The sequence below is a fragment of the Pelodiscus sinensis genome, chromosome 24 (genome assembly GCF_049634645.1).
Source record: "Pelodiscus sinensis isolate JC-2024 chromosome 24, ASM4963464v1, whole genome shotgun sequence".
Taxonomy (NCBI): domain Eukaryota; kingdom Metazoa; phylum Chordata; order Testudines; family Trionychidae; genus Pelodiscus; species Pelodiscus sinensis.
In genome coordinates, this window is record NC_134734.1 from 18,998,071 (window position 1) to 19,066,137 (window position 68,067).

The 68,067-nt window shown below is 51.7% G+C and overlaps 3 protein-coding genes across 6 annotated transcripts; all 3 read left to right on the plus strand.

The window, feature by feature from the left end:
* The first annotated feature begins 332 nt into the window (after nt 1-332).
* On the plus strand, nt 333-16,161 carry S100A10 (S100 calcium binding protein A10). Its single transcript, XM_075908419.1, has 3 exons — nt 333-491; nt 9,555-9,707; nt 15,706-16,161. Exons 2-3 carry the CDS (start codon nt 9,576-9,578, stop codon nt 15,865-15,867), a joined length of 294 nt encoding a protein of 97 aa, XP_075764534.1. The 5' UTR covers nt 333-491; nt 9,555-9,575; the 3' UTR covers nt 15,868-16,161.
* Nucleotides 16,162-17,639: 1,478 nt separating this feature from the next.
* On the plus strand, nt 17,640-32,412 carry LOC102448242 (SLAM family member 9-like). Of its 4 annotated transcripts, XM_075908417.1 has the most exons (6): nt 17,640-18,971; nt 19,864-19,989; nt 25,040-25,270; nt 26,299-26,670; nt 28,641-28,907; nt 29,570-32,412. In XM_075908417.1, the coding sequence occupies exons 3-6, from the start codon at nt 25,213-25,215 to the stop codon at nt 29,734-29,736; spliced, it is 864 nt and encodes a 287-aa protein (XP_075764532.1). In that variant the 5' UTR covers nt 17,640-18,971; nt 19,864-19,989; nt 25,040-25,212; the 3' UTR covers nt 29,737-32,412. The 4 variants fall into 4 exon arrangements, with proteins under 4 accessions (XP_075764532.1, XP_075764531.1, XP_075764533.1 ...); XM_075908416.1 differs by having other exon boundaries at nt 17,640-19,989; XM_075908418.1 differs by lacking the exon at nt 19,864-19,989.
* Nucleotides 32,413-49,890: 17,478 nt separating this feature from the next.
* THEM4 (thioesterase superfamily member 4) lies at nt 49,891-60,386 on the plus strand. The gene is made up of 7 exons (XM_025182769.2): nt 49,891-50,036; nt 50,618-50,763; nt 53,182-53,341; nt 53,435-53,600; nt 53,743-53,853; nt 55,784-55,908; nt 56,874-60,386. The coding sequence occupies exons 2-7, from the start codon at nt 50,626-50,628 to the stop codon at nt 56,930-56,932; spliced, it is 759 nt and encodes a 252-aa protein (XP_025038554.2). The 5' UTR covers nt 49,891-50,036; nt 50,618-50,625; the 3' UTR covers nt 56,933-60,386.
* The last annotated feature ends 7,681 nt before the right edge of the window (nt 60,387-68,067 follow it).

Consider the following 68,067-nt stretch of genomic DNA (forward strand, 5'->3'; position numbering starts at 1 on the left):
GGGGTGTGGGGATAGATAGATGGGGTGGATGGGGATAGATAGATAGATAGATAGGGATGGATAGATAGATAGAGCAGAGGGGGGATAGATAAACTGATAGTGGGGGGGGGGTGGCCAGACAGACAGGAGGGTCCGGGGACAGACACAACTTTTGCCAGGCCAGTCTCTCTCACCAGCGGGCCCTGTCCCCTCCCCACCTGGTTTCTCTAACGCCCGGGCCAGGCGCTGCGGTGCGGTGCGGCCAGACGGGCGCTCGTTAGCCCGGCGGCCGGGAGCCCGGTGCCAGAGGCAGGGGGCACCAGCGAGCCGGGCTCGGGGCTGCCGGGAGCCGCGTGTGACTCAGCCCGGGCCGGACTCAGGTTTCCCCCCGCCCCCTCGGGCCTCCTCCCGCTCCCTCCCCGGCGTAGTCTAGGGCCGGCGGCGCCCGGTCCCACCCACTCGCGCTGCGCCTCGTCCCCGCACGGCTGCTCCGCTCCGCGCTCCCAGCCTAGGTGAGTCCGGCTGCCCAGCCCCGCCTGCAGCGCACTGACGGGGGGACCTTCCTGCCCCCTAGCCCCAACGCCCCGGGGGGAGGTGCCCAGCGCTGCACCCCCGAGAGCCCGGAGTCGGTGGAGGGGCTGGGGTACCCACGGCCTGTGGCTACGGGACTTCGGGGGGGGGGGGGCTGCAGATGGCTTTAGGAAAAGGGGCCCCCTCATCCTGCTCCTGCCGGAGGGTAATTCCCGCCCCACTGGCCGTGGAGGTGACACTGTGCCATGGTCACATCCGGAGCTGTGGGGCAGGGACACGCCCTGGCGGCGGCAGCCTGGGGCATTGGGCAGGGAGGGCAGCGCTCGAGGGAGAGAGGGTCTGGCTGTCGTGGGGGCAGAAGCCACTGGCGACGGGCTAGTTGTTATCTGCGGGTGCCACTGAACACAAGGGGCTTGTGGAAGCATCTTCCCCCTGACACCAAAGGGCTCCTGGCCACTCCCCAGACTCCCACTCAGGTCAACATTGTGGGGGGGGAAGAGAGTGAAATCTGCCCCTGTATCGGAGTCGGGGGGGCAGGGGGTAGCCGCGGGAGCCCTGCCTTGTCCGGAGGGGCTCAGAGGGTTTAGATTTTGTAGGAATAATGTGTCTCTTGGGACCCCATCCTCGTGCCAAAGAGACGGGCTTGCCTGTCTGTTTCACACCCCTTTGCATGTGTCACATGGGGGGGATCTCTCCCACCTCTCTCCTTCCCCTCTTTTCAGGCTCCCTCTGGCCCACAGCTCTTGGGTGTGTTCTCTTCACAGCACTCGGACCGGGTGCTAGTGCTCAGGAGGGGCCAAACCCACTCCTGGGGATGCCGTGCTGGGCCTGGGGGAATCGCCCCCGGGGCGAATGTGGCCTGTGGGTGTGCAGTGTAGGTGCTGAAGAGCAGCTCACCGTACACAGTCCTGTCGCTGGCCTTCGTAGACTTTGGAAGGGACCATCCTGATCCACTAATCTGACCCCCTCCCCCCCCGCACGGCGCAGGCCACAGACACTCTAACAGACGGGACCCAGGAACACCTGCCTGCTTGGCGCGAGCGTCCCACAGTCATGGGTAGCAAGCTAATGGGTGTGGCCCCTGCTCTCAGACACTGGCGGCCGGCAGTTGACAGGCCAAACCCTTTCCGAGTTTTACAATGGGATGCAAATAGCTTAAATGCTTTCCAAGTCTGCTCTGGAGCCAAGGTGCTAGCGAGAGGCACACGAGAGCCAGATCGGGGTACCCACCGAGATGCGCTACTTGCTTTAGCTAGTACGGGTGCAGTAGACGGAGCGAGAGAGGAGGCAGAGGGGAGAAGGGAGAGAGGTGGTACGTGTGGGGACGTAGAATCTCAGCTTTGAAAGCCAGCCAGGTTTTACCACACTGGGCGGGTTTTGAGAACGCGCTGTTCTTTTCCAAGCGCCGTCGCGCTGTTCAGACACTCAGGAGATCCAAGCTTCCACCTGGAGTTGATTTTCTTGCTGGGAGCCTGGTTTGATTCGTAGCTACAGAGGCCACTTCTCAGATCTTTAAAAAACCCCAAAATGATATTGAGATACAAACAGCCAGGGATGGAGTATCTATGAGGATTCCAAGAACATTGTGCCAGTGGCTACATGTACGCTGTTAAAAATGCGTGCCTTCTTTCAGGGACTTGTTTGCCACGTCCCGGCTTGCTGTTCTCTCTCTCTGGACTGCTTGGGTTTCCTTGTCCGGCCTGGGCCAAGACTCTCCCAGAGCAAACTCCAGGCCCCATTGGTCCTCTGCACGGGGAGAAGCCGTTTTCACTCAAATGCTCCAGCTTCTCCCCTAACTTATCCCTGTGATCAGCGTTCCCTGTAAGCTGGGCGCTTGGGCAGCTATTCAGGAGGTATTCTGTTGCCGCCCAGCTGATTAGCAGAGTGCCCACCGCTAAGTTTTGTGTTGCTGTTGGTGGTGCACATTTGCACGGGGCTTGGTGCACATAAAAATATACTTCTGCACATGCTTGGAAAAAATCGGCACATGGCTGGAAATGATTAGAGGGAGCATTGCCCGTGGTTTGTTTTGCACCAAGGTGCGTGACCCAGGACACGGGTAGGCATCTGAGTATCCAGATGTTGTCACTGGGCATGTTCAGGGCAAGCCGATGAGAAGTGGGGCTGGGTCCCTAGGTGGCTGAATAACCCCTTGGGAAGAAGACTTCTCCCTTGGTCTCTGGGTTCCATTCCAGTGCCTGCTTCAGGAAGGCGCCTTTTATTAGGCTGTCTCTGATCAGGTCCTCAGAACTCGCCCCTGGGCTGGAGGCAGTGTAGGGCCAGGATCTTAGAGGCCCTGTTCTCAGGCTACTGGTGCACGCCCCACCGGGCTCCCGGGGATACTCTTAGCAGGCAGAACAATGCGGCAGCTGGCGGGAGCCCCAGTTCATGATCCAGAAACAGAGGTCCTTTGAGGAGACTTGCATTCCAGGCCCCCTTCCCTCCCCCCACTTTCCACTCTGTTCCCAGGCAGGGTTTCCAACATGGCACAGATGTGGGGCTGCACGTCTCAGCTCTGGCCCATTTTCCAATCTAGCAGCCCTGAGCGTAATGGGCCCGACAGCCTGGCTGGGCTTGCTGGTTTTTCCGTAGAGCTTTTCCAACACCAGCTGCAGAGCTTGGGGCAGGGAAAGTTGCCTGAAGCAAACACGGAGCTAATGAAGGTTAAAGGCCAGACCCTCAAATGGTGCCAGTTGGCTGCATTGACTTCAGTGGATCCGGCCCATAGGGTTCAATGACACTGCACTGATTTACACCGCGAACAGTCCCCAAGCCTGGCAGGAGCGGGCTGCAATTCTGCTGGGACAGGCCCTGCTTTGGAAGGGAACCCAAAAACCCCTGCCGTGCTCAGGCAGCCCTGCTGCGTTTGGATACAACAGTCTGAATACTGTGGCCTTCCGTATTGTGTTGCATCCAAAGACCTCACCAGAGAGGCAGCATTTCATGGGTGGGGAAACTGAGGCATGCCATGGCTGCGTAAGCGGCGTCAGAAATAACACCCAGAATCCTGCCCCAGCCCTGTGCTGGAGCCATTAACACCCATCCCAGAATAGAACCCCACAGCTCTGTCTCTGTCACTCCTTTTGAACCACTCCCACCTGCAAACAGAACCCAGGAGTTTGGGTGCTCAAGCCAGAGAGCCAGAACTCCGGGGTTCTGTTTGCAAGTGGGGGTGGTTAGAGAGGGCGCGACAGAGACCACTTGGCCATGCAGTTCGGCAGATGCAAGCCCTGTGGATAGAAGAACACGGTGTTGTTAGGATCAGGGCTTCCCCAATGTTGTTTGACCAGAATGGTGAAGGTGGAAGGTTCTTTTTCTTCCCGTGATTTGCAACAGCACTTGGAGGGACTGTCTCCTTGCTCTGTGTACAGCACCTAGCGTGCTCCTAGGAGTGCTGGGATACAACCGAATCAGGAGAGTATAACTCCTTAGACAGGAACATTTTGCTGTCATGCTCATCTGGCCCCCGTTACTGTTGCATCTGAGCATCTCCCAGCCTTTGGCATATTTATCCTCCTCACGCCCATTGTACAGATGGGAAACTGAGGCACCGAGCAGCACCACCGGCTGAGGAAGCCTGCGGTGAGGCAGGGACTTGAACCCAGGTCTTTGAAGCATCCGGCCAAGAGTAGGTGGGACGGGGTCTGTGGGAAGAGCTTGGTGCTAGGCTGGATGGTGTCACCCTGGGCAGTTCCTCTGTGACCCGTCTCTACCATGCTCCAAGCTGTGGTGGCCGGTGGTGACTTTTGCAGCAGTGGAGATTCCACTAGGACAGGGCGAGTCGCTGCGGCTCCGAGATGGAAATGGAAGAAGCCGAGTCATTTCCTCAGAGGCACCGCTGGCTGCTTTTCCGCAGGGCTGGAAAATACTAGCTCAGGCTGGGCGGGGGCAGGGAGAACACCCTGGGATGGAGGGATGGGGCGGGGTGATCTGCCACTGCAGCTGCCAGGGGGGAGGCGAGCCCAGCCAGACACAGCGCAGTCCTGTTTATTCATCTCTGATTGCTTTTCCCCTCCCGCCCCGTCCACAAACAAACCCTCTCCCCAGCCAACTCCCACCTCTGGGGTGCGGCCTCCTAACCGGAGCCCAGACAGGGCTGGAGCCACCTGGACAGTTCTTTGCATTTCCGTAAGGAGCCTTCCCTGCCCTGGCTGGGACAAGCAAGTGCTTTGCGTCCCAGGCCTCCCACGGAGCCCTGGCGTGGCGGCTTCCCTCCCGGCGGTTACACCTCTGGAGTTTAGGAGCTTTGCCCCTTGCTACGGGCGCATCACTTCCCACCCCAGCGTCTAGTCCACCACATCCATGGGGGACAGACCTGCGGGAACAATGTGGCCTGGGACCATAGAGGATCTGGGGCCCTCATCGGAGATGGAGCTGCATCAGGCCCTCAATCCACGCCCTGGCTGCTGGCTCCCTCCTCAGACGTTTCTCCTGCTGGCACCTCCCCGAGGCCAGGAATGCATCCCCCACCGCCGAGCATTTGGGCCTCGTTTGGAGCCGCCATCCCTCACGCTTCCAAGTCTTCCAGAGAAAACACTGAGCACGGCCCTGCGGCGGGACCTGGTTCATGCCCAGATGGGAGCAGGCTGGGGGCCTGGCGTGTCTCAGTGCTCAAGGATGAGAGATTGGTCCGGGGTCCGGATCAGTGCATGGCACAGGGTGGGCATGTGCATGCGGGGGAGCTGCTCCGCACAAGCTGATCGGAATCGCTCCTGCTTTACGTTTGCTGGCTGATGTGAGAAGCATCAGAGGGGTCCCTGCCTCAGGGTCCCTGCTGGAGGGCAGTAGCAGTTCACTCCCCTGGCTGGCTGGGGCCCCGAATGCAGAGCCTATCCTCTCCAGTTGCCTGCCTGCCGTGCGCCCCTCTGGAGCTCAGGGCGGGGTGAGGAATGCACACGCCCTTTGATCCACGCTGAAGCCTGCTGAGCATCTGCAAGACAGGGCAGCCCATCTGGGCGATGATTTCGCTCTGCGGGAGGAGTTCTTGGCCAAAGTCCCTCCGCTCTCTAGGGGAGGAAGCTGCCGCCCAGCCCAGCCTGCCGCAATCCGCTGACTTCTCTTCCCTTGTGCGAACATTTTAACCTTTCCACTGCCAGTGGCGCCTTCCTGCTGGTGAGCTTTCCCTGGATCTGCCTGTCCTGAGGTTTTAAGAGTTGGCTTCTTCGTTACCCCAGCCACCCACACGCCCTGCCCACGTGCTCAGGGGACCCTCCCTGGAGGTAGGCGTGGGAGAGAGTTACGCCGACAGCTTCTCCACTGGGACAAGAGGGCAAATCGGAAGGATGCTATCAGTGCCGGGAATGTTTGGCTGCTAATCAAGGGGGGCGGGGGGGGGGAGCAAATTCGTTGCATGTGAGAGCCAGCAGTGAGCTTTTCTTGCCAGTCTGTTTGCACCAGATGAGCAGCCAGGCTCCATGTCCCATTCGTATTTACTTTAGCCAGCTGCTTCCCCGTGTCTGTCGTCTCTCAGATCTATTCTTTGTTAAGAAAAGTGCTTCCCAGCCCCGGCCTGTTGCTGCGTACATCATCCAGACAATCGCTCCAACGGGCTACATGCTCGTAAAACACTTCCAGGCACACAAAGGGATCCCAGCTGCTTTTGCCCACAGCAAAGATAACTTGAGGGGGGCCATTTCTGAAGAGATCCCTCCTTTCCCCCTCCGGAGGCCTTATTTAGCGGGTTGCAGCATTTGCTACCCGCCCCAGTTCTCACTTCTCTCTTCACCACCCCGCAATGCACCAGGCCCTTGGATTTGGCAAGGGATCAAAGTCTCCCGTTCACGGGGGCAGACGCCGAGAAAGGAATCTGCCATTGAAAGAGTTTGCTTTGACCATTCATTTAAAAAAAAAAAAAAAAAGCCACAGAGTTTAACAACCAGCCTCACTTTTCTGGCTGACTCTGGTCCAGTCTTCCCATTGATTCTGTCCCGGAAAGGCGTGTTCCCTCTCTGGTCATTTGCTGCTCCCTGTGAGCAGTGTTCCCTCTCATTTTTTCCCTCCTTGTGTGGAATTAATTTTGTTCTGTGCACTGAGGCATGTGTGGATGTGCACCATCAGTAGAAACACATGCTGCTGGCAGTGCGCTCTGCTAATCAACAGGGCAGCACCTGAATCTTCTGGGTGGCTGCTCAAGTGCTCAACTTACAGGAAACACTCTGTGTGACTGTGCAGCACACCGGGTATCCAGTTGGGGGACACACCGCAGGGCGTGCTCCTGGCTGGGCTGAGCTGTCCCAGAACACAGATGCTGCTAAGCATGGCACATGGATATTTTAAGAGCTGTCAGGTTTCTCCTTAGCTTGTCCATGCCCCTTTGCTATGCACCCACTCAGCAAATTGCACCAGGAGACAGGAATCCTCTTCACTTCCTGTCCCAAACTGCTGTTAATCACAGAATCATAGATGCTCGAGATGGGGGGGAGGGAAGGAAGTCCTCTTTTATCACCCTCTCCAGCCCCTCTCAGAGGGGATTGATTGCTGGGGGAACATTCGCTAATATCTTGCTTCTTCGCATTACCAGGAGCTGATAAACAGCTGCCATGTCCCACCCCAGAGGGGATTGCATTTTAGTGGTGGAAGGAGTGATCCTTTAATATACAGACTGGAACGCTGCCTTAGCATACGTGCAAGGAGCAATTTTTGACTCATGATTTGTTAAGTAGTTTGCCAAGATTGTTGAGTTCCTAGGGATCTTGCTAGAAAAGGCACAAGACAAGCAAATCAGCGGCCAGCCGTGTCTTGCTTTTATAGTAAGCTCGTCTCAGGTGGGTTTCACGGGGGGTTATATTTTGAACACGTTATTGTCCTGGATGCAGGAATAAAGGGGTGTGACGGCGTTTCGGGGACCCCCCCCGATCCTGCATCCCCGTAGCAGCAAGAACAGACTCCGACAGCCAGTAGAATAGAGAAGGTTTATTGCTTCTCCAGGATACAGCACAGCACAGACGCGATGAGGTTACAGGAGTCAGGGCCAGGATGCCTCAGACCCCTTGCGTTAGGGGGTTCATTGCCCACTCAGCTTAGTCTGTTCCCTTCATGTTTACCAGCCAGCAACTGCCTCACTCCCAGACCCTGTCCCCAGCCAGGTGACCGTCTCCGCCTCCCTTTGTCTCTCCCCCTGGGAAGAGCTTTGCTAACTGCCCAGGCTGGGACTAGGTGTCTGGGCTAATACACGTGTGGGTGAGTCAGTGGAAATCACACATCACAGCGCAGGGGAACCCCGGGTTACAGAGCAGACAGCCCCCCACTATGTCACAAGGGGTAACATTCCATGTCCTGGTCCCATGCTTGGTCAGATTAGATGATGATAAAGTTCCCTTGTGGCTCTGAAAGCTACACATCTCTCCACAGTACATAACAAGTCTGTTTCTAACCCATGTCTCGCCAGGGCTTTAATCCAGAGTTTCCCATGAAAATACTTGAACCACCTCTAAAACATCAACGCCTCAGGCGCCCTGGGCAGAAATAACCAAGAGATGGTCATTTCCCCTAGTGCTGGCACATGGAAGAGACAACACAGAGATTGTCCTTCGTTTTCCAAATCCTCTTGCTCGTCCATGCTGCTGTCATCCAAAGCATGTTTATGTCCCTTAACCCTCATTGTGAGTTAGGAGACTCCATTTACCCTGGTACATTGTATTCTCCTGTAGATGTTCAGGAATGTCCTGGCTCGGGGAATGCGTATTGTAGCCGTTTGATCGGGGTTTAACTGCTGAAGCAGGAAAGGTTTCATTGTGCAATGAAATCCTTTGCACTAGTGGCACAAGCCAGCCATTGTCATGCCTGGGCCGAGCAGAGCTAAAATGGACTCGATTGGGAACGGAGTCCAGAGGTTTGATCTGACCTTTATCCCAACTCTCTCTGCCTCGCTAGCGTCTGTCTGGCCATCTCCCAGCCGTTCTCCGTCCTCCCCGAAAAGCGATGCGGCTGTAGCTACGCAACAACAGTGGAGACAAGGTTTTAAAGTTTCCATTTGGGTCTGAGAGCTTAGATTCCCCCTCTTCCCCCCCCCCACGCACACACTCCCACCCCCCATGGTGGCTGCAGGGGTAGGAATCTAACTAGCTAGCAGGTTTGGCAGATGCATTAGCATTAAAGTTCGAAATGATGAAGAAATGAGGGAGCAAAGTACTGAGGGAAGCGGTAGATTCTCCATGCCTTCAGATCCAGCTTGGAGGCTGTTCTAGAACATGCATTAGCCAAACGTATTATTGGGCTCAATACAAGGGTAACAGGAACAAGGAGGAGTCAGATGGCACTTTAGAGACTAACAGATTTATTAGGGCATAAGTTTTCATGGGTAAATCCCACTTCATCAGATCAATTAGAGTGGAGTTCGCAGAGGGAGGGGTATATATAAGAACAACAAATGAAAGGGAGCCTGTGTCTCAGTAAACTAGGGATGTTCAAAGTTGTTTAATAAAGCAACCCAGTAAACACTAAACATCTCAGCAGTTACACCCGCTGCGGGCTCTGCAGTATAAAGCTTAAATAAGCTTCATGCTGCAGTAGCCCGCAGCGGAGCCTCCCTAGGAGCTGGACCGCCAAACTCTGCTGGCCCGTTTCCCAGGAAGGTGGTTTCGCTGACGTAGCAAAGCTGCCTCCCAGGAGCGGAGTAGAGTTGAAGCGATAAGCCCCAGCTTATCAGGGAACTGGGTCTTCAGTTAAACTCTATCATCCCTGCTGTACACGCCACTCCAGCTCATCTGATGAAGTGGGTTTCACTCGCAAAAGCTGATGCCCTAATCAAGCTCTTCGTCTCTAAGGTGCCGCTGGACTCCTTGTTGTTTTTGCAGATGCAGACTAAACACGGCTCCCTGCCCCCTCCCCGAGACTTTTCAGGGGTAACAGGATAAAGCTCCTTGCTCTGCAATTTGCCGGCGGGTCTAATAGGGACCCTTCTGGCCTTGAAATCGACGAATGCACAGCAGAAAGCCCTGTGCTTAGCACAGGTGTGTGTCTTGCTCCTGGGGGTAAAACTATGTTCAGCTGTGGGACAGGACAAAGCTAACCGTGCTCTGTGCTATTTCTCCCCTCTTGGGCAGGCTCAAGACACCCACGCCAAGATGCCGTCTCAGATGGAGCACGCCATGGAGACGCTAATGTTCACGTTCCACAAGTACGCCGGCGACAAGAACTACCTGACGAAAGAGGATCTCCGGCTGCTGATGGACAAGGAGTTCCCTGGGTTTTTGGATGTGAGTGAGAAATGCCAAGGCTCCCGCTTGCTGAGGGAATTCCTCCCTCCTGGCACGGCCCATTGAGGGATTTGGCTAGTCCTAGTCTCTGGTGATCCAGGGCTGGGGTGGGATTGGATGTTTATCCCTCTAGGCCAGGACGGAGCAGCGATGCTGCATGTGGGGCTGTGCAGTGTGAGATGCAACATCAAGAGCCCAGCCGTTTTCCACTTGAGCATGACAGGTTTTTACAAGTCAGCCGCTTAGGGACCATATTAGAGAAATCGGAGAGAGCAGGGAAGACAGGACCAAAGGGCTAGATGGAACAAGACAGACAAGGGTAAAAACTGAAAGAGCCGAAGATGTGGACAGACACAGTCCCAGTCAGATCCCAGGTTGAGGGATTATAGTTTTTCTAACTGAACTCTTCAAACTTCAGATGGCGAAATTATTCTGCCCTCCAAATGAAGGCTCAAGCCAGCTGGCCTCTCGGGGATCCTGCAATGTCAGCGTAGGCAAAATAAGGCTAGGATGATTTCCCCTGCTGAAAATTCTGTAGCTTGCTCGGTCAAAGCCTGCTGTGGGATTTAGCCCTTCATCTTGCCACTTGTTCATGTCAAAGCAAGCCATGTGGCAAAGCCAAGTGAAGGGCTTGGAAAACCTCAGCCCAGGTGACTGGCTGTTGGCATGAGCCGGCGGCCAGGCCAGGGCCATCCTTAGGATTTATGGGTGTGATGGCGAGTTGGGGTTCCCATCGCTGGGACTCAAACCGCCCACAGCAGAGGAGGCCCTACAGGGGTGGGTAGCTGCGGCTGCCACCCTCGCTTCCCTGCCTTTAATTAGCTCATGGCTGACACAGACAATGGGGCGAGGCTCTGGGCAGTGCGTTCCCTCCGTGAGAAATGATGCATTGTCAGAGACAATAGACAGCATTTTGGGAACAGCCTGCCAGGCTGGGCTATGAATAACCCTGCTGCCTGGTGCACTGTGTTCTCACAGCTCCTTGGCTGTTATGGTTTGATGCAAAGCAAGGACAGGCCTGCAGGGCAGACACGTGAGACTGGGAGATGGGCAAAGTTCCTTCCTGTCCCCCAAAAAATCTCCATCAGCCATATCTCCCGAGGACCCATCTGCAGTCCTGTAATTGAGGGAAGATGCAATGTCTGAGCAGCACTTGGGAGTCGCCTCTCAAATGAAACCAGCAAGATTAACATGGAGCAATTAAGTGACTTGCCCAGGGCCATATGGTTAGTCAGTGGCAGAATTGGAAAGCCAGCCCAGAGGTCCTGGCTCCCAAGCCTGCTGGTTGGCATGAGCAACATTCCTCCCAGGGCTAGGCATAACCCTCAGGAGTCATTGCGGCATGGGAAATACATTAAGTACCTGCATCGTGTCCACAAGAGGATCCCAGGTAGCAATGGGGCACGGAAAGGGCATAGCCGGGGGAGGCACAGATATACATTTCTGGGTAACTCATGACAAATTTAAGAGGGGACTGGGCACTGCCACTGTCCCTGCAGACACATCTTTCCTCAAGGGAAGCCAATCCAGAAAGATCTGGACAGGATTGTGGTGCATCAGCGGGTGGGTGGGTCTCTGGGTCAGAGTAGAGGGGCATTGGCAGAGCTGGGTGGAGGGGGAGCCCAGGGCTGGGCTAGCAGGGGGCTGCGGGGTATTGGTAGACCTGGGGGGGTGCAGATCAAGGCTGGAGTAGCAGAGCAAATAGCACCCGACTCTCAAGGTGGCTTGGCCCTGTTCTTGCCTGGTGCCAGTTACTGCTGGGGACCAGACCAGCCCCCGCTTTGGAGCAGGAAAGCGCCCCCCCTCGCCCCCCCGTCAGCCTGTGTCTCTGGTGCTTCCAGTGAGTAAGGAAGCTGGCCCGGGTGGCACAGGCTGATCAAACTACAGCCAGGGATATCAGGCTCCGGCCCCAGGGCATCCATTCCACTGCGAGGGTGCACATCGAGAGTGCCAGCAGTAAACCAGAGCTCCCAGTACCCCCAGGGATCCAGTCACTTCCAGGGCAGGACCTCCCTTGCAGCTGGCTGAGCTCTGCCGTGGCGTCAGCATTGCTCTTGCTAACCCCCAGGCTGGATCTGGTCCATCACCTGTAACTGATCCAGGCTGGGTTTTCTGAGGCTCCATGGAGGCTTGGGGCCAGGGTCTGATCCCAGCGCCTTAGAACCAATGTCTGCAGGGACAGGCCTGCGGTTGCTGTAGGGAGATGGATTCTGATCTCAGCTACCCTGGTGTCACTCTGGAATGAGACTGTGGACACTGATAGTCGGGAGATCAGAACGTGTCCTCAGTCCCCTCAGTTAATTCAGTGCTAGGCTCCCTACTGCTGGCATGGTAACAGCCTAGAACAGCTTGTACACAGAAACTGCCATTTATAACACACATCCGGACCCTCAGCTCCAGGGTTCTATTTCCTCAGCCCGTAAAGCAAGCCCTGTGGTTACTTGCAGGCAGCCTGCCATGCACCGAGCTCACCAGCCATTGCTTGGTGTGAACACGCTGCGGGGGTGTGGTCCGGATGTACAAGGCTCTTGATTTACTGCTCGCTGTGCAAGCCCGGAAGCAAAAGGTTCCTCCCACTTACATCCTCCAGACCCTTGTGCTTGGACTTGGGGGCCTGGGCCTCTGTAGGGGATTTCACAGGATGGGATTTCACTGCCGGAGCACAGGAATCAATGCCCTCCAGGATGCCATGCAGAATGTCTCATCAGATGAGCTCCCAGAAGCCAGCGTGGAAAGGCTTTGTCCCAAGTTCTCTGCTTTTTCGCTACTTGTAGTGCACGCACCAGCTTTCCATGTCTCTTTCCTCTACCTGGGAGCCCATCACAGCAAGTCCCTGGCAGGGTATTCATAAGAACAGCCAGACTGGGTCAGAACAACAGTAGCCAAGGCCAGGTGCCCCAGAGAGAACGAACAGAACTGGAAACCATCAAGTGATCCCTCCCCGTCACCCATTCCCAGCTTCTGACAAACAGAGGCAAGGGACACCATCCCTGCCCATCCTGGCCAATAGCCATTGACGGACCTGTCCTCCAGGAATTTATCGACTTCTTTTTTGAACCCCGTTAAAGTCCAGGTCTTCACAACATCCTTTGGCAAAGAGTTCCACAGGTTGCCTGCGCTGTGTGAAGAAGCACTTCCTTGTGTTTATTTTAAACCTACTACCTACTAATTTCGTTTGGTGACTCATAGTTCTTATGTTATGGGAACAAGTAAATAACTTTCCTGATTCACTTTCTCCACACCAGTCATTATTTTATAGACCTCTATCATATCCCCCGCCCCTTAGTCTCATCTTTTCTAAGCTGAAAATTCCCTGTCTTTTTAATCTCTCTTCATATTCGTTATAAGTGCTACACACACGTTAGCATTCACACTGTTTTGGAGCAATAACCGCGGTAGATTAACTAGTCCACTCCCATCCAACTCCATCTAAAGACAACAGCTGGGAATTGGTGACGGGAAGGATCACTTGCTGATTGCCTGCTCTTTTCACTCCCTCTGGGGCACCTGGCATTGGCCACTTGTTGGAAGTCAGGATATGGGCTAGATGGACCTTTGATCTGACCCAGTATGGTCGATCTTACGTTAAAATATACAGGAACTGATCTATAAAAATGCTGGAAATATGAGGAGTGGGGACTAGGACTCAGGACTACTGGCTTCTTTTCCCTTCCCCAGGAAAGGTATGTGTGGATAATGGTTAGGTTTTGGGCATCAAGATTTCTGGGGTCTAGTTCCAGCTCTGCCACTGACTGGGTGTATGACCCTGCCCAAGTCACTTAACAGCCCTTTCATTTAGTTTCCCACTCTGAAAGTTCACCTTCCTCCAGGAGATATGCAGCGATACTGGGTGAAGGGCTGCGATGCGCTCTGAGATCTGCTAGCACCCCAGGAGCATGAAATGGTGCTGTTGATTTCCCTAGAAATGTTCCTTATGGTGCATTTTAAACACTGAGCATTGTCACTCTCCTGGCCTGAGATCAGAGCCTTCAGCGCACACCGCAGAGACGTATTCATGAGTTGTCGCGGGTGTTGTGCTGGGTGCAACAGGGGACTATTTGGGGTGATAGAACTGAGACTAATGAGAGGAAATTAAGCAAAAGAAAACGTGGGTGAAAGGGCAGGAGAAATAATCAGGCACTGATCCGCTTGGTGTGAATCTGCCTAGATCAGGGGTGGGCAAAAGCCACTCAGTGGGCCAAATCTGTCCCGCCTAGGGCCCCGCCCCCTAGCACATTGCCTGGGACCTCATGAGCCCTTTCAACTGCTTCTATTTAAAGGGCTTGTGCCTGTCAGGCAACAGCCCCAAGGAAGATATGAGCCCTTTAAATAGAAGCAGTCGAAAGGGCTTCCATGTCTCCAGCTCCCAGGCAACCCAATAGCAGCGAGGCCAGGAGCAACGAGCCCTTTAAATAGCAGGAGTTGAAAGGACTTGCAGCTCCTGTCTCTGGCTAACATGATGCCTGCGAGCTGCAGGGGAGGTGCGAATCCTGCTATTTAAAGGCTCCGCCCCTTCCTTCCAAGGGCCTGCCCCTTCCGGGGTGGCCCGCGACCACTTCCAAACATTTTGACGTGGCCACCGCTCAAATGTTATTGCCCGCCCCTGGCCTAGATCCTCTGACAAAGCGGCACTGGTTGATGTTAACGGAGTCAGGCCCAGGGAAAGCGACCTAAACCCTCGCAGTTCAGGTCATGCGCCAGCCTCGAAGTGCTGGACTTGGAAGGGGATTTTCCCTGCGAGCACGTTGTCCCATCAGCTCAGACTCTCTTGCTTCTTTCTCTGTGGCAGCTGGGACTGGGCTGGAGACAGAATACTGGGCTAGATGGGCCCAGGTGTGCTCTGCTCTGGCAGTCCTCATGTTCCCACGGGAAGTAGTGAAAGCCTCATGGTTATGAGCATTTCAAAGTATTAGGAAATGTACCACGGGGACCAGCCGTGGGTGGGAAAGGCTCTAAAGGATCCAATAAGTGCTTTCTCCTTGTTGGATCACTTGCCTAATGGAAACTGGTGGCTGTGAGTACCAAGCCTCCCTGGGACAAAGAGCCCAAGGAAACCACAGTGTGTCATGCACGCAGCCAGGAGAGCTCAGAGAACTGGGTCCCCCTTAGCTGCGACGGGGTATGGAGAGGAGCAGCAATTTAAACAGCTAGTGTGTAGTCACTGCTCAGCACTTGTGTCTCGCTGCAAACACCCCCCTCACTCCTAAAATCCACACACCTGTGGAGCACTCTGTACAGTGTGGGGGAAGGGGATTTACTTCTAGTCACAGTTGTTCAGCACAGGAAACGGGCTAGTTAGCTTCAGGGCACTGCCCTGGCCTGTCTGAGATAGGAACACTGCTGTGAAGAGGGAGGGGAAGGAATTTGAAGCTACACTCAAAGCGATTGCCCGTGACCCAAGAAACTTGCCCCGATCCTCCAAGCTGCTTCACAAAGGGAGGCCCTGCTGCCCATTCCCAGTGGAGCCTAAAGGACAGGCAGAGAGAAGCCAGGTTGTATGGGGAATGTCAGCAGGGAGACTATTGGAAGGACTGGGCAGCATGTTGGTTTGATTTTTGCTATTAATCCCTGGTTTCATTTTGGGGGTGTTGAAAACAACCTGCAGTTTCGGCTCAGCTGAAGTTTTGCTGTAAACTTGTTTGTACACACCCCAAAGTTTCCGCCGCATGTGCCGTTTAAAGAGAGGTCCAGGTGCCACAATGCTGGGCGCGATACAAAGTCCGCCCCCCCCATAGGTAAGCTAGGGAAACACTGAGATGCTGGAAGGATGCACAGCTAGATGGAGAGGATGGAGCCACTGCCGTGAGGGAGGGCAGGCTTCGGAGCCAGTGGGATGGCGGGCTGGACAGGTAGATGAAACTACATGGAGTCACCGCCATGGACAGACTCTCAGACAGGCTCCCATACTGGCTATGAAGCAGCTTCCGCCGGGGGCACGTTCAGCTCCATTAAGTAACAGCCTCCCCCCACTTTTCTTTCTTGCATTCTCCCTTCCCAGAACCAGAAAGACCCCATGGCCGTGGATAAGATCATGAAGGACCTAGACCAGTGCCGGGACGGCAGAGTCGGCTTCCAGAGCTTCTTCTCGCTAGTGGCTGGGCTGACCATCGCGTGCAACGACTACTTTGTGGTACACATGAAGCAGAAGGGGAGAAAATGAAGAGGTGACTGGAGACGCCCCCCGCCTAACTCCTAACCCCAAAGTCATATAAAGGGGGCCACGAGGCGGCCTGGATCTGAGCTCCCAACTGGCCATTGGCACCAATGGAAAGTTGTGCGCGAGGATCAAGGCCTCAGTGTGGCCCCGCGGATGTGCAAACAGACTCACGAGTCGCCAGGTAACAGGCAGGAGAGAGCTTGCGTTCCCTGCCCCAGAGCAGCTTATGATTTGTATATTATAGCCCTGCCTTGCCCTAGAATAAAGAATCCCTCTCTCTGGTTTTTTAATTCCTAACGGCGTGTAGTCCTTTTCTCCGCTCTGGCCTTGTCTGGTCAGCGTCGCTTTAGAAAGAGGCGGCACTCAGAAGGGCACGGGAAGCACAGGTCTGGCGAGAGAAATCTGTGGTGGAGACTGCAAACATCCAGTACTGTCACAAAGAGCGTTCTGGAGAGACACTGGCCGGGGGGCACCGGAGCTTTGCGCAACTGAGTAATTTGCCAGGAAGGGGAGGGGTGTGTCTAATTTGCATATATTTGCATAGAATTAAATAAAATATGCACATTTTAAGAGCATGCAAAAAAAAGTGTAGATAGTTTATAGTGTTTGTGGCCCTAATATGCAGTCTTCAGCACAGAGCATGCAATGCCCCTTTCACATATTCTAACACAAACAGGGCGTGTTCCCAGAGACGCCCACTCACCCCCTCATCCCCACCCCGCAGAGTCCTGATTTGCTCTAGGGATGTAAAATCCCTGTTAATCAGTTAACTGGTTAAATTAAACTAATGTTTAACCCGTTAACTGCCTAGCAGGATCTCACTAGTCCAGCCCCCCCAAGCCTGCAGAGCTCCTGCTTCCAGCCCCATGCTGGGGCTGAGGCTGGTTGCTAGCTCCCAGTCCCCAGTCACGGGGGGCTGCCCCCCCCATTCCCATCCCTAATTTGCACCAGTGAAGTGGGATTTGCGCTTGCAGGGTTCAGGTACGTTCAGCATGCACCAGTCCCATCGGTTCAAGCCGATACCAATACAGCTTCAGATCCAGAGACCCGGCTGTACGCCAAGGCCAGCCTGCATGCTCCCTGGCCCGCATCGGAGCCTGCCTTGGCGACAGCTGGAGACGAGGAGGCTGATGTGTTGCCTCTTTGTTTGGCCACGAGCCTGCTCATGCGCCGCCCGAACGTCGGCCCACGAGAGAAATCTCTGGCGCGAGGCAGAGCAGAACGGATGTGGAAACAGCGCTGGGATTTCAGACCCAGACTCAGAAAGCCTGCGCAAAGGGCACAACGGGGGAAAGAGGCAGCTGCTTTGCCCCACTGGCTGAGCGCGGCACAGAGTGCGGTGCCCTCCTTGCATCTGGAACTGCAAGGGAAGTGCTGGCCCGTCCCTGCTACTTGAATTTGACAGAGCCCAGCCACGTAGGCCAGGATAGGGTTTTCCAGCAGGGCTGCTCCGTACTTGGCTGCCGTGCGGAAGGGGAATTCTGGGCCAGCCAGGAATTTCCAAGGGGAGGCGTTACCTTCCCAAACTGCCAGTCTGGCGCCACTCAGGCTTTGCCCCCAGAACGCCAACGGTAGGCGTATTGGGGTGGAGGGTTGTTGCCCCTGAGCACTTGTGCTCCAAAGAGGCTGGGGCACCCACCTGCCCTGTGATGCTGGGGGGCAGGGCCTGGGTAGAAGCGGGGGCGGGGTTGGGAGCTTGCCCAAGGGTGGCCTTTACCTACCGTCCATGCCCATGCTGTATCTGCACAGCTCAATCAGCAGGGCTCAGTGCAAGACAAGCAGCTGGCAGAAAGGGGATAATTTTACTTTCACTTAGCCCTTATCCCAGGCCCTGCACGACTCCTGCATTGCTTCTCTGGGTGACATGGAGCTCCTAGGCGTTCCCCCCAAGGGGCCCGTGCTGCTCAGAGAGCAGATTCCAAGCCAGGCAGAATATCGCTGGACGTGTGCCTGCCACAGTGCCGGCTCTGGGCTCCCAGGAGAATGCAGCTGTAGGTTATGAGGCTGACTCATCGCCCATCAGCAGCGGGTGGAATTGCACCAAGGGGAGCTGGGAGTCAAAACGCCTGGGTTCAATTCCTGGCTCAGGAAAGGAACTTGAGTCTAGTGGTTAGAGCGGCGGGGGGGAGGGGTTATTAGGCTGCAAGACTCCTTTGAATAGCCCCGTGAGCTGCTAGAAGGCACCCTCTTGGAAGACAGCACACTGAGCCGGAGGGACCTTTGGTCTGACCCAGCCTGGGTTCCGAGCAGTCAGCGCAGCTTTAGGAGACCTAGTGCTCTCCAGCCTCACTTGCTCTAGCTAATAGCCCAGGGGTGGGCAAAAGGGCCAAGCGGATTGATCTGGCCTGCGGAGGCCCTGCTGCTTCCCTGCCCCCAGACCGATTAGGGCCTGGGGGAGGAGGGAGTGTGTGAAGTTTCCTCGCCCCTGCCCTGTGAAGAGCACGTGGCACTTAGAAACGTGGCAGGGCATGAGGAGACTTCGTGTGCTCCCCCGCCCTCGAGCACTGATTGGCCTGGGGGTTGGGGAGCACGGGAAGTCTCTTCCCACCGCCAGGGGCATGAGTGCCTAGGAGGAGCCTGGGGGGGCAAAGGGGCTCCCTCAGCCCCAGATCAACCCTGGTCTGTGGGTGGGGAAGCCTGGAAGCATCCTGGCCCCGCCCCTTCCATTTGAGGCCCCGCCCCTTCCAGTGCAGCCTGAGGCCAATTTTAGAAGTGGCCCACTGCAAAAAATTATTGCCCACGCCTGCAAGAGCCCATAGCCAGAACTAGAACCCAGGAGTCCTGGCTCACTGCTCTACACTGGCCATTTGACCACATGCCCTTCTCAGAGCCTGGAACAGAAGGAAGGCATCCCAGCCTCCCTGCTCTAACCCCTAGGCAAGTCTTCCCCCATCACAGGCACGGGAGGGCCAGAGAAGGGCTGCGGATCCACAAGAAGCGAAAGGAGGATATGAGTATTCGGGTGGGGCTTCCCTGCTGACTCGCACAGGGATGTTAACCGTTTAATTACACAACCGCATCCTAGCGCGCCTTCCTCGGCCCCCATTTCAGGGCGTGTAGGTTTCACTTCCCCACCCCCGCAGTGCTGGAAAGAAGCCGAGCGCCCGGTAAGTGTTGAAGATCAATCTTGGCATCTCCTCCTTTTGCTCTCCCTGTCCCTAGGGGCATCGCAGCCTGCTCCCAGCGTGGGAGGCTGCTGCATTCTTTCCAGAGATTGCTGGGCCGGGCTAGGCCTGGAGCGCCTCATTTCCTCGCCCACTCCTGGGTTCATGTTGGGAAGGGGAGCAGGACTGTGTATTTCATGGGCTCAGGGCCAGTCGGATTTCCTAGGGTCCAGCTCTCTTGGCCAGATACAGAATAGGGGACTGGCCCTTCCCACCCCCCAGCAGACAGCCCAGAAGGCTGAAGGTGTCTGGCCCCAAACCCCTCCCTGCAGCTGCTGACTGCATGGAGAAGACTGAAGCAGAGAATGGCCGGTGTGCAGTCCCGTCTCAGCCCCCCCTCCAGCCTGTCTCCATTCTGCCCGCACAAAGGGTCTGCAGGCCAATGAGGCTGACTAGGACCCTCTGGGTCTCCACTATGCTTACGACAGAGGGTGGGGGCGCTCCCGAAACACACAGCCCCACTACTCTGGAGGAGCTCCTCTCGGGGTGCGCTGAGCCCTTATTCTCCGTAGCCCTTAGCCTCCCCAAGGAGGGTGCTTGCGAAGAGGAGCCGATGAATCCTGGTGATTTTTGCCTCAGTAGGCATCGGGCAGCGACCTACCAAACTCATTTCACACAGAGGCCAGCTGCCTGTGCGTCAGTCTATACTGCAGTAAGGGGCAGCTCATGCGACCTATCCAAGCTGCAGAGCTCGCGTTACCGGAGCAGGACCCTGGGGTAATAACTCACCCGCCTCACCCATACTGCTGCAGTCTCACTAAGAACTGGGGGTCACCAAATGAAATGAACAAGCAGCAGGTTTAAAACAAACAAAAGGACGTTTTTCTTCATGCAGCGCACAGCCAACCTGTGGAACTCCTCGCCAGAGGACGTGGTAAAGGCCAGGACTTTAACAGCGTTCAAAAAAGAGCTAGATAAATCCATGGAGCACAGGTCCATCAATGACTGTTAGCCAGGATGGGTAAGGAATGGTGTCCCAGACTCTGTTAGAGGCAGGGAATGGATGACAGGGGAGGGATCATTTGATGGTTACCTATTTCTGTTCACTCCCTTTGGGGCACCTGGCATTGGCCACTGTCAGCAGACAGGACACTGAGCTAGATGGACCTTGGTCTGACCCAGTCTGGCCGTTCTTGTGGTCTCCTGCTGAGCTAGCTAGGGTAAATCTGCAAGCACTAGGCACTGCAGCATGCAGACACGACCAGGCTGGGGCGATGAGAACCAGCATTTGGACCAGCTCGGCAGCTCGCTCCCTAGGACCGGCCAGCCTGTTAGAATGGGCTCTTTATAGGCGGCGAGGGGGAAGGCAGCCCCAGCCAAATATGTGTCCGAAGCACATTCCTTTGCCAGGCAGGAATGGAGCCTGCTGCCTCTTTGTCCTGCTCTGGGGGGGTTGGGTGCCAGGGAACAGCAAACCTCACACAATGGAGGCATTCATCACGCAGGGCGATAAATCACTCGGGGCCGTCTTTTCCAAAGGGCTGGGCCCATTGGGGGCACGGTGCTTGGGAATCTGGCACAACCTGGAGAGCCTGGCGTGTCTCTGGCTGCTCCTACTGAAGCTATGCAGGGCTGGGAGGGCTTGGTACCGCAGCCCATGTGACTCACACGTTGCCCACAGCTGAATTGATAGCCTCACCTAGCGCCTCGGCTTATGCCTGGGGAGCCCATTCACACTGACGGGGCAAGGAAAGCCAGACCCGCAGCCCTCTCGTTAGACGACATTTCACTGCCGTATCCCCCGGCCAAGCCAAATACGAGGCAATCAACAGTCCCCTCCCAGACTGCGAGGCTCACGCCAGGAGGAAGGGAGACGCTGCTGGATGACACATCAGTAACCTCCCAAGGAACTGAAATTAGGGGGGGATGTTCGAATTTACAAGAGGGGTGTCAGGGCCGATGAGGGGGGACACCGTGAGGGTGAAGGTGGGCTGTATGGCACCATAGTTCACAAAACTGGGAGGGTGTTGAGGAAATTCAGGGGGGAGACACACCCATATGGGGGGTGTAGGGAAATCCCTGATGACACTGCATGCCCCAAGCTATGGAGGCTAAGAAACCAGAGAGAGACCCACCAGCCTCCATGCGGAATCCCCATTATGTTTGAATAACACCAACAGAGCCTAGTTGTTAGCAGGTGGAACTGAACCTGGGACTTCAGAAGCTCAATGCATGAGCCTCTACCTTCTGCATGAGCTAAAAGCCAGCTGGCTCTCAGCTAAGGATGTCGAGCAGACTCTCTGAGCCCCTAGACAGGACAACAAATGGTCCTATGGCACCTTAGGGTGCGCCTACACAGCACCCTTCGCTCAAAATAAGTACGCAATTTGTGCTATGCTGCAAATTGCATAGCTTATTGCAAGTGTATTTCAAAACAGCTTATTTTTGGTCTACGCAGCACCAAATTTCAAAATAACTCGCTATTCCGAAATGCCCCTTAGCCCTCATGGAACAAGCATTACTGGAACGTTGGAATAAGCCACCTGTTATTTTGAAATCCATTTTGAAATGACGGGCTGCGTCAATAGAATAGCTATTTTGGGATATTTCCAGTATCCTGAAATAGCTCCACAGTGTAGACGTACTCTACGGGTATGTCTAGACTGCAGGCTTCTTTCGGAAGAAGCTGTTTTCGGAAGAGATCTTCCGGAAAAACTTCTTCCGAAAGAGAACGTCCACACTGCAAAAGTGCATCGAAAAAACGATCTGCTTTTTCGAAAGAGAGCATCCAGACTGAATGGACGCTCTCTCACATGTAAGCTGTGATTGCTATGGACGGAGTGGCCACTAGAGCACCTGTGTTTTTTCCTCTTTCCTCTTGTTCCGAAAGAACTCCCTCTTCCCCATCCACACGCGCCTTTTGGAGAAAGAGCTCTTTCACAAAAAGGCTTTTTACTCGTAGAATGAGGATTACCAATGCTGGAAAAACCCCTCTGTTCTTTTGATTTTCTTGCAGAAGAACACAATTGCTTTGTAGATATAACTCAGATTTTGTCGGAAAAACAGCCGTATTTCCAACAAAACTCTGTAGCGTAGACATGGCTTTGTCTACACTGCCAGCTTTTTCCGGCAGAGAGTATGCAAATTAAGCACTGATTAGCATTTTGTCAGGCTTCATTTGCATAATCTATTCAAGCCGTTTTTGCACAAGGGGTTTTTGCGCAAAACCCCCTTTTTGCACAAGATCCTTATGCCTCTCTGGGACAAAATGCTAGTGTAGCCAAAGCCATAGAGCCTAACAAACATATATATATATAGTATCATGAGCTTTTATATATCTAAGGTGCCACGGGACTACTCGTAGTTTCTAAAGTTACAGTCTAAGACGGCTACCCCTCGGAGATGAGATAGGACAATACATCACCCCCAGAAGGTGTGTGGGTTACATTTGCTCCAGCCAAACCTTTTTCTTTACCCCACGGGACACAAGACACACTCTCTATAGGAGCTTGCAGCAGGAGGCTGGACTGTACCAGTCCATCAATGAAGGGGGAAGAAGAAAAGCCACGGGGTTCTGCCAGAGCATTACACACCGCTGGGCTCTGGGTGCAGCTGTCCCGGCGGGCCTGTGAGCAAGGCTGTAACAAGCCGCGAGGAGCCAGGCAGGCTACGAGTGACGCCCAGGGAGCGCTGTGCTGCGGGTGCTTCCCGGCTGCTGTTCTGCTCCCCAGCACCGCCTGGCTTAGACTAAGGCCTTGTCTACAGAGTCTGCGCGAGAGCCCCAGCCTGTTTCTGATTAGGAGGCTGTTCCACATGACACTTCATATTCATAAGCGGAATGGAACGCGCCGGGCCTGGCCAGGAGTCAGGCCGCCTGGGGCTGTGCCGTCCTCTCTGGCGTGGCTCCCGACCAGGGCTGCCCACCTCTGGGCAGACTGTCAAAAAGCAGGGGAGGTGCCCCCCATGGGCGGGGTGCTCTAGAACTAGATTTCACCAACTCAGTCCCAAACGTGAACTCCTGACGTGCAACACCAGACTTATCACGGAGCCACGGATAGAGCCCATGGGCGCTGCAGTCTCCTCTGCCTTCCAGGCAAGCTGGACTTAGTGATAAAAGGTCCCTTACACCAAAAATCACAAAAGATTCAGCTTGCTGCCAGTCGCAAGAGACCGGTCTCTTGCCTCTGTCAATTTGGCTACGTCTACACTGGCATGATTTTCTGGAAATGCTTTTAACGGAAACGTTTTCCGTTAAAAGCATTTTCGGAAAAGCGCGTCTAGATTGGCAGGACGCTTTTCCGCAAAAGCACTTTTTGCAGAAAAGCGTCCGTGGCCAATCTAGACGTGCTTTTCCGCAAAAAAACACCCCGATCTCCATTTTCGCGATTGGGGCTTTTTTGTGGAAAACAAATCGCTGTTGTCTACACTGGCCCTTTTGCGCAAAAGTTTTTCGGAAAAAGACTTTTGCCCGAATGGCAGCAGCACAGTATTTCCGCAAAAGCACTGACAATCTTACATGAGATCGTCAGTGCTTTTGCGGAAATTCAAGCGGCCAGTGTAGACAGCTGGCAAGTTTTTCCACAAAAGCAGATGATTTTGCGGAAAAACTTGCCAGTCTAGACACAGCCTTTGTGTTTTAGGCTCACACCAATCCTATAGCCAAGCCTCTAGCCTGGTGGTTCCCAACTTTTCCAGATGGGAACCTATTTTGACAATTCAGGAAGACGTGGTGACCCAGGGCAATTCAAAAACTGTGTGAATGGCTCCTTAAGAGCCACCTGGGGAGACACCTGGTGACCCTTTTGGAATGTAATGGTGACCCATATTTGGGTCCTGACCCATAGGCTGGGAAACCCTGCTCTAGCCTAACAAAGAACTCCCCCAGGATGGAGGCACAGGGGTACAATGCTGCCCATCCCACCACAGCTCTGCCCAGCTGGGAAGAGGAATGAGCAGTGTGGGGACCAGGCCCCTTTGTCCCACTCTGTGGCCACACCAGGGGCTGGACTGGTGTAACTAAAGCTGTTTAAAAAAATCCCCCCTTGCCCCAACATCTTGACACCAGGATCAAACCGGTGTCTAGAACTGGCCCCAGACTGGGAATGTCCTGTAATCCTGCCCCCTCCCCAGGAAATTCTGATTAACTGGCGCTTGCTCAGTGAAGAGTGATAGGAAGCTGTAAGCTGAGTGCTGGGGGGCACTGCCATTCCACTGAGACCCACAGCTGACCAAAGCCAGCCGCGTGTGTTTCTTTTGGTGGTGCACCTCTGCACATGCCTTGGTGCATATAACAAAATGTACTCCGCCCATGAAAGGAAAAAAATGAGAGGGAACACGGGAAGGGTCGGCGGAGGGAGATCTACAGCAAATTGAGCCAGGCAAACTCACCCCAGCGGGACTGCAGAGGAGCCGATGCAATTGCAGCAGGGCAGTTCCAGTCCTGAAAGAACGAAACCCGCCTCACAGCCTAAACCGGGATGGCTGGAAACGCAGCTTCTGCAGAACCTGGATCTGCCTGTGGGGAGTGTGGGGGGAGCAGCTACGCCCTCCCCGTTGGTGGGCTCACGCCCCTGGGCTGGGAGCATGACCCCTGCCCTGGGCCATCCACATGAGGTCGGGGGTTGCTCTCACCCATGGGGGTTGGTCTCTAGGTGTCAGGGCTCCCCAGCTCTCAGCACACCCCCACCCCCAGCAGCCTCAGGCTGTCATGCAAGAGGGGGCACGGGACGGGCCTGCCGATCTGGAGTGTAAACACCAGCTGGGGAGAGAAATGCTGGGCAGGGCCACGTGTCTGTGCAGCCCCTGGCAAGTCGGGGCCCTGCTCAGTGGTTCAGGCTGCAGGGCGCTACCACAAGGCGCCCGATCGATCACCTTGTGCGCTTAGGCCGCATCTCCCCAGACACATCCCGGCTCCCTGTCACAGGGGGGCCACAACCACAGGGAGGGGCTGGGTGCCCCATGGCGTGGGGGTGCCAGAGTCAGGCTGGGCCTGTGTGAGCGACAGGGCAGGAAAGGACGGGAGGAGGGCAGGGGAGATTTGAGGGTGTTATCTCATCCTGTGCCTGATGCAGGCTAGATCGGCGGGTGAAAAGGAAGTTCTGAAACTGCTGACTCTGGGTTTAGCCTGGCAGAGCCCTCGCTGCTCAGGACCCCCCTGCAGCCAGACCCAGCCGCTCCAACCCTGCTGCTCTCAGAGCGATCGCTCCACGGGCCCGGACTGCTCCCTGCTCTGCAGCCTGCCAGGATGACAGGCACTCCCCGGCCCTACCTTCTCTTCCTCCTGCTGGCTGCCCAGCCCAGAGGTAAGTGATGCGGGGCCGTGTCCAGCCCAGCGGGTGAATGTGGGGTCAGCAGGGAGAGGATGGGAGCTGCTGAGGCCGCGTTGGGGGGTCTTGCTTCCCCCAGGGACCCGGCGCATTCTGAGCCCAGCCAAGGCCGCATGCCTGATCCCCCATTGCCCAGGCAGAGGGAATGTTGGAGAGATTCATCGCCGACTCCCGTTCCTGGCTCTTCTGCGCTCCCCTTGTGCAGCCCCCGCGGGAGGGTCTCTCCTTCGCCCTGCGGGCTGCTTGTTCCCAGGAGGCTGGTTTGCCAGGCAGGGCCCCTCACCCCCCTCGGGTCGGGTGCTGGGGCTGCTGCCTCTAGGGAGAGAAATGAGGCTTTGGGAGGTCACAGTCACAAGAGGACCACGGTCCCCGAGAGAGGCAGGAGGGCCCAGCAGTGACAGCCCAGGGCTGGCCAGGGGGTCACCTCGGTCCCTGTCCCCACCCAGAGGCAGCACTGAGCAGGCAGGCAGGGTAGGAGCTGGGAGAGCCAGGAGCAGGTGGCCCGGGGATGAAACCCACAGCCTGGGATCACGGCCCCAGAACCCTCCCGCCTGTTCCCGGCTCTGCCAGTGACTGTGCAGGGCACCGCACCACTCTGCTCAGTTTCCCCATCTGCAGATAATTCATCACCCGGCCTTGAAAAATTCCTCTGGACCTACATGGTGACTGCCATTGGCTAACACTGAGTTCCTGTGTGAAAGGCCATTCTCCCTCCCAGCTAGGAATTTTAAAGGGACAGGAGCATATTTTCCTCCTACACAGGGCAGGCCATGAGGCTTAATTCCAGGATTGCAAGGCCAGAAGGGAGCATTAGGATCCTCTAGTCCAACCGCCCCCTGAGCCGGGCCCGAGAATCACTGCTGTGCGTAGGAGCCCAGGGACTCGCTGGGCAAAGGGCTTTAGTGGTACATGCTCCCCGTGGCCAGAGGGAGTCGCAGGGCAGGGGAGGCCGGGCGTGGCTGGGTTTGCTGCGGTTCCTGGACCCTTTTATTCTCTGTTGACAGGCTCAAGTCCTGCAACCTCAGGTTGTGCCTCTTCTGCCATACGGGTGAATGGGATTCTGGGAGAATTGGTCGTTCTCCCATTTGATTTCAAGGGGACGTTCAAGCTCATCACCTGGTACCGACCCAGCCCTCGCCAGGACACGGCCTCGGGTAGAAAGGTGCCTCTTGCTGTGATCACGCCAGGGGAGCCTGGAGCCCTGCCCCGTGTGGCTGTGGAGGACGAGAGATACCGAGGGCGCGTGAGACTCCACGGCCAGAGCTATTCACTGGAGATCAGCAACCTGACGCTGGCAGATCGGGGGGAATACAAATTAGAGCAAAACACAATCGGACACAATGTTCATTTCTGTGACTATCATCTGACCCTCTACCGTGAGTGTCTGTAGCTGGGAGCCCCGGGGAGGTGCAGGGCGAGAGGCGATAATGTGCACTTGGGGCGTAACAAGAAGGCTTTAATGATGCAATCAGAGCACTCGGTGTCGGGGTGGGGGTACCCCGTGGTTGCGGCACCAGGCTATTATAGTTCTTAGAGCTCTCTAAATAAACAAAGGAGAAGGGTAGATAGATGATGAGGTGTATGGGGATAGATAGACAGGCAGGCAGGAAGCTATTGGGGAAAGGAGAGAGAGACAGAGAAGGACCGGGTAAGGAGAGACCAAGGGGGAGATGCCGTCTTCTCACAGGGTCCCGCTATAAGCACCGTGGCTCCAAAGATGGCTCCTGCTGACCCCAGGTAAAGCAGGAGGCAGCTAAGGCCCTTCCCTGGAGAGGACCCAGCCCTGGTTGGAAGTGTAGGGTGATGATGCCAGATGAAGGGCTTCTTCAGTAACTGTCAGGGCTGTTCCCCACTCTGAGGCTAGGTCTATACTGTGCTGTTTTGTGCAAGAAATATGCAAATGAGGCAAAGCGTGGAATATTGCCATGCCTCATTTGCATAATTAATGAGCAGCAGCATTTTGTGCAAGAGGCTTTTGCACAAAAATCCTCTTTTGTGCAAAAATCTCCTTTTGTGCAAGAGCCGTTCTTCCGCATTTGTTTCAGGAAGAATGGCTCTTGCACATGAGGGGGGTGTTGCACAATAAGGAGCCGTGTAGACAGCTCATTTTGCGCAAAAGCCTCTTGCGCAAAAAGCAGTCGCTCATTCATTATGCAAATGAGTCATGGCGATATACCATGCTTTGCCTCATTTGTATATTTCTTGCGCAACACAGCGCAGTATAGCCATAGCCTGAGTGCAGTAGGTGGGGGCTCACAAAGACTTTAAATGTCTCTTGCCACTGAAGGTACCAGTTACAAAAACTTCTCCAGAATCACAAATGCACAGATTGGGGGGGAGGGGGGGGGGGGGGAGCTGCCGTCATCAAGTGATTTTTTTCCTAGAAACCAGGGTGAACACTTGAATTCACCCCCAGGGGTACCCCAGAATTTTTGCCCTAAAAGAGTTTGAAAAAATAAAAGAGAAAAACAAGCTTCAGTCTCTGGTCGCTGACCCCTCATTCAGAGGCCTGCAGACACACACAGACAGACAGACCTTCCAGGACACAAGAATCAAATCATCACCTTAAAAAAGTGATTTTGATTACAAAACAAAAGCTATACTGGATAAAGCATACTCGGTTGCTAGATGTTACAGAGCAACTAAGGAAAACAAATTAAAACACAGAGAAAATCTCTGGGAACAATGCTTAGATGGTAAATGAGGGGTTGCATAGATTCACACAGAGCAGTTTAAACCAAACCACAAAATAAGGAAAATAAACTGATCACAACTAGATTCACTTTTCCCCTTTACTTCCTCCCAGTCTTTTCTTGGTTCAGTCCACTTCCATGCCCCAAATTCCTTGGAGGCATAGTAGTCCTGCCTGGGTTTAAATCATTCTGCGTCTCTCAATTCCTGGTTTAACTATCCCCAACAAAGAGAGCAGGCAAGGTCTCTACATCCAATTCAAATTTCAGTACTCTATTTCGATTGGTTCCCCCGGCTCCCTGGCCCACACCCTTGCTAGCTACTTGAGTTTAAACCCCTAGTCACTGGGTGCTGGTCAGCACCGGGTACTCCTCCTGTCCATTACAATAACTATGCCCCCCAACACAGCCCAAAAAAGTGTCCCCATTTTTCCCATGTGCTCCCAGGTCACTTCTGCAAGGCGGCCCCCGCTCCTGTCCCAACACATGGCGCAACGAGGTTGGGGAACACTCTCACACATGGGGGGTTCAGTATGTATGAGAGAACGGTCTGTGGGTGTTACACCCACCCCCCCATATTCTGTAGCCTGAGGCTGTAGAAGGAGGAGCCTCTGTTCAATGTTATTTTGTATTTCTCACCCTGATCCGGGACCTAGAGCGGCTCTCGCAGCTGGAGATCAAGATTCATCCCGTGATGGCTGAGAACAGCACTTGCAACGTGACCTTCACCTGCAGCGCCGGGGAGGGAGCCTGGAATCTCACGTACACCTGGACGGGCCCAGCAGGAGGCGCTGTTCTCTCCACCAAGGAATCCCTGCTGGTCCAACACAGACTGGGAGACGAGGACACACCTGTCACCTGCACAGCTACGAACAATGTCAGCACCAGCTCAGCCAACGCCTCCCCCAAGGCGGCCTGTGAAGGTGACGCTCGCTCCATCCCTCCTGTGAAGCACTCCTGGCTCATCCATACACGTCCTGCCACTCTGGCTGGAATGTAGGGGACAGTGAGCACCCTTGGGGAGACCCCGAGCTTTTTAAGGGTCTACTCTCCAATTCCTACACCCTACCCTTCATGCAACACAGTCTTCTTCTTCACACAGTGCACAGTCAACCTGTGGAACTCCTTGCCAGAGGATGTTGTGAAGACTAGGACTTTAACAGGGTTCAAAAAAGAGCTAGATACATTCAGGGAGGTTAGGTCCATCAATGGCTGTTAGCCTGGTTGGGTAGGAAGGGTGTCCCCCGCCTCTGTTTGTCAGAGGCTGGAGATGGATGACAGGGGAGGGATCACTTGATGATTCCCTGTTTTGTTCAGTCCCTCTGGGGCATCTGGCATTGGCTACTGTTGGAAGGCAGGACACTGGGCTAGATGGGCCTTTAGTCTGACCCAATCTGGCCATTTTTATGTCCTTTTGCTCTAATGCAAAGAAGGTCTGTCACCGAGGGCTCTGGGGGCACCGATGGCCTGGCCCAAAGGGAACAGCTGGGTGTTTGCCTCTGAGCTCACTGGCGTCTTTAGAATCCAAGCTCCTGGCACCCTGCCAAACAGAGCAAAACCCCCAAACTCTGATTTATTCCTACAGGTCCCACCCTGCCCCAGACCCCAGCACTGTCCTACTGCCGCACCAAAGGGCTCCTTGTGCTGGGGATGCTTGGGAGCCTGCTGGCTGGGATCGTCACAGCGCACGTCCTCGCTGCGAGGGAACAGACACGGCCCGGAGAGGAGAGGAGCTTCCCCTGTGCCTGTTAGTTCCCCAGGAGGCGGCATTTCCCATGCTGGCCGAAGTCGGCTTATTGCTTCACTGCCCCCTGCAGCAGCCTCAGTTTCCCTTCCCCTCAGGACGCAGGCACAGCAGGGACTCTCCTGCGCTCGACTCGGCCCAACATGCAGCAATCGTGGATCCTCCGCCCGGTGGGGCAGCGGGCGTCTCCAGGCCTGGAGTCTCTCCCTGGCCCGGTGACTGTGTTGGAACAGCGGTGATAGGAGCGACTGAGACCATCCTCCTCCCGGGGGCACAGGGATCCTCAGTGGAGACGTGGGTTCAGGTCGTGCTCTGAACTAGGCAGCACAGGGAATTGACCCACGTTTCCCATGCCCCTGTGGCCTGTCCTGGCCTCTCAGGATGGGACTGGGGGCTCATGCTCTCGCTCTGGTTTTGCCTGAGTAGGGCTGGGCTGACTTCCTCATCTCCAGGGCAGGGGTGCGGCTCCTACCTGGAGAGAGGCAGCTAGCACCAACCCATCCCTGTGTCATGGACGACCAGATCCATAAGAGCTGTGGATCTGGGCCCTAATCCCCACTCACTTACTTTGCGCTTCACTCCTGGCTAACATAGGCAGCTGCCTGCTCTGCTTGCGGGCTTCTGAAAATCCCGTCCTTGGGCGACTAGCTCTGCGCACGTATTGTGTGCAGAGCTCTGGGCGCCTGGATCGAGACAGCATTCAGCTGGGCAGCAGAGCGCCCAAAGAGACATTTTGCGGCTCTCGGCGTTGCAGCGCTTCGGTCCCTGTGGAAATCTGCAGCCAGAGTCACACAGGGACCCACAGGTTGCAGTGTTCAGCACCGCAATATGTAAAGCAAAGCAAATTGACGCTGGAGTGCAGGGCAGGCTTTTGTGGTACTTGCACTCAGTCTCTGTTAGGTGTGAATGAAATGTACAGTCGTCTGGTGCTGGGCAGCGATTGGGCTTTTAAATCCAGGCTCCGGACGTGTTGGGTGACTTCCTGGGTAGCTCTCTGCTTCCTGGAGGGAGTTAGGAATGAAATCAACTAAGTTTCTGTCCTTTGATGATATGTCATTAGCAGTGCAAAGTGCAAGGTTAGGCACTTAGACGTTGCTATTAGACGGGGACTTATCAGTTGGAATTGACAGGGAGGAGGAAGACCAGGGTGAATTGGTGGATCATAGGATGACTATGAGGTGAGGTGGCTGTGAAAAAGGCTAATGCAATCCTTGGGGTACGTCTATACCGCAAGGCTGTTTCAGGATACCAGAGGTATCCCGAAATAGCTACCCCACATCTGTTGAACGTGTCCGCTATTGCAAAATATAGTGAACCTGCTATTTCGGCATCCCTGTAAACCTCATTCCACGAGGGATAAGGGATGTTGCAAAATTATGTGTTATTTCGAAATTTGGCGCTGTATAGATGCGCCAAATTTCCAAATAGCCTATTTTGAAATAGAATCAAAATAAAGATACACAATTTTTGTAGCACAAATTGCATATCTTATTTTGAGCGCAGGATGCAGGGTAGACGCACCTTAGGATGCATCATGTGAGGGATTTCCAGTAGAGACAGGGAAGTGTTAATATAATTATACAAGGCAATTATATATATTGAGATCTTCACTAGAATGTTGTGTGCAGATCTGGTCTCCCATGTTTAAGAACAACAAATTCAGACTGGAAGAAGTGCTGAGAAGGGCTAGTAGGATGACACAAGGAGTAGAAAACCTTTCTGAGAGGCGCTTGGCTTGTTTACTCTAAGCAAAAAAGACTGAGGGGAGAGCTGATTGCTCCCTATAAATACATCTGAGGGATAAATCCCAAGGAGGGAGAGGAGTTAAGTGAAGCACCACTATGGACTCAAGAACAAATGGAAATAAATTGGCCATTAACAAGTTTAGGCTGGAAATTAGCTGACGGGCGGTTTTTGTGCCTCAGAGGAAGGACATTCAGGAGCAGCACCCCAAGGAGAACAGGAGGGGGTCTACGACAGGAGTGGGTGGGTGAAGTTCTGTGGCTTGCAATGTGCAGGGGTCAGAAACGATCCCAATGGTCCCTTCTGGCCTTAGAATGGTAGCTTTGTGCAGATACAACATTTGCATCTGCATCTGTATCTGCACCAATGAGCCACGGATGAGGATAACCGCAGAAATAAAGCAGAGAGCCACAAATTTGCAGGTTCTAGATACAAAATTTGAACCTGCCTCTGTATCTGCAAAAAAGAGTTGTGGATAGCCACATCCATTTTCACAGATGCAGAGACTAGGGGTGTGTGTACAAGAGTAAGGGTTGGGGGTGAGGAGGGGCTATGGGTGAGGGGTCCCATCCATCACTGGCCTCCCCCTCGCCAAATTCCACCAGCTGCCAGAGGTGTTTTCTCTGCCTCCAGGGCCTTTTCTTTCCCCCAGCCACCTCTCCAGCCACCAAGGATCCCAGTGTGCTGGCAGGCAAGATGGCCATTGCTCTCTCCTGCAGGCTTGCTGTCTCCAGTGGCCACTCTCATATCCTCTGAGCCCTCTGAACAGCAGCCCCTCCCTTTTAATTGTATGGAAAACAGTCCTTCTCCCGGGGCTTACGGATGTCCTGGCACAACCAAACCCTGACCGTGCTTTCAGTTAGCAGAGGATGCCACATAGCAAATTTGGTGGCCCTAGCTCTTAGGCTATGTCTATGCTGCGCCCATTTTGCACAAAAAATAAGCAAATAAGGCGAAGCGTGGAATATCGCTGCGCCTCATTTGCATAATTAATGAGGCTCCATTTTTGCGCAAGAGGCTTTTGCGCAAAAAGGAGCCGTCTTACATGGCTCCTTTTTGTGCAAAACCCCCCTCTTGCGCAAGAGCCATTCTTCCTGAAAAAAATGCCAAAGAACGGCTCTTGCACAAGAAGGGTTTTTGCGCAAAAAGGAGCCATGTAAGATGGCTCCTTTTTGCACAAAAGCCTCTTGTGCAAAAATGGAGCCTCATTAGTTATGCAAATGAGGCACGGAGATATTCCACACTTTGTCTCATTTGCATATTTTTTGCGCAAAATGGGCACAATATAGACATAGTCTTACTGTTTAGGAAGAGCTCTTGAACAAATGGACTTGCAGGCAGACATGCTCGCAGACAGACAGACACACACTAAAATATATAGAAAGCGAGGAGTCTATTTGCTTTCAGTGAGCCGTAGATGACCCCTGTGTCTGAATCAATGCTTCTTTTCCTGTTTGGTGAGTTACACATTTAGAGAGGTTTACAATACAAACACTCAACCTAACTGTGCACCATGAACCACAGCGATTATAAGTGTAATCAACACATGCAACATCCTACAGGCATTCTGAACTCTAAACACACTCTTATCAACTTACCATCTACCACCTATTTTGATCATGTTAAAACACAAGCAAGTCTGGTTTCCAGCTATGCATTTGTAAGTGTTCGGTGTGGCCTGGAGCCACAGCATGAGCTGGCACTCAGTCTGCTGGCATTACAAGCTGCATGCTCCCAGTGAATTTTGCAAGCTTAGCGGGGAGGGGATGCTTTAAGTATTCAAATAAGAGACTTCCAAGAAGCACATAGGAAGTGGTTCACCACCTCCTTTTTGAGTAACTACTGAACAGATGACCTTGGTGGAGCAAGGTGCTGTGCTGTCGGAGGTACCGTTAATCAGAGGGGATGTAAAACTGAGGTACAAGTCACTTGTGTGGCCTATTGGACGGAGCACTGGACATGGGGCTCATGAGATGAAGGGTCTAGTCCTAGCTCACGCTACTAAGTAACCTTAAGTTAGGCAAGGTACAGCTCTGTGTCTCAGTTTCTCCATCTGTAAAATGGAGCTAAGGATTCTGACTTCTTTGGTAGTGTTGAGATCTATGGATAAAAAAAATCATACAAGAGCTAAATATAATTATTTTGGTCATTAAAACTAAAGATCAGAGGAGGGGGGAAGAGGGAAAAGTGAGGGCATCCAGATTCAGCAATTAAAATCTAGGGAGGGCATGTGAGCTATGTGTATTATTCTAACAGAAAGGACAATGAAAATAGAAATAATAATGGTTTATAGTTGCATCTATACCCATATATAGGCAAGGCTGCAACTAAAAACTAGTAATTTTTTTGTATGCAGAGGCCTCTCATGATCTGAGGCCCTAAACAAGGGTGGGAAATAATTTTTGAAGGGGGAGGGGACCACTTCAAAAATTTCCAAAGTGGTTGCGGGTTGCCCTGGAAAGGGCAAGGCCTTGGGCGAAAGGGTGGGACCTCGGGCGAAAGGGGTGGGGCTTTCAAATAGCAGGAGTTGCCTCCCCTGCGGCTCCGAGGCAATGCGTTAGCGGCAGGGATGGGAGCGGTGAGCCCTTTCAACTCCTGCTATTTAAAGGGCTCGCACCTTAGCAGCTGCCTGGAAGACGGGAGCCCTTTAAATAGAAGCAGTCAAAAGGGCTCACAGGTCACGGCCCCGCCACTACCACATTGCCTGGCAGCCCTTTAAATAGCCCTTTAAACAGGGCCGGATTAAGGGGGGGCTAGCCGGGCAGCTGCCCGGGGCGCCAACCTATGGGGGGCACCTGATTGAAGTGGTAAGGGGTGCCGCATGTGCTGCGCGCCCGGGGTGGGGCCGCACATGCGCCTGCTGCCCGGGGTAGCGCATGCGCCATGCGCCTGCTGCCCAGGGCGAAGTATGGCTTGGTCCAGCACTGCCTTTAAATAGCAGGAGCTGAAAGGGCTCACGCCTCCCCAGCGGCTCCCAAGCAACACATTAAAGGGCTGGGCCGAGAGCTGCTACGGGCTGGAGGAAAGGGCTAAGTGGGCCAGATCTGGCCCACTGACAGCTTCTTGTCCAGCCCTGCCATAAACTGTAGTTTACTTAGCTTGTACCTAAGTCCTAGGGGCTGCCTCAGCCTTAGCGAGGCCACATGCCTCCAGTAAACAGGAGAGACCAAAACAGACACATGATCCAAGACACCTGCTGCATGGCCACATTCCACTGCCCCATCCAGAAAGAGCTTTGTCACTGAAACTCCCTTGCCCCAAATGTACCACAGAGCAACAAACTGGTGGGAAATGCCTCTGGTGCTGGAGACCCTGGCTGCTTTGGACCAACTCCCTTCAGGTACTGACTGCGAACACAGCTAGGTGCACTCCAAATCGTCCCAGAGCTGGGCAAAGACAGGGGACAATAGGACCACATGGAAGCAGAGTCCAAATGGGAAGGAGGAGAGGGGGGGCACACACTCGAACACTACCTGATGCAGTGTGCACCCCCCACCCCGTCAGCACCTGGCAGCACCCCGAGGAACTATTTGAGATAAGTGACACCCATCCACCCTGCTTAGGCTGCAGTTTTGGAGCGACAAGCTCTGCGTGGAATGTAAGATATTAGAATGATTCCAGCAGAGACACTAGCCAGGGACTGTCTGGTTGTACTGCACTCAGCTCTAGGGGGTCCTTCTCTGACCGGGGCAGCTGTGCAGGACGAGGACACAAATAATCATTATCTGAATGGCTAATGCATCTGGGGCTTGATTTGCACCTGCACTGGTTATTCACACACTGGCTTCTACTGTGGGGGCTTGGCACATTTCTAATCTGGCTCATATACACAGACACGGCAAGGTGGTTCCGTACTCCCCGCCAATCTATTGACCCAGCTTTCTGCCCCATTTGCAGTTTATAGCACAGCCATAGAGACCGTGGCATAGGGCGTTGCCTGGGCATTAACAAACAGCTGGGGTTCCTCCAATGATCCGCACAGCTAACCACCCTCCGGGATACGGCCTGGTCATCTATTGTTATTGCACATGCAGTGCGCCTGTTGTTGCACTCACAGCGGATCCAAACAGCCCCATTGGAAACAGTCCCACTCACCTCAGCACTGAGGAATTTTATCAGTAAACATTCCTGGAGCCAGTGGGGGGAAAATGTGGAAAACAACTTCAAAAAATACCCAAAGTACAGAGCAACTTGAGGCACAGTCTGCCTGGAAAGACAACACCTTAGAAAGAGGTGAGGAAGGGCAACTATTTTTCTTCCCCGCTAATATTCATAAGCTCTAATTGCCTGTTTCTCTTCTGCACCTGTTCATGCTGGGCCTGAACTCAGAGTTGAAAGCCACTGGGAACAGGACCTTGCCACAGGCAGGTCACCACCTGGAGGTGACACCAGCACCAGGTGGGGTGCAGGTCTGAGCAGCAGCCGTTGCTATTGTTTAAAGGGAGTGTTAACTAGGGGCCAGCTAGGGTGTAAATCTACAGCATTCTGGTGAGCTGCATGCTAATTAGCCATGTGGACTAGGGATGTCAACGTGTAGACGACTGCACGATTAACCGATAAGCCTGGGTTTATCGGTTAATCTTGTCGACTATATGCATTCCTCCCCCCTTGCTGCCTCTGTATCAGAGGCAGCAAGGGTGGAAAGGCAGGAGCCAGTGCCCATGGGGAGCGGCCTTAACAGATGGAATATGTCTGCAAAGTAAACTGCCTTAAATAAACACATGCATACAATGTGGGGCATGTCCCTGGGGAGTGCAAATGGACATCTGGGGACGGCAAGTCATGGCCTGGGCCACCCCCACTGCAGAGATGGTGAGGGAACACCACCCTGCCTCACTCCGGTCCTAACTCTGCTTCAGTCCTGCCAGTCCCCACCACAGCTCAGCCATGGCTCCCATTCCAGCACCTGCCCCATCCCAGCACTGCCCTCTCTAGCTATGGTCCCAGCTCTGCCCACAGCCTCTGCCCCCAGCTGGGGCTCTGCTCCCAGCCCTAGCCCTGTGCCCAGCTGTGGCCCCCTTATTCATGTCTGTGTCCCTCCCACCCTCACCAGAGCTGCAGCCCCAGCTTTGACCCCCTTAATCCTGTCTGTGTTCCCGTCCCTTCCCCTGCTACCCTCCCCCCCCCCGCCAGAGTTGCAGACTCACTCCCGGCACTGTGATGGGGGGGGGACCCTGAAAAGTTTCCAGTGGTGTAAGGGATGGGGAGAATTAGTGTGTTTTCCTGTGAGACAGGATAAGAGAGAGGGAAGGGCTGTGGCGCAGGGAGGACGGATGTGCTGGGTGTGTGCAGCAGAGAGACTGGAGTGTGTGTGTGTAGGTGTGTCTCTGCCAGTGAACAGACCTTTGTGGTGAGAGGCAGCTGACACATGTGGGGACACAGGAAACATATCGCTTCCTCATCCTGCCCTGGCTGCTGCCTAACAAACCCACTCAGCCCTTTCCTGAGCCGCACTGATCCCTCTAGCTGGGATACCAGGCCCACGCGGCCTGAGGGCTCCACATGGGCGCCCTCTCCTTCCTAGCTGCACAGAAAAGGCCAGGCCTTGGTGGGGCATAAGGGGGGGGAAGGGAGACAGTGGCAGAGGCAGGAGCCCCTGCAAAGCACCTTGGTCCACATAACAAAGATCATCACCCGCCCGAGAGCAAATCAGGCTCTGGCTACACTGCACGCTGCTTCCGATGGCATGTGGAGCACATATACTGCCTGCCCCCTTGCCCAGCATAAGTAGCAGTGTAGACAGGGAGAGTACAGGCACTCCTGAACCATGGGGTATGGACCCTACACAACGCTCTATACTCACAGGGCCTGCCCTTCGACACTGATAACTCTGCAGTGTAGTGTCCCTGCTGCTCCCTGCCCCCCGCTAGTCTTTTCCACTTCTGTGCAGAGTGACAATCGGGTGCAGACAGTCTGTTTTTCACTACGGTGGAGAGCAACACATACCCTGCAAACCATCGGTAGTGTGCAGTGTGGACATGCCTTCGGACAGCTGATCCTTGGCCAGTCGTTGCCATGCATCCACTGGATGAACAGAGGCCCCGTGGGGTCAGTGGGTGCCCCAGCAGTGCTAGGCTGCCCAGACTCTGCTAAGTAGTTCAATGTGCTTTGCCATGGCTCTGCGCGCGCAAGGCTGGGAAATTCAGCTCCCCACCTGCTATAAACAATACGGCATCTCATTCACCTGCAGGGATGACATCACCTGGGGGGCGGCCCACAACATTTTGCACCTGAGGCAGGGAGCTCCAATGATGCCTCCATTCCCCCTTGCTTGGGCCAAAACTTTGAAAGGTCTCAATTCTGCCCTCTTCCTGTTCTATTCCTCTCACGGGACTGTTCTGCTACCTACATATGCACCAGCAGGAGACACAATTTTCTACACTCTGGGTCCTAGTGGTGCCCCCCCCCCACAGTCTGGCATCTGAAGCGGCTGCCTCAGTTTGCTTCATGGTAAGGCCAGCCCTGGGGGGAGAGGAGGGAGGTGAAAGGAGGCAACTGACCTAGGGTCTGGTGATTCAAGGGGGTCCAGGGCACTGGACTTTCCTGCTGCAGCAGCAGCACCCACAGCCCCATAAATTGCCACTGGACTGTAGCAGCATGGTGCACTCTGGGTGGCTCTTAGAGCTGCAGGGGGAGCTAGGGAAACCACACCACACACTCCAGGCAGTGCTGGGGGAGGCACAGTAGACCAGGCAGCACAGAAGGCTGACTGCCCTTGGCCCCACCTCTTCCTCTCTAGGCATCATCCCCTTCTTGGAGCACGCAGCTGTCCCCCAACCCACTTTGCCCAGGGGCCTGGCATGGCTGTCCACTCCCCTGCCCCTGGGTTTTACATACACACACACACTCAAATACACACATCCACACGCTCCCCTGCCCCTGGGTTTTACATACACACACTCAAATACACACATCCACTCGCTCCCCTGCCCCTGGGTTTTACACACACACACACACTCAAATACACACATCCACACGCTCCCCTGCCCCTGGGTTTTACATACACACACTCAAATACACACATCCACACGCTCCCCTGCCCCTGGGTTTTACACACACACACTCAAATACACACATCCACTCGCTCCCCTGCCCCTGGGTTTTACACACACACACTCAAATACACACATCCACTCGCTCCCCTGCCCCTGGGTTTTACATACACACACACACTCAAATACACACATCCACTCGCTCCCCTGCCCCTGGGTTTTACATACACACACACACACTCAAATACACACATCCACTCGCTCCCCTGCCCCTGGGTTTTACATACACACACACACTCAAATACACACATCCACTCGCTCCCCTGCCCCTGGGTTTTACATACACACACACACTCAAATACACACATCCACTTGCTCCCCTGCCCCTGGGTTTTACATACACACACACACACTCAAATACACACATCCACACGCTCCCCTGCCCCTGGGTTTTACATACACACACACACACACTCAAATACACACATCCACACGCTCCCCTGACCCTGGGTTTTACATACACACACACACACTCAAATATACACATCCACTCGCTCCCCTGCCCCTGGGTTTTACATACACACACAAACTCAAATACACACATCCACACGCTCCCCTGCCCCTGGGTTTTACATACACACACAAACTCAAATACACACATCCACTTGCTCCCCTGCCCCTGGGTTTTACATACACACACTCAAATATACACATCCACACTGGGTACCACTATGATTCTTCTTGATAGCAAGTTTGCTTATTGATGATGAAGCATGAACCATTCCTTCTGTGAACATAACCCAGGAGTTCTGACCTTCAGTCACCTGCTCTAAGTACGAGATCCCGGACACCGTTCCAGAGACAGACATAATACACATGGTACAGGAGCTTTAACTCCCAGTCCCCTGCTCCAACCACTACACCACACTCCCTTTACAGAGCTGGGAACAGAACCCTGCAGTCACCTTGCTCTATCACAGAAGTTCTCAATCCGACAGTGGTGGCCCATACAGGTAGTATATCTACTGTGTGAATGTGGCCCACATAACATACAGAACTGCATATGCAGTCCTCAGTGGTAAATAGGTTGTGAATCACTGCTCTGAAAGCACAGCCTCTTGCTTCTCTTAAGAATAACACTTCACATTCTTACAGCATTTCAGATCTAAGGCGCTCAAAGGACCTGATAATGGTGTGGTGACTTCCAGCTAGCTCATGAATACCACACGGATAATCTTACTTCCCTTATTTCTGCATCCAGACCCAAATGAAACCAGGTACTCCCACGAGAAATTTAAAACAAGTTAAGGGCAACTAAAATGATTAGGGGTTTAGAACAGGTCCCATATGAAGAGAGGTTAAAGCGACTGGGACTTTTCAATTTAGAAAAGAGGAGACTAAGGGGGGATATGATAGAGGTATATAAAATCATGAGTGGTGTGGAGAGGGTGAATAAAGAAAAGTTATTTATTAGTTCCCATAATAGAAGAACTAGAGGACACCAAATGAAGTGAATGGGTAGCAAGTTTAAAACTAATATAAGAAAGTTCTTCTTCACACAGCACGTAGTCAACCTGTGGAACTCCTTGCCAGAGGAGGCTGTGAAGGCTAAGACCATAAGGGTATGGCTACACTAGCCACCCTAGTTCGAACTAGGGTGGCTAATGTAGTCATTCAAACTTGCAAATGAAGCCCGGGATTTAAATATCCCGGGCTTCATTTGCATGTTCCCGGGCGCCACCAATTTTAAATGCCCAGTAGCTCGAACTACCTGCCTGCGGCTACACGTGACACAGGCTAGGTAGTTCAAATTAACACTCTTAATTCGGAGTACCATTACTCCTCATTGCAGCTCGAACTACCTGCTCGTGGCTACATGCGGCACGGGCTAGGTAGTTTGAATTAACACTCTTAATTCGAACTACCGTTACTCCTCATTGCAGGAGGAGTAACGGTAGTTCGAATTAAGAGTGTTAATTCAAACTACCTAGCCCGTGCCGCGTGTAGCCGTGGGCAGGTAGTTCGAGCTACTGGGCATTTAAAAATGGCGGCGCCCGGGAACATGCAAATGAAGCCCGGAATATTTAAATCCCGGGCTTCATTTGCAAGTTCGAATGACTACATTAGCCACCCTAGTTCGAACCTGGGTGGCTAGTGTAGCCATACCCTAACAGAGTTTAAAGAGAAGCTAGATAAATTCATGGAGGTTAGGTCCATAAAAGGCTCCAGGGGACAGAAATGGTGTCTGTGGCCTCTGTTTGTCAGAAGCTGGAGAAGGATGACAGGAGACAAATCGCTTGATCATTGTCTTTGGTCCACCCCCTCTGGGGCACCTGGTGCTGGCCATTGTCGGTAGACAGGCTACTGGATTAGATGGACCTTTGGTTTGACCCAGTATGGCCGTTCTTACGGTCTTATATTATGTTCTTACACTAAAAAGGGTTTCCATTTTTTGAAACTGAATTTTGAAGATAAAATTAGAGAGGGGAGTTTTGGTCCAAAAAAGCAGAGTTGATTCTTTTATGATCCAAATTCCTTTGCTCCTCCCCATCCTTCTGGGCCCCACACAACAAGGATTTATATAGTAAACAACCTGTCTATATTTCTCCTCACTCATTGTTCTGTGCCTGCTTGAATCCAAGCCAGGAGCCTTTCAAAATATTCCCTGCTGCCTGATTGAGCTGGTACAGAATAAGTTCTTCTCTGTGTAACTGAAAACAGTGGCCAACAATAAACCTTACCCACACCCACAAACTCCCCTTGCTGGTGTGATTCACCCCTACCACCTCCGTTCCAAATGTTTTGCCAAAATACTTAGCGTTGCTGTGGCAACAGGGTTGAAAATCCAGAGTCCTTAGCTTGGTGCGGTGGAAGATTTTTGGCATTGTTTCGCTGTTAGGATCTCGTTTCGAATTGTGAATCACTCCACATGGAGGAAGTGACTCCCCCATAAGCACTGACCCAGCCAGGCACCAGAGTGATAGCAAATAAAATGTGTGTGGCTTCTGACAATATCTTGTACAAAGTAGAAGCTGTTGGGAAGATAATGCAGGAAATAGTTCCCTCACTTTTTACCAGGGTGACATTTCTTATCGGGTTCAGAGGCAAACACAGATGTTCAGATATTAACATAGATATTGAAACTCGCTAATGATGCACAAAATAAAGGTCTCTTTTCAGACAGGCAGCTGCTTACAGTGCACTTATGTAAATTTCAAATATATTGGAGATTACACAGGAAGTCAATGGCAAAGCTAGAAAGAGAACCAAGAAGTCCTGGTTCACTGTTCCCCTATTTTAATCACCACTTTTTGGGTGTGTTTTTAGCCCTTGAACATTATTATTTTTTATTATCTGAGTCATGGTGGTGATTAGTACTCTGGCCTCACTTGTGCAAGATGCTATACAAACACATCATAAAAAGTTGTGGTCCCTGCCCAAAAAAGATTGCACTCCAAGAAAAAGATGAGACACAACAGGTCGATATAACCAGTACTTGTGAGGAGAGCCCAAGAATAGGATGAGATGACTGATCTATGTGATAAGTGGCAATGACATTAAACCAGCTGTCACTCTGTTGGGACACAAGGGTCTGCCGAATTCTGGGCACTTTTGCAAATGTTGCCATTTAGGTGCCTACATGAGAGCAGAGCTCACTGGAAAATCTGGTCCCAATCATGAAGGCTTTTGAAAGTCAAGATGTAAGTGACATATTCACTAACCAAAGGGGAAAGGGATTTGTTTTTGCGGTCTTGAGTGTGCTGCTCCTACATAAAACAGCATGTACCTTCCTGGCAAGATTCACTTTCTCCAGCCAATTGCACCCCATGTGGCTGAATTGCAGGATGAGGAACCACCAGGTTCAGGTTCAACTCTCAGCTCTGTTACCACAGACCAGGATGCAGCTGAGAAACCCTAAGCCCTGTGAGTTTGTTTTGCCTGAGCATGCGCTAAGGAATTCCAAATAGACAGCAAAATAAATCTGAAATGTATCTGAATAAAATACAGATCTTTGAAATAATTTATTTTATACTGGATGTGAATTATTGTTTTGTTTGGCAACATTTGACAACAAAAGGAAAATTGTAAGGGAGGCCAGGACCTTGGAGGGGAAATTGTCAGCTCTGCAGCTGAGGTACTCCTTGAAATGGGTGTATTATGCATGTAAAATTTGGTCTATTCACTGAAATACGTCCCTCTGGGCTATAAGATTGTGCGTCTGTTGTATATAATGGGAACAACAAGATGAGAGAGAGAGAAAAAAATTGGAATACAAACTGGAGCTTTCACAGATCTATTGGGTGGGCTACTGGCAGAGTTTTGTGTGTTGCTAACATAGTCATCAGAAACGGCTGTTACTGTCTAATAAACTACTCAGTATAGTTTGCTGAACAGCTGTAACCTGGCAACTGATTGCATCTGGTTAAAAAGCAAAGAAAAAAAATTCTTTCCTGTGAATAAGCTCCTGATTCATTCCTGCCAATAAACCACAAAGGGCTGCAGAGATGAAATCATGGCTCCATGCAGACAGCCAAGCTCTGAAGGAGGAGGGGAACTGGGTTTGCTCCAGAGTAGGTGGGGTTTTTGTCAGCCCTGCAGAACAGGGTTCTCTCCCTGATCTTCATCAGAATTGCTAGCCCGCAGGAAATGTAGCCAGATGGACTTTGACATAGTGGGCCAAATCCATCCCTAGAGTAAATCAGTGAAATCAGCAGTGTTACCTCTGTGATTAATCTGGCCCAGAGAACAGCCTTTGGGTGTGGTTGAAATAATTCTACAGCCTCTGCCTTCTCTTCCTCTTTAAGGGTGGATTCAGGCTGGGGCCAAGCAGGGGAGTCCAAAGGCAGATCCCCCTTGTGGATTAAGGCCAAAATACAGAGAGAGATTGGGCCTCTCTAGCTCTGGGAATTGAATTCCAGCCCTGGGTTGGGTGTGTACACTGACAACAAAAGATCGAGCAGGCATGTTCCACTCAAGCAGCTTCATGTTCAATCTCTGGAGCAAACTTTCCACTACTTCCCTGAGAATCCAGGCTACCCTTCCACCCCACCCAGTTTATTTTAGCCAAGTGCTATGCTGGCAGATTAAACGAGGTGTACACTGAAAATTCCAAGCATATTCCTAGATGAAAGTGGAAAAGAGGCAACACTAGGGAATCAGACCCTCTACTTTGGAATCCCAGCTCTCAAGATGGCCAGTCCTGGATACTAATGAAGACTTCCCTCCCCACCAGCCCTTCATGGTCCATTAGATTCATTGTACAGTGTTGTCCCTATGTGATGAAGTGGAAGGGTTCATTCACCTTGCTATGTTGCATGTAATTTCTACTATCTTAGAGTAACCTTGTGTGTGTGCCTCAGTTTCCCTGGGCACCAATACCTAGATGGTGATGGGAATTTCAGGTGTGACACTGTATGCAGTAGTGATTCCCTCTGTAACCTGAGCCCGGGAGGGGGTGCAACAAGGGCTCACCTTTTGCCTGGGGAAGCAAGGCAAAGGCTGGAGGAGGGGCCTGGTCGCAGGGGCTGAAACCAGGAGCTTGGAATGGGGCAGTCTTGGTAGGCAAGGGAAGCATGTGAAGGGTCAGCGACTTAGTTCTGGGGCTCCATCTCCCCAGAATAGATTGTACTGACTGCTTCTGGTTACTGTGCTGACAAGTCTGTATCCCTGTTGACTCATAAACCTTCTGTTCTACCTGCTGGCTCAAAGTCTCCTCTGACTGTGGATGGGGTGCAGGCCCTGGTGACTTTCCCCTACTTCAGTAATATCCTAATAGGGGGGATTTTTTTCCTAGCCCCTGGAGATAGAGACCAGTTTATAGTTCTCTGCAGCTGAACATGTGATTTGAATCAATAATTTAGGCCCTGATCCTGCTGCCATGAAAGTCAATGGGAGTTTTTCAACTGACTTCCAAGGGAGACTGACGGAGTCCTTGTGGGTATCATTAGCTGCAAATGAAGTTAGCATAACAAATGTTATTAGTAGGCCATGTATCCGAGGCAGTACAGAAGCAATGAATGCAATAAGCATCCATATTCATTAAATGCATTGCTTCTAGTTTCATTTCCCTGTCCTGAGGGAGCATGGCCTGGCCTTAGGGTTACGGCACAGAATGAGCATCTATTCTTGACTCTGCAGCCCCGCGTGATAGGAGAATGTTCTTTTTATGTGGCAATCAGTCAAACGACCATTTTCTTTGCATTGACATCACTTAACGGTCATTCCGAAAGAAGAGCATATGGGGAAAGGAGGTCTGGGGACTATGAGTGCATAATGGGGAAATCACAAAATGTACAGGTTTTAGAATAAACTGATATTAACAGAGTAGTGGCTGATTAGGAAGGCATTGTTTCAAAATTACTAAATTCGACTTAAGAACTCCTGATTTAACAAATTCGAACTAGCGTATCCTCACTACGGGGAAGCATCAAAATGAGTCTGAGGCAGGCTCCATTAATGTGGACGCGCTACCTCAGACTTAGAGCCCCAGGAAGCACTTTGGGGAGCTGCAGGAGGCTTCCTGAAAGCCAATCAGTTCGAATTAGCGGCACTGGAGTGTCCACACTAACGTTATTTTTAACGTTATTACTATTTCAGAATTAGTGTTACTCCTTGTGAAAAGCAGGAGTACAGAGTACGAATTCTGCTGCCCATTATTTCAAAATAACAGGCTTGGCAATGTGAATTCACCACCTATAAATTCAAACGGGGGGGGGGGGGCGTTATTTTGAAATACAGTCCTAGTGAAGACCAGGGCTAAAGTGCCACAGGTCTACTCATTACCTTTTTCCTGTTCACAGCTCCATAATCACAGAACTGCAAGTAAATGTCAATAGCAGGATGTTTTAATTATTCATCATCGGTGCATTACTGTATAGTGTTCAGTCATATTTTTAACTAATGGACACAGAGTGTGTTCTTGTCATTAGCAGAGGTAATAGTAACAGACATGATGCCAGAAACTGGATATACAGAGGATGCTGCTGTCTGTTCAGAAACCAAGATGTGTTTTGTCCTGGGACTCCCTCTTGTGTTAAAAAGCTTAACAACCAGAGATACTCCCCGCTCCTCTGCATTTCTATAGCAGTGGTTCCCAACTTTTTCACTAGTGCAGACCCCCAATCACCCCACCAAACCGTTCACAGATCCCCATCAAAGCAATTCTAGCCACTATGTACACTTCATTAAATGAAAAAGGAAACATGACGCATACTTGTTTCCGAAGTCATAACAATTCAATTGAACATCTCATCACAACAAATTACCACGATAGGGCCTACATAGCAACAAATAATAAACTTTTGGCTTACCTAATGATATCCCTGGTGTTGTTTCATTGACTTCAAAGACTGGATGTCAGGTTGGATGGATGACAGTCTCAGTCGTAGGTCTGATTCAACACAAAGCCTACTCCGGTATTTGGTCTTTATTGCCATGAGAGCCAAGAAAGCTGCTTCGCACATATATGTTGTGGCAAAGGGCATCATAAATTGTGTTATTTCAGACAGCTCTGGATACTGGCTACATGAAGCCAGTACTCAGCAAGGAACTTTTGTGAGAAGACCAGCTTGAAAGCGTGGTCACAAGACATTTTGATTAGGCTGTCTTGTTCTTTTGATGTTAAACTAGCAAGGGTGTCACTGTTAATGCATTCAAAGTGATTTCTAATCCAGTTTTTGGTCTCTGGAACTGGAAAGTACTTTTACAGCTGTGTTTACAGGCTTTGCAGATGCTCCCTGATTGTATGTTTAACATCGTTAAGGAGCTGCATTTCTGATGTAATCAAAGAGTCAGAAAGATTGCTAAATGAGTTGCAGTTCAACTGATCGATTCGACTGGACCACAGTTCTAATTTCTTTATCATTGCTTCAATTTTGTCTTAAACTTGAAAATGTGTCTCTGCTTTTCCCTGCGGACTCAGGTTGAGACCATTAAGATGGCCAAAAACATCAGCTAAGTAAGCCAATTTATCCAACCAATTAAAATCATGAAAACAATGGGCAAGCTCAAACTTTTTGTCCATCAGAAAAATTCTCACTTCTCCTCGCAGCTCAAAAATATGCGTCAGGACTTTCCCTCTGGAGAGCTAGCGGACCTCCGTGTGCAGCAGCAGTTGACGGTGATCACTGCCCATCTCATCACATAAAACTGCAAACACTCTTGAATTAAGAGGACGGTCCTGGATATAGATAACAACTGTCACCGATTCATACAATATGCTCTTTAAGTCAACAGGGATTTTCTTCGTAGCTAGGGCCTCTGTGTGAATGCTGGTTGCATATGGAACGACTGATTTAATATGAGTGATAACTCCACAGTGTTGACCAGTCACGGCACAAGCCCCATCTGTGCCAACTCCAACACATTGTTTCCAGTCAATATTATTACCAACAATAAAACAGTTCAGCATATCAAAAATTGCCTCTGCAGTTGTGCATGTGGGTAGTGGTTTGCAAAAAAGTAAGTCCTCGTTTACTTCCCCACTGTGTTCATACCTGACAAAGACAAGAAGTTGTTCCAGGTTTGCGATGTCAGTTGTTTCATCCATTTGTTGTGCATAGAAGTGACTCTGGTGTACTCTATTCATCAACTGTTTCCTCACATTCTCGGCCATTTCCTCAGTTCTGTGCTGAACTGTATTATTCGACAGTGGGATCAGATTTATTTGTTTGCATGCCCTCTCTCCAAGCATAGTATTTACAATTGTCTTGGCTGCTGGTAATATTAGCTCCTCACCGATTGCGTGTGGCTTTCCCGTCTTGGTTATTAGTTGAGCTACCCAGTTGGAGGCCTCCATTGCCCTTGTATTGTCACTACCCGTTACCGTCGTCATCATAATCTTTTCACTTTCCTTGAACTCAGTAAGCTTGTTTTGAAAAAAATCAAGAGGCTTGGACTCATATTTGCCATGTTTCTGTGTTAGGTAATGGCAAAAGTTGACTGGTTTTAGGCTTTCATTTGCTAACACCTTGTAGCAGAGGACACACATTGGTCACAGTTCATTCTGACTGCCGGACCAAGTAAATCCAAACTTGAAGTAGTCAGCGGAGTATTTTCTCACTTTTCATTTACTTGGGTCTGTTTGTTTAGACAGTCCACTTGTGGATGATTCACTCTGCACATCAGTCTCCTTTCTCTTCAGCGAGCCTGATTTCAGCCACAGATCCATGTTGAATGTATGGCTAACGTTTGTATGCTTCTAACTGTTGTGATCGTTTCATCACACAAAGGCACCACAACATAGATTTTTCAAACAGCAATAAATAACATTATGGGAAGATATTTAATTTAAAAATAATAATTGTTTGTAACTTTGCAATTTATTTAAAACTGATTTTCTATGATAATTTTTATATATCTTTTATTTTTTTCACGGACTCCCTGCAATATCCTCGTGGACCCCAGGTTGGGAACCACTGTTCTATAGCAGTTCTCTTCCTGAATCACTTATAAAGTTAAGCTGCAGTGAGATTAGACATAGGGAGCATTTTTCCTCTTACTGAGTTGCTTCCTGAGTAAAACATGGCAGCTATCCAACATCACAAAGTAATACCACATTAACATACCAAAACAAAAAAAAGAGGTGTATGTTGTTGAACATCATTTTGAACTGTTAAACAGCTGGGCTATGTCTACACTCGCGGCTTTTTGCGCGAGTAATATGCAAATGAGGCTAAGCATGGAATATTGCTGAGCCTCATTTGCATACCTAATGAGACACCATTTTTTTCAGAAGAGGCTCTTGCGCAAGAAGAAGCATCTACACTGCCCCTTCTTGCGCAAGAAAATCCCTCTTGCGCAATGCCGTTACACCTATTATTTTCAGGAAGAACATCATTGCGCAAGAAGGTTTTTCTTGGGCAAGAAGGGGCAGTGTAGACGCTCCTTCTTGCGCAAGAGCCTCTTCTGAAAAAAATGGTGGCTCATTAGGTATGCAAATGAGGCTCAGCGATATGCCACGCTTAGCCTCATTTGCATATTACTCGCGCAAGAAGCCGTGAGTGTAGACATAGCCCTGCTGAGTTCCAATGTAGAGATGGCTGCACTTCAGGAACACCAATTTGCCTGATGTGGAAATCTTACATTGAACTCAATGTCGGTCAAATTCTGAGACTTATATGTTATATTTAGTCTGTTTCTCCCATTTTTGCACTGATTTTAAGACAGTTTTAAAAATCCCTGGCTCTTGTGAGAGATGATATTTACAGTGTTACATTTCAACGGGGTTTCTTACTTTTCAGACGCCATCCTGCACAAAGTCATGGGAGGCCGTTTCACAGCACTTATGGGATGGCAACATCATCCTGACAAGCACTCTTCTGTGATGCGGTACTCAATAAAACGTCAGGGCAGTCCTGTACATCCTTCTATTTTCTTTGTTTCTTGTCCATGTAAATTGGTGAGAGTAATTACCAGAGCTCGCTTTTCCCCAGACGTTCACAAAGCTGAACCTTTGCTAGGTCTGTATGACCAAAACGTGACTTTCAAAGAAACCCTCCCCTCTCAAAGGAATTAAATAAAAATGCAGGCCTGCCACATAAAGAAAGCTTTGTGAAGTCATTTGGCAACAGTCACGTCATAGTCATAGGATCTCACATTCCTCATTGCTCATCCTATGTCCACTTCTGTGTCAGGACAGAGGTTTCAAGTATACAGTATGTAGGACCTCATCGGCTTTATGTCAGTGAGAGCTAGATGGCATGAAGGTATGGGGCTATGCATGTCAATGAGAGCTATATGAGGCTAGGTGGCTGCTGGGGACCATATAGGGCAACAGATAGGCCCAGGGGATGTATAGGGACCAGGAAGGGATGTGTAGGGCTCTATAGGGCCTATATGGGTACATCCACACAGCAAGGCTAAATCCGAAATAAGCTAGGCAACTTGAGCTAGGCTAATTGCGTCGCTTATGTCGAAATGGCTTATTTCGAATTTGGACGCGTCTACACAGCACTTATTTCGAACCCGAGCCCTCTTCCTCCGCCTTCCCTTAACCCCCCTGCAATGCGGGTTGCAGGCGCCGGAGTAAGACGTCCTCCTGGGGCCGGACGTGGTTTGGGCATGACCAGGGCGCGCTACGAGCTCGCTGGCCCTGAGGGGGCCGTATGGGAGTCGAGGATAGTTATAGGGGCCTGACAGTATAGACTGGGGGAGGGGCTATAAGGGCCTCCACAGAGGCCCAGCCGGGACTGGATGACCCTATAGGAGTGTGGGGGGCTCTGTGGGGGCTATATGGGATCATTCTATAGGGTCTGCCTAAGCTCTGGGGGTGTCTCTTTCTATAGATCTATATAGGACCTATAGCTATAGGCGCGGGAAAACGGTCTCGCTCCAGCCTCCCCAGGTTCCCATGGCAACCGGGGACAGGGCGCCGGAAGGGGCGGGGCGGCAGCGCGCCGACCCTGTCACGTGTCCCGGCGCGTGACGTCACTCCGTTGTAACGTCGAAGCCGGCTGCCCCTCCTGACCTGACGTTGGGTCGCCGGGGAAGCTCGGCGGCGGGGGCCGCGGCCGGGACCCACCCGCACCCGGAGCTCGCCTTAGAGGGCGCTGCCGCCTGCACTGGGGTCAAAGGTCAGCGGGAAGCCCCCCCCCCTCCTCCCCCTGTCCGTGGGGGTGTCAGAGGTCAGCCCATAGCCACCCTAGGTCAAAGGTCACCGGGGCGCCCCGCATCCCTGCGGGGGCCAGGAGGTCGTTCCAGGGGTCAGAGGTCACTGGGGGTTCAAGGTCAAAACCCTCCCCCCCCACACCGCTCTGGCAGCTGCTGCGGCCTGAGCCCTTGGGGGGGCCCTAAGCCCCCCCCCTTCAGGTTAGTGACGTAGGCACAAGCCACAGAGCTGGTGCTGGTGTTAGAGCCTGGCTGAGGCTGGTCCGGCCCTTGCTGCGCAGCCCCTGGTCGGAGGGCCGGGGCTGGCCCCAAAATCCCCATCCCGCCTCAGCCTCCACCCAGCTCCGTGGAACCTCCCAAGAGGCCGCTCGCCAGCGACTGTGAAATCAGCCTCCGGTGGGCAGGTCCCCTCTGAAGCCGCTAAAAGCCCGAGCCAAAGTGATTCCCGTTTGTGGGGCTAAGCTGCATCATCCGCCTCCTGTGCAACCGGGACAGCGCTGAAGGACTGCCTTGGCAGAGCAAGATTCAGTGTTTGCTGTCTCTGCAGAAGAAGCCATGTGGAGGAATTGTATTAGGCTGGCAAGGGGGCTCGGTCAAAGTGCAGTTCTCCGTCTGGACCCAAAAGTGCCATGCTGTGGTGGTGTTCGAGGGTTAAATCCAGGTGCCCCATGCAGTCCGCTCTGGAACTCTCTGGTGAGTATCAGTTCCCAGTTTGAGGGACAGGGAGCTGGAAGGCAAAAGGTTTTCAGTCTCAACTCATTCTCAGTTTCATTTGTGAGTCTTTAAAGTGTCACCGGACTCCTTGTTTCAGTCTCAGCTCTGATGCTAGCTCTGTCAATGGCCTTGGATTTAAGCCTGGTCAAAAGTGGCCACTCGTCTGGGATGATGTGATTTATGGGTGCCCAATTTGGGGTCTGCTTTTCAGGGGTGCTGAACATCTCCCAGTGTCTCTGCAGTAGTAGATGTTCAGGACCTATGAAAATTAAGCCACAGTGTCTCAGCTTTTGACTCACCGATGTTGAGGCATCTAAAATGAATAGTCAGTCTCAATTTCTCAACCTGTTTGCCTCCCAGTTTCCCCTCATTAGATGAGGGAGCGAAATCTCGTAGGGTAGGAAAGTTCTCTCTCCACCCCATCGTGAAAGCCTTTATATAATAGCCAAGTAATATTAGTGGGTGGTGACCTTCCTAATTAAATTATTTTCAAAAACAATTAAAAAAAAAGCTTTTGCCTTTCTTAAACGTAACAAATCAATGCCATCTGAATTTCATTTGCTATATTAAACTATTTTCTTGAGTATCTCAAAGATGTTCTCAGTGTCATCATGAATTATGCACCATCTTCACTTCTGTTCCTTAAAACAGACACAGAAGACTTTATGCTAATAAGATCACCTGAAGGCATATTTAATCCAATTCCTAGCTTGGAAATATTTCTAGCAGATAGTCCTAATGTGTTAATAATACTACCTGTATTACAAGCAGCAGTCTTATGAATAATAACACGTTATAGTATTTGGGCCAGAACTTGAGGTTTGAAGACCTAAGAGCAATAGAAAAGTTTCACAGGCTTTGGTGTTTTTTCTTCAAATGAAGAGTTATTTTTTAAAGCCAAACTGTGATCTGCTAGGGTTTGTAACCTGGAAGCAGAGATGCTAAAACTGAAATTAATTGTAATCAATTTTAATCAAAAGCAAAACTGACTTTTATTGATGTGAGATGTGGTCAATAAACGCAGCATCAATAATGATTGTAGATTGGTTTTAGAAACTTGTAAGATACGTTTAAAAAAAGATGTTTAACTATGTGTCTGTGTTCACAAAGTGATATCTTGCTACCTCATTAAAATATACTCTGCTTACTTGGAAGAAAAATTTATATATGCATACTTGATGCCATTTAGTAAGTGCATTCAGAGCAGGAGGAACTACTGCTTTCCTACCCTGGAAAGGATGTTCAGAATATTTGGCTAATGTTCTGTCTAGAGCTAGTTTCACTAGCTAGCAGTTGGTCAAGGTGGGGACCTAATAAGACTGAGTGCGGACCACATCCGTCTTTAAATATGTGACAGACTGTTATAAAGAGGAGAATGAGCAGTTGTTCTCTATGTCCCCTGAAAGTAGGACAAGAAGTAATTGGCTTAATCTGCAGCAAGGGAGACTTGGGTTAGGTATTGGAAAACCCTGCTGACTATAAGATTTGCTAACCATTGGAGTAAGTTGCCAAGGGAGGTTATGGAATCCCCATCATGGAGTTTTTAAGAATAGGTTAGACAAACTAATACTTAGTCCTGCCTTGGATACGCAGGGGATTGGACTAGATCACCTCTCAAGGTCCCTTCCAGGCCTATGATTCTATGATTTTTATGAAACGCTTGTCAAGCATGGTGTTGTAAGTTTACTTGGTGGTTCCTCAGTGGACTAGAAGACTTCTCAAAGTCCCTTCAAACTCTACATATGTACCAGTTACACCTCTGTAAACCGGGACTCTTTCATCCGGCAACATCCATGGTCCAATAAGACCATGGATGTTCCAGGATGCGTGAGTTCCGGCACACTGCAGTGAGGGAGGGGCAGCCATGTGCAATGCAGCAGAGCGGGAGGAGAGCTGTGAACCCAGCACCACACGCCAAATGGGCTAACCAAGTCAGGAAGCTGCCAGGAGAGCCGGGAAGCCCAGCTTGTGGCTCATCTGGGTTGTTCTGGGGGCAGGTGCATAGAAGCCTGGTGCGCAGCTCAGCTGGGCTGCCAGAGGGGCTAGGAGTGGGGAAGCCCAGCATGTGGCCTAGCTGGGCTGTACGGGAGAGCAGCTAGTAAGCTGGTGTCAGCAGGGCGAGGGGGAGCAGTGGCAGGGGGACCAGAAATGACCTCCCCTGGTCCCGCAAAATCCCTCCAAATGGCTGGCTGCTAGCCTGTGGCTCTCTACTCCAGGCAGCAGGGGGGAGGAGGAAGCTTCTCATATACCTCCCCCTCCCCCCAGCAAAATCTCTCCGCTCCCATTGGCTGTCTGGTTTTCATAGTTCTTTGAAGACTCAACATGCTATATGAATGCTCATCAGGGTTATTAGGAAATGGTCACCATCTTCATGGTATTTCAACCATTTCTTTTCAGGCCTGGCTCTCTCAGTCCAAACGGTCAAAGGATTACGCCCTCCCCAACTCCAGCTGGAGCCAGGACATGATGGATTTGTATAGCAGGTTCCTGGAAATGTGTAAAGATGGGACATGGAAAAGGATTCCTTCCTACAGCGATACTGCTGATCATGTACCAGGCAAGGCTTGTGTGCATGTGCGTGTGTGTGTGTCTGCCTGTTTGTCTCTGGAATTCTAGATCATCTGTTGTCACTTTTCCTTCTCCCAACTAGAATCGTTGAAGCTAGCAAATGAGAAGGAGCGGAAGGGAACCCGCTTCTTCCCCAGAAACTTAGATACCGAAGGAGTGGGCTTCGAATATGCCATGTTCCTTAACCCGTCTGAGAAGAGAATGGTGTGTTTGTTCCAGCCAGGGCCCTATCTGGAAGGGCATCGCGGGTAAGGATGTCATGTGAATTGTCCTACCTGAGAGTTCTGAGATACTCACCTGCAATTGACTCAGGTGGGGAGCAGCAGCTCTTATGCCTCAAGCGATTGTGTTCAACCATCTCTTATGTTGCCCTCCTCCTCTGCCCTTTAGGTTTGCCCACGGTGGTTCCACTGCAACTATCATTGACAGCACTGTTGGGGGCTGCGCTATATTTGTTGCTGGCCGGGTGATGACTGCTAACCTCAGTATAAACTACAGGAAGTAAGTGATCAAAGGCTTCTCTGTAGCCTCAGGGCTTAGCTATAAAATCAGGGGGGCTATGACCGTGCAGAAGATTGTAAGCTCTTTGGGGCAGGGCCCATCTCCTGGGTCTGTACTTGTGCAGCATCTAGTGCAGTGGTGGGAAACCGAGGCTAGTGAGAGCACTGAGTAAGTGGCCCTCCATCATCTCAATGGCCCACAAGATTGTTGTAACCAAGATGATCTGCCAGGACAGGATGGTTTTGCTAACTGCACTTTGCATACCGAGAATTTGCGGGGTGCCGATGAAACCGTACCAGCGCTTTGATTGGATGCAGGGGGAGCGCACGGCTCTCACAGTCAGTGTTGTGTGCAATCAGAACACCCCTCCCTTCATGTGCCCTTGCTTTACGGGCCTCACTTTAGTAATGCCGGTAGAGAAAAAACGACACAGTCAAAAACCAGCAGAATCCGGCAACCCTGTGCGTGAGCAACAGTGAACAAAATGTTTCGTGGACCATGCGTAAAAACCCCCATGGGCCACAGGTTGCCATGGGGATAAATAATGACTTCAATTGCATCCTGCTCTGCTGTAATTTGACAACTTGATGCTCTTAGACTTATGGCCCTGTGCACCACTACCACATCCCGGCAGCCCTTTCCAAAGAGCAGTGGAATTACAACTAAGCCACTGGATCAGTGTTCCCTCTAATTTTTCCCATCCATGTGCGGAATACAAGTTGTTACATGCACCAAGGCCTGTGCTGCTGTTGTGCACCATCAGTAGAAACCAAAAAACCCTAGATTTAATTTATTTTTTTAAAGTTAGCATAGGGATGATTACTCCGGTCAGGACAGGTTAGGCATTTTAGAACTCACTCAAATAATTAAATTTAAGTGCAAGAGAAATAAAAATGTACAGACCCGGCAAAATACTAAAATAACACACTTTGAAAGAATAAAATTACAGAGAATATCTGTGCATTGCAGGAAGTAGGTAGTAACAACAACAATAATTCAAGTACGTGTTAGGAGGTGTGTGAAAGCAACTGTGGGTGAGTGACATAATATGTGTGACAGACTGTGTGGGTGACACAGGGACAGGGTGTGTGGGTGGGAGAGCGAGACAGAGACAGTATATGTGCAGGCTGCTGCCTGGTACATGTCTAAGAAAGCCCTGTCTATGTAAGCTGTCCTGCTATGTTCCTGAGCCCTGTTGTCTCCCCTTCCCCTGCCCTGCCAAGATGGAAGGGAGGAGAGAAAGAGAGAATGTGAGTCAGAGAGAGACTGTGAGAGCTGCTGCTGGGGAAATCTCAGGTTAAACACTGCACTGCCTCTTCAAGAAAGGCTCTCACCCTTCAGGGTAGACGTCAGACCTCAGTAAGAGGCTCTGTCCCCCCTCTCGTACTCTGAGGAGATGTAGTAAAGGGAGAGAAGGACAGTGTGAGCTGACTGCTGATGAAGGCTCAGAAACAGTGCACTGCCTCTTTAAGAAAGTCAGGCAGTCACTCACTGTTCAGACTGTAGCAACTTAAGAGTTCCCTTGAGCCAGGCTGTGTTTCCCTCTGCTTCTCCATGCTCTGTAGAGATGGGATACAGGGCAAGGAACACCCTGGCATCAGGACTCTCCTCCTACCCTCCCCACCCCCTTTCCTGTACAGCTAGTAGGAGGGTCCCTCTCTGGAGCAGCTGCAGGACGGAGCAAGGTGGAGGGAAAGACACCTGAAAACATGCTGTCAGCTATTCACCCTCTGCTAAGCAGCTGGGCAGCATGTGAATCTCTCTTGTGTGGCCGTGCATGCACAAAGCTTATAGGGAACACAGCACTGGCTTGGAATCTGGGTTCAGCCTCCCTTTACAATGTGGGCCTGGCACTGGATCTTTCTGTGCCTCTAGTCCCCATCTGTAAAATGTGGGCTCTCCTTAAGGATCAGCTGTTTTTTCCTTGCAGCCCCATTCCACTGGGTTCAGTGGTCTTGGTGGACAGCAAAGTGGACCAGATCGAGGGAAGAAAAGTGTTTCTGTCCTGTCACGTCAGGAGCATCGATGGCCAAACACTTCATGCCGAGGCAACCGGTAAGGAGCACGCATCTGGCTTTAATAGATGACGAAGAACCTTTGGATGCTTGGTCTATGGAGGGTCAGGTAGGGTTGTGGGGGCCTCAGACCTTCTGTCCCAGTCAAGGTAGCTTTGTGCAAGGAACAGAACAGTGTCTGGTACTGTGTCTGCCGTCCCACACTGGTGCCTGGACATGACCACAGCCTCCTCCAGCCACACCATCCAAGGTTCTGGTGGCGATATAAAGGTCCCAGAGCTTCCCCTTGTGACGTAGAGTCCTGTTTGCCTCTTCTTCCATCTCCAAGAACCACCTGTCTCTAGGTGACCCAGTCTTTCCTTGGGATGATCTGGATGGGTCTTCAGTGCGGTCTGAACTCAGGGTGTGGTACTCTGAACGCACTAGGCTCAGTAGCAGCAGGCTCAAAAGTTTGTGAACCAGCCAATAGAGGGCAGCAAAGATCTTGTCTGTTAAAAGGCAGTGTGTAGCACGATCCGCTAGCCCGCCCTGTCCTGTTGAAGTCAGGGCAACTTCTCTGGTGCAAAACTCCTTGCTGGTGGGTGGAGCTGAGAGACTGAGGCCTTGATCTGGTCTCTTCCCTGCGTAAGGTCCATGCTGGCTGAATCCGTAAGGAAATACCCAGCCCTGGTCCCTGCTGCTTGCTTTGCAGAGACGGATTGCAGCTCCAAACCTCTGGCCTTTCTCAGCTTGGGGAGAAGCTGCCGGGCCCCCTACCTGTGCTGCTCAGGAGAGCTGTCAAAAGAGCAGGATCATTAGGCCTTGGTGGCTTGGCAAAGCAGAGCGAGTCAGATTTCTGCAGGAGAGTTGGTGACTTGAGAGCAGCCCTGTGCCAGTGATTGCAGAGCAAAGGGCAGGCGCTGCCTCTCCCTGGGAAGTTCCAGGGCCCGGCATGCATGTGGCTCTCGGGTTGCCATGGCTGTGTTCTGAGCTGACATGTCCATTCTTTCTTCCATCCTGTCTTAGCCCTGTTTATCCAGCTGAATTCCACGAAGTCCCTGCAGCAGCAGGTGAGCTCCCAGTGAGTCGTCTTGGCTTGTCAGACAATCAGGCTGCAGCCGAGCCCACCTTGGCTTCTGCTCCCTAATTCCCTGCTTTGATCTCTCCTGCACTGAAGAGAGAGCTCTGCCCTGAGGGGGGTCTCCTGAATCAGTGATGTGGTGCAGATTTTTCTGCATTCATCGACTTTGGAGGACCTCTCTGGAAGCTACCTCTGTCCGTTGAGCTCCACTGCAGCTGTCGTGTCGTCCCACCTTCAGCTGGCCGGTCAGTATCTGATTCACCTCCGAACAAGAAGGACCGATTTGTTGCCTGTTGTGCAGAGAACTGCTGCTGGGAGTTGGTGCAGTCTGTGGATTCCAGAGACAGTGAGCTGTGCGTGTGACTTGGTGTTGCAACGTCACATCTTTTATCAAAGAACAAATGCAATTAACCCTTGGTCTGCCGCTTACTGCACTGCAAGCATGTAAATTCTCTGTTCTTACATGTATCTCTTATTGCTCCTTCCATATGTCTGCCAGCCCTCTTGGCTGCTGAAGGAACTTGCTACTTGATAATTCAGCATGCTGTCTGTCCTTTACACCATACGCAGTCTAAATGGGATGGGTAATGGTCCAGATCTAGTTCTGCTTGAGAGAGTGATCCACACCCATATTGTATCTTATCCGGTTGCTGTGACCCATTCTTCTTTAGCATGGAGAAGTTGCAGGAGGTGGGAGGAGACTTTGGCTTCCGTGCCTAAAAGAGGGTTAAGTAGAACATAATTTGTCCCTTTTGTTGGACTTAGTGGACAAATCAGTTAGTGATGCCCGAGTCAGAAGAGAAATCAGATCCTGCTCTCCTAAGAGCCAACACAGGAATTAAAAAGCAGATCTGAGTCATGGGACAGATGTGTGGACTTGGAAGGTGCCGTCGTGAAAGAATCGCCGCAGAGTCTTGCAAAGCCATTTTTAGTGCTGGTTGAAACATTTCCATTCCGTCCTTTTTCTTGAGGGGAAAATCTGGACTTTGATCAAACAGAATTTTTGCAAAAAGTGTCCACTTTCCCCGGAAGGCTGTCTTGATTTCGAGTCAAAAAGCGGAACGTGGGAATGGAAATGATTTTGATTCTGAAATGCAGCTGCACAGTTCAGGTGCCTTTTACTCCTATTCTGTGTGGGGTCAGGGTCCCCAGCCAGATTGTGTCTCTAATGCCCTGCAGTCATGGGACTGCCCTGAAGTGTGACCTGCCTTACAAGGGGACTTGGAAGCACAAGGCACCACCCGCAGCATTTCAGAATTACGCTATTTTAGGGTTTGATTTTTAAAACTCCCAAGTTCTCCTTGGAAAATGTAGATGAAAATGAAACTTTTTCATGGCACCCCACCGCTCACTTTCTGGCTACCAGTAGAAAACTTTCCATACCAATAAGCTTTCCCTGGAGCATTATGAAAACTAGCTTAATGGGGAACTGGCTTCTATACGCTTGGTATGAGCGCACAAACCAAAATCTCTAACAACAGATCTTAGTCAGACTGAGCCTCTCTCCCCCTCAACAACTTTGTTCTCTGGATCCTGCACTAAGCTTCGATAGCAGATCTCTGGACATTGAATTTGCTGCATAATTAACAGTTGCCAGCGTACAGTCGTTTTCCTCTTGGGAATAAGTTATCCTTTCAGTCTCCTGGTTTCTCTTCCAAACTCTGCCACTGCCTCAGCTTCCTTACCTGTGAAATAAGGGTTCATGAAACTTGTCTGTCTTGAATTAATCCTCGCTGTTCTTCTCATATCTTGGTCAAGCACTAAGTATTGTAGATCTTTAGATGGATCTGAGAGAGAAAGCAAAGAAAATGTTAATAGAGGTAACAGAAGTAATATATACAATGTTATTTATTTTTGTAGTTAACTCACTGCAATCTTGCTACTTCCATGAGAGCGCAGGATGTTTTGCAGAAGCCTCCTAAGGAGTTTGCCTATAGCTCCCCTTAAAGCTAATCTTGAATGGGACTTTAATTTGCTCACTAACAAGCTGCAGAGATTTTTGCCTGTGTCCAGCACAGAATGTTTGTGTTTGTGGAACCCAGGGGTTTACACACATTGCTAGGACTGGGACGACTTGAAATATGGGTCGGTCTTACATTCTCAGTGGAAAATGTTTCTTTTAAATGTGTTTCACTTGTGCGAAATTGAACGTCAGCAGTATTGTCCTGGCAGCCTTCCTCTGCAACCCTGCAGCTGCTCCACATCTGCAGTTAGACGGAGCTGATTCGCTGTAGGTGTTCATCCCGGGACTGAGCCGGAGCAATTTCTGTTCCCTGGTCCCAGCAGTTCAAAGACTATTGGATGGGAGCAGGTGCATTTTAAGTTACCAAAATGACTCTACAAATGAGCATTTGTTGCCAGCAGCTAACATGGTCTGTGGGATCACAGTGTGACCCACCAGTGGGAGACCTGCCCACCGCTGGCAGCAAGGACGTACGTATGTATGGGGGCTGTGCCTGTCCACGCTCCGTCTGAACACCAGCATGGTTTAAAACTGCCTGCCCCCAAGCTGTGTCCGTGCCGCTGATGGGGGGAGGACACTTCTCAAAATTCTCCCCATTAGGGATGGAACCAGTTAACCAGCAGACCTGCCTGGGCTGGAGCAGCTCCCCGCCTGTGCTGTTGCTGGGGCAGGGGCAGGGATGTAAAATCCCGTTTAATTGGTTAATCGGTTAAAGGTTAAGTTTGACTGGTTAGCCAATTCAATGGGAGGGTCACTCCAGCCCAGCTGGAACCCCCCCACCCCCACCTGCTGCAAATGGGGGCTGCTCTGGCCAGATTGAAGCACCCTGGGCCTGTGGCAAGCCCCGTGGGGCTAGAGTAGCCTCCTTCCCAGGATGTGCGGGGAGTTGCTCTAGCCCTGATGTAACCAGTAAGCCTCACCCATTTACTGGTTAACCATTAATATCCCTAGGCAGGGCTGGCGTGTCCCCTGGCTCATGGGTTCCTGGGTAAGCGATTAACTGGTTCAACGTAACATTTAACCAGTTAACTGATTAAATGGGATTTACATTCCTAGAGAGACAACCTAGTCCAGAGTGCTCCTCGGGCGCATCAGAGCCTGAAAGTGACCAGGCTAGTCCCACCTTCAGAGCTGCCTGAAGAACAAAAATAACCCCAGGGCAGCAATGCAGCAAATCAGATCCGGTTAGGGAACTGGAATACTTGTTCCGTGCTCAGCCGGTTCCGAGAGTGCTGCTAAGGAAATCTTTCCCAGCCGAGCAAGTCTTTCTGTGAGAGCCTCGATCCAGGGCTGCGGCATGAATGGACTTTTTGTTCTTCACCCACTGCAGAGGGTTTAAATTTGTGCTCTCAAATATCCGAGTGCTGGGTGGGGTGTTCGGTTTGGTTTGTTATCTTCTTTGTCGCTGGTCAGAGCAACGCAGTCCAAAGGGGATTGTTTCTGCAATCTAAAAGGGGCGTAACCAACGAGGAATAAAGAGGTTTATTTCAGAGCAGCTCCACGGTGGTCCTTGAGTTTTTTTCCCCCCTCGCATGCAACTGTGGCAGGGCGAATGCTCTGGATAGCATGGTTTTCGGATTGCGCTGTGCTGCAGTAAGCTGCCCTGGGGGGAGGTTGGTTCTCAATAATAATTGAGGGGGTCCTGCTCTCTGCTGTTCTGTTCTGTTTATTTCAGAAGCATCTAGGCCTCAGCAGGGATCAGCTCCCATGGTGCTAGGTGCTTCACAGACACACAACTTGATGATGGTCCCTGCTCGAATGGGCTTAAACTGTAAGACAAGAGCTAGCTGCTGGGCATATATGCACTGCCAGCATTGCCCTCCCTCGTGTAAAACGCTCCGTGACTTCCTCTCTAGGTAATGTCACAACTCTAGGGCAGTGAGGGGCAACCTAGGCCATGTGAGTGACCCTCCTCCATTTCAGGGAGCCACAAGATTGTTGCAACCAAGATGGTCTCCAGGATAAGGGTAGTTTTGCTCCCAGCGCTTGCATCCCTGGAATTTGCAGGATGTGCCGATGGAACCATGGCAGCGCTGTGATTGGCTGCAGAGGGAGCACCCGGCTCTCCCAGTCCATGTGGTGTGCAGTCACCTGCACCTCACTTCACCTGTGTCACTTTAGTAATACAGGTTGGCCCTTCCTGGTCTGTCACCCTCAAGATCTGACTGATCCCGGATGAGGGATTTTGCTGGAGCATGGGAGGTCATTTTTGGACCCCTGCCACTGGCTCCTCACCTGCTGCTCTGCCAACACAGTGGGCAGCCCATCGCTGCTGTGGCTGCACTGGACAACCCAGCGCTTGGGCTCCAGGCAGCCACGTGCACCATGCGCTGGGGCTCTGGACAGCCTCGTGCACTAGGGCACCGTGAGCAGCTGCACGCGCTGAGCTGGGGCTCTGTTATCAGTCCCGTGCACACTGCGAGCCAGGGTTCCCAGCCCCGCTGGGCAGCCCTGCTACTACACGCTGGGTGGCCCTGCCGTCAGCTCCCTGCAGACAACCCGCTGCCCTGCTGGCCCCGCAGGGATCCTTACTGCTGGTCCTACATTGGGATTTTGGTCCTGGAGCGTCCATGCCGGACTATGGATGTTGCTAGACCAGAGACTCCTGGTTGAGAGTTTCAGCCTGTACTGGCAGGAATAAAACTGTGCAGCTGGAAACCAGTGGAATCTGGCAACCCTGCATGTTGGAAAACGGTCGTCTGGGCCACATACAGAACTCTACTGGCCCCCCTGCAGGCCGCTGGTTCCCCACCGCTGCCCCAGGGATGCCAAACAGGGACAGACCTGAGCTCCATCTAGCCCAGTGTCCTGTTTCTGACAGGGACCAGCACAAGATCTTCTGAGGGAGGCATCAGATCCCCAAGCAGCAGATACAGGATTAATATCTCATAGATTCATGAATCCTGACGCACTTGGTATAATCTCCCCCTCCCCCACACAAAGTGTTTGTTACTGTGAGCTAAGCCAGTGTTTCTCAACCTTTTAAAAAAAAAAAAGTACCCGCCGTACTTACATTTTTCAGACACAGACAATTTTTTCTACCGTTGCAACACGTTTGTTTAAACAACTTAATCGTAGCCAGGCGAGCGATGAAATTTTTGGGTGTAAAAAGTACAAAAATAATAGTGATATAAAACTTTAAACAAAAATTCAGTTTTCCTCCAATTTCAGTTGTTGCAGTACCTCTCCCCCCCCCCCCCCCCCCCCGACTTCTCTCGAGAACCCCTCAGGGTACTCGTACCGCTGGCTGAGAAACACTGAGCTAGGCTAGCTCTGGTCCACCCTGTTAGCTGTTCCAGTGTGCAGTCTCCCTTTGCAGCAATACAGTTGAAGGTCCGGAAAGGATCATGGCAGTGTAGTCTGCGTTGCACAGGCCAGAGAACTAGTCTTATTGACACACACGGATGCTGGCGCTCCCTGGCTGCCAGTAAGGGGAGGCACTTGGAATGAATGCACTCCACCTTTGTTCTTTTCTTCTTTATTAGAGGCTGCTCCTTGGGAGACAGAACAAACACCTGTAGCCTTGATCAAACACAGGGAAGGGTTGGGCCTCGTTTAAATCCAGGTAAAAAGCTGGTGTAGTGAAGACGAGCCATGTCCAGTTGTTTCCCTGCACACTGTGCTGCTAGAACAGCAGTGCTGCCTAGTGGACAGAGCACCTAGCTGTGGCTCAGGACATCTGAGTTCTTGACCCAGTTCTGGCTTGGCTGGAAGATCTTAGGCAAGTTGCGTCCCCTCTGGAGACGGGATAATGATCCTGATCTGATTTGACAGCTACCGTTGAAAAGGACTGGGGTTTATTACTACTACACCGTTATTACATGCACTAAAGGCCTTGTCTACACTTAAGGTTTTGCAGCATCAGCTGTGCTGGTATAAATAAAGCAGCGGCCCTGCCTTGTGTAGGCAGATCTAAAAGTGCCTCTGCCACGCTTGGTTTGGTGATATGATATAAGCCATGCTGCCCTAAATGCTTTCTAACTGAATTACTGTGTCCATGTGGAGGCTTTTAGCAGCGCAGCTATGTTAGAACAATACCAGAGCCCCTCCCAATGTAATGGAGAACAGGTTTCTGGGAAAAGTTCAGAAAAGGACAACAAATATGATTAGGGGATTGGAACAGCTGCCATGTAGAGAGAGATTAAAAAGACTGGGACTTTTCATCTTAGAAAAAGAGACTAAGGGGGGATAAAATTATGACTGGTGTGGAGAAAGTGAATAAGGAAAAGTTATTTACTTGTTCCCATAAGGATTAGGGGTCACCAGATGAAATGAACAGCAAGTTTAAAACAAACAAAAGGAAGTTTTTTTTCACACAATGCACAGTCAACCTGTGGAACTCCTCGCCAGAAGAATTTATGAAGACCAGGACTTTAAAAGAGCTAGATAGATTCATGGAAGATCGGTCCATCAATGGCTATTAGCCAGGATGGGCAGGAATGGTGTCCATAGCCTCTGTTTGTCAGGGCTGGGAATGGGTGACAAGGGAGGGATCTGATGAGGGATTTGATGATTCCCTGTTCTGTTCAGTCCCTCTGGGACACCTGGTATTGACTCCTGTCGGCAGACGGGACGCTGGGCTCGATGGACCTTTGGTCTGACCCAATATGGCCGTTCTTATGTTCAAGCCTTTGGTACTAGCACATGTCCACACTAGGAAAAAAGGTGCTTCCTCACCACATAACACGCAAATCCCCAGCCAAGACAAGGCAGCTTGTTGTCTTCACCTGTGTTGGCAGGTCACGGTGAACAGGGGAGTCTAAGGCTTATTCTCAACCAACTGCTCTGTGTCAGAACGCCAGCTGTCTGGACGCTGCTAGGGCTTTGGGGAGCATGAAGAACTAGCTGAATTCAGTGCTTTTTTTGTTTAAAAAAAAAAATAAGTGCCAGTACACCAGGGGAAAAGTTGTTGAGAAAAAAAAAAAAGCTGGGATGGAGCTGGCATTGCCCTTTTAAGAGACATGGACTCTTTAAGACACGCGGCCCAGCCGACTGTCCAACATTTGCATACAGAGGTGCCGATAGGCTCCGTTCTTTCCAGGTAAGCTCTGGCTGGAGGTGCCGGGACTGAGTCCCAGGCAGTACCATCACAAAAAAAGCACTGGATGTATTACTTGCTCTGAATACGGTGTGCAGGATGGGACGTGTACTTGCTATGGCCTTTGATCAAGCGTGGCTGATAGGGGAGCCAAGCAGGAAAGGTCAGACAATGGCCCAAAGAGGGGACCATCCCTGGAAGCCGATAGCCGGGATTAGATCGTGAAGATGTGGCTCCAAGGGAGCGGGATGTGCCCTGGCCATACACCCAGGGAGAACGTGGTCACTTGCGCTTTGCCCAGGCCAAGCTACGTCAGGTCCCAATTGCTGGAGAGAACCCAGCAGTGAAGATGTGCTAGTTGATGGCAGAGATGTTCTCGGGGCTATGCAATACACCACCCTGAATGCAATTCCTGCCAGACAGCAGAGGGTGCAGGGGGAAGCAGGATTTTATTTGCACGTATTAAGCACCGGCAGCGTCATTTCTAAGCTGGAGCCGAATGGGGAGAGGATGAACAGGTGCCTGAACGGCGCTCAGCATGGGAAAACCATTCTCTCCGTGTCGCGTCCTTTCTGCTATTGGGCCAGTCTCCCAGGGGAGCAGGGGGCTGGTTTTGCCAAGCTGGGAAAAGGAAGCTGGGAAGCTGGGATTGGGTTTGCCTTTAAACCTCCAGGAGCTGAGCCAACGGGCTATGGGGAACAGGCCAGCGGCTGGAAGGCCGCCGGAGTGTGGAGAGGGTCACGTCAGGAGCTGGAGGTTGGGAGTTAGAGGCTGTAGTGTAGGGGGTGGGGTCAAAGCTGACTTGGGTTCGTATGGACTCTCATTAAACGCCCTTTTGCTATCATGCTTATTTTTTAAAACCCCCACAAGAGTGGCTAAGCAGCTGCTGTGTTGTGAGCATGGCTTTCCAGGCTGGCTAATATTGCCTCTTGTCGAATATGCAAAGCGGGTGGGGCACCTCTAAAAAAATCTACTGTTTCCGTCTGCCTGACTTGTTCCACTTGCTGTCCTACACACAGAGGCTATGTCTACACGGCAGAGTTTTTGCACAAAAACTTGTGGCACGTCCACACCTCAAGAGTGTGTTTGCGCATTTTTGTGAATCGACAGAACAGAGGGTCTTTGCAGTACAGGTATTCCTCTTTCTACGAGGAATAACTCCTTTTAGTGCAAGAGCTCTTACGCAAAAAGGTGTGTGTGGACAGAAAACGGGGAAAGGGGGGATTGTGCAAAAACAGCCTATCAAAAGAAGCACAGGTGCCCTGGTGGCCATTCTGTGAATGGTCATCAGAGCTTCCTTGCAAGAGAGCATCCATGCAGTCTGGACACTTCCTTGCGCAAAAGCACATCGCTTTACCAATGCGCTTTTGCAGGGTGGATGCGCTCTCGCACAAGAAGTTTCTTCGGATGATCTCTGGGTATGTCTAGACTATAGGCTTTTGTCAACAAAGGGCGTCTAGACTACATCCAGTTCTGTCGACAAAGCAAGCCTCTTTGTCAACATGAGAGTGTAGACGCAAAGGACAGTGTAGATGCAATAACGCCTTCTGCCAACAGAACTCTGTCAACAGAAGGCGTTATTCCTCGCAGAATGAGGTTTACGGCTGTCGACAAAACTGCCGAGTTCTGTTGACGTTATGTTGACAGAACTTGGCGTCAGTGTAACAACCGCAGGTATAATTTTGTCGACAAAACCCTGTAGTCTAGACACACCCTTTGACTCAAAGTCAACCCAGATTGTGGGCAGCTGTTCAGAGGCCAAACAAGTCCTGTCTCTTGAGCGGAAGCTCAGCAGATGGGTGTCGCCCATCAAAAACTTCCCCCTGCGACCGGTCCCTTTGTTTCTTGCTGCAGCAGTGATGACCCGGATTGAGCGAGTGACCGAACCCACTCGGCGTGCTGCAGCAGGGGCTAGGTTTGGGGGGCACAGAGGCAGCTTGGCCTGCAGCTGCTTGGAGATGATACTGGGTCCTGCCATGAGGGCAGAGGACTGGATTCGATGACCTCTCAAGGTCCCTTCAGGTTCTAGTGTTCTATGATTCTATGAACAGGGCAGGTTCGAGGGTTCTCCAGCACATCACATAAGCACTACAGGAAATCGGTGTTGCTCTGGGGAGATTGATGGCTCTGTGCTCTGTCGCCTGCTTCTCTTGTGCGTTTGCCAGGCGGCGATCCCGGCCAGGCATGCTCCAAAGGAGGCAAACGCTCGTTGCCGAGAGGCCTGAGCCAAATGTGTTCTTTGAAGACATTTGTTTGTGTCTCAGTTCGCCCAGTGAGCTTGGCACAGCCCCTGTCTCCCTTACTGCCTGTGCTGACTGGCTTGTGCGTCTTCCTGTTCCACGTAGCAAAAACACGTCTGTCCCTTGGAGAGAGGACCAAGGGCTGCTGCTGCTCTGAGCGCTGCCAGTTAGAGAATAACTGTGGGGCATGGGGCTGGGGCCGGACTCCAGTTCCCCCTGATCTGTGCCCGTGTTTGCCTGGCGCAATAGGAGGAGGGGAGTTCAGTGGGGGTAGCATTCCCAGGGTTGATTGGACCTGCTCCATTCCCTGCCACTAGCCTGTTCCCTGCACCCACAGGGAAGAATTTGACCTACATTTGCTCGGTGGGGACAGAAATGGCCCGAAGCCACAATCCAGGTGTTCCTCCTCCTCCTTCAGGTCATGATTTTCCAAGTCCCTGCCCACAGCGGGGTGCTGCCAGATTCCTTTAGCAATCCTTGCTGCCAGACTGAAAGGGGACATGGGCGTGGCTTCGTTAGCCTCGTTCACTGATAAGGATGACGTCTGGCATGTAAGATCACTCGTTTGGTCTTGTCTTAACCTTCCTCCTGTTTTGAAAGCATCTTTCCACCGAGCCTGGGACACCATTCCTGATCATCTTGGCTAACAGCCGTTGGTAGACCTATCCTCCAGGGATTTATCTAGCTTTTTCTTGAATCTTGTCAATGTCCTGAACTTCGCAACATCCTCTGGCAAGGAGTTCCACAGGTTGACAGTGCGCTGCGTGAAGAAAAACTTCCTTTTGTTTGTTTTAAACCTGCGGCCTATTAATTTCATTTGGCGAGCTCTGTTTCGTGTGTTCTGAAAAGAGGTGCTATTTACTCCCTTATTTACTTACTCCACACCAGACATGATTTTATAGTCCTTTAACATATCCATCCTTAGTCGTCTCTTTTCTAAACTGAAAAATCCCATCTTCCTAATCCTTCCTCGTATGGAAGCTATTCCATACCCCTAATCATTTTTGCAGCTCTTTTCTAAACCTTTCTAGATATTTTTGGAGATGGAGTGACTGGATTTGCACACAGTATGGCAGGTGTGGGTACACCATGGATTTATCTAGAGGCAATATATTTTCTGTCTTATTCTCTAACCCTTTCTTAATGATTTCAGATAGTTATCGTCTCAGTGATCTTTGCAGAATACTAGGGACTTGAAGGGGGAGGGAGAAGAGAGATGAACTACTTTTTTTTTCTATTCTGTGGAGGTTCTTATATCACATTCATCGCCGTGGTATCTGAGCAAGCAATGTGACTAATATGTCTCTCGTGTGGCTTGATCTCTCATCCTCTCCCCCAGGGGAGTGTCTGGTTTTGGTAGCTCACACGTAGCTCTGTGGTAGGCAAGGCAGGTCTGAGAACTGTCTCTGGCCTTTGGGTGGACCTCCATTGCAGGGGGAGTCAGGCCACAGTCTGGGAGCAGAAAGTGGTGCTCCCAGTCAGCTTTGCCCATCCGTGTGTCTGGGGAGTCACGTGATCGCCCACTACCTTCATCCTGCAGAGTCGGGCTCTGTCCTCCTCCCCGCGCCCAAGCCATGGGGCACCTTGAAGAGAAGGAGCAAGACCTTGACCTGGATTTGCTAGTCACTGGGGCGCCGGCGGAGCCAGCAGAACCTGCAGCAGCCTGCGTGGCTAAGTGACACATGGCAGAACTAGGGGGGATTTCTGGGGTGCTGACGTCTTTGTGCCAGGTCGGCCACGTTCCTGCAGAGCCAAGAGGTGACCAAGGTACGACTAAGTAAGCCCCGGTCATCCAGCGTCCGGGTGGGACACGGTCTCCGCGCAGAGCGAAGATGGCAGAAAGTGCCACTTACTCGATCCATCCCTGTCCCCTCCCATGTTCACTCCCTTCCTCCCCA

Bases quoted from the DNA above. Each gene is read 5' to 3' on its own strand.
- THEM4 (XM_025182769.2), top strand. From the start codon at position 50,626: ATGTGGAGGAATTGTATTAGGCTGGCAAGGGGGCTCGGTCAAAGTGCA. The intron at 53,854-55,783 runs GTAAGTGATCAA...TTTTCCTTGCAG, and splicing joins CTCAGTATAAACTACAGGAA to CCCCATTCCACTGGGTTCAG. The intron at 55,909-56,873 runs GTAAGGAGCACG...ATCCTGTCTTAG, and splicing joins ACTTCATGCCGAGGCAACCG to CCCTGTTTATCCAGCTGAAT.
- S100A10 (XM_075908419.1), top strand. From the start codon at position 9,576: ATGCCGTCTCAGATGGAGCACGCCATGGAGACGCTAATGTTCACGTTC. The intron at 9,708-15,705 runs GTGAGTGAGAAA...CTCCCTTCCCAG, and splicing joins AGTTCCCTGGGTTTTTGGAT to AACCAGAAAGACCCCATGGC.
- LOC102448242 (XM_006119423.4), top strand. From the start codon at position 25,213: ATGACAGGCACTCCCCGGCCCTACCTTCTCTTCCTCCTGCTGGCTGCC. The intron at 25,271-26,298 runs GTAAGTGATGCG...CTCTGTTGACAG, and splicing joins GCTGGCTGCCCAGCCCAGAG to GCTCAAGTCCTGCAACCTCA. The intron at 28,908-29,569 runs GTGACGCTCGCT...TTATTCCTACAG, and splicing joins CCCCAAGGCGGCCTGTGAAG to GTCCCACCCTGCCCCAGACC.